This window comes from Elaeis guineensis, chromosome 14 (assembly GCF_000442705.2).
Source record: "Elaeis guineensis isolate ETL-2024a chromosome 14, EG11, whole genome shotgun sequence".
In the NCBI taxonomy this organism is placed as follows: Eukaryota; Viridiplantae; Streptophyta; class Magnoliopsida; order Arecales; family Arecaceae; genus Elaeis; species Elaeis guineensis.
Window position 1 is genome coordinate 59250459 of NC_026006.2, and position 60896 is coordinate 59311354.

General features: G+C 35.9%; 4 protein-coding genes across 6 annotated transcripts in view; 2 read left to right on the top strand and 2 right to left on the bottom strand.

The window, feature by feature from the left end:
- LOC105057542 (phospholipase D zeta 1) overlaps positions 1-17178 on the bottom strand; it is a 32397-nt gene extending 15219 nt beyond the window's left edge. For both annotated transcript variants that reach the window (XM_073248538.1, XM_073248537.1), the window contains exons 1-13: positions 16819-17178; positions 14355-14456; positions 13403-13524; positions 12276-12417; positions 11643-11813; positions 8923-9096; positions 6410-6652; positions 6197-6313; positions 4056-4195; positions 3786-3935; positions 3487-3643; positions 2856-3392; positions 2288-2398 (exon numbers count right to left, since the gene is read on the bottom strand). In XM_073248538.1, coding sequence (XP_073104639.1) covers positions 2288-2398; positions 2856-3392; positions 3487-3643; positions 3786-3935; positions 4056-4195; positions 6197-6313; positions 6410-6652; positions 8923-9096; positions 11643-11813; positions 12276-12417; positions 13403-13524; positions 14355-14456; positions 16819-17034 — 2382 coding nt within the window. In that variant the 5' untranslated portion in view covers positions 17035-17178. The remainder of the gene's footprint in view (positions 1-2287; positions 2399-2855; positions 3393-3486; positions 3644-3785; positions 3936-4055; positions 4196-6196; positions 6314-6409; positions 6653-8922; positions 9097-11642; positions 11814-12275; positions 12418-13402; positions 13525-14354; positions 14457-16818) is intronic.
- Positions 17179-25321: 8143 nt separating this feature from the next.
- On the top strand, positions 25322-30795 carry LOC105057443 (CST complex subunit TEN1). The gene is made up of 4 exons (XM_010940050.3): positions 25322-25450; positions 29012-29162; positions 30254-30407; positions 30526-30795. Exons 2-4 carry the CDS (start codon positions 29056-29058, stop codon positions 30643-30645), a joined length of 381 nt encoding a protein of 126 aa, XP_010938352.1. The 5' UTR covers positions 25322-25450; positions 29012-29055; the 3' UTR covers positions 30646-30795.
- Positions 30796-35512: 4717 nt separating this feature from the next.
- Positions 35513-40660, top strand: LOC105057442 (probable protein phosphatase 2C 73). 2 transcript variants are annotated; one of them, XM_010940047.4, is made up of 5 exons: positions 35513-36029; positions 36623-36949; positions 39167-39284; positions 39387-39610; positions 40296-40660. In XM_010940047.4, exons 1-5 carry the CDS (start codon positions 35787-35789, stop codon positions 40473-40475), a joined length of 1092 nt encoding a protein of 363 aa, XP_010938349.3. In that variant the 5' UTR covers positions 35513-35786; the 3' UTR covers positions 40476-40660. The 2 variants fall into 2 exon arrangements, with proteins under 2 accessions (XP_010938349.3, XP_010938350.3); XM_010940048.4 differs by having other exon boundaries at positions 35517-36029; positions 36623-36913.
- A 5329-nt stretch (positions 40661-45989) lies between these two features.
- LOC105057440 (fumarate hydratase 1, mitochondrial) lies at positions 45990-56767 on the bottom strand. The gene is made up of 17 exons (XM_010940046.4): positions 56497-56767; positions 56217-56334; positions 54853-55002; positions 53121-53231; positions 52272-52355; positions 51529-51627; positions 51352-51402; positions 51221-51270; positions 50641-50722; positions 49467-49561; positions 49280-49346; positions 48942-48992; positions 48282-48377; positions 47999-48097; positions 47862-47891; positions 47689-47754; positions 45990-46496 (listed from the first exon to the last, which is right to left on the bottom strand). The coding sequence occupies exons 1-17, from the start codon at positions 56655-56657 to the stop codon at positions 46410-46412; spliced, it is 1497 nt and encodes a 498-aa protein (XP_010938348.1). The 5' UTR covers positions 56658-56767; the 3' UTR covers positions 45990-46409.
- Between the last annotated feature and the right edge of the window lie 4129 nt (positions 56768-60896).

The following is a 60896-nucleotide window of genomic DNA, read 5'->3' on the forward strand; positions in this document are numbered from 1 at the left end:
GCTCAAATTTGACATCTAGGGCTTGGAAGTTGTGCCTTGGCCTCTATGGTTCCTTCAGATCAATTGAACTTGTTAAGCCATTGGGTTCAAATGTCCCAAATTGAACATGACCCATATTTTGGTTAGGTTTGAGTTAACCTAGAATTTCAGATAATAAAAATGCCTACCTAAGCCAAGCTTCTTAGACATGGGTCAAGTTTTGCCACCTAGATGGATATGAAGGATGTGTTTCTTGATGAAGATTTTTGGGAGGGATACATAGAGCCAGCCTTAGGCCTTACATTTTTGTTTCATGTAGTTTAGTTTAGTTAGTTGTTGCATTTTACATTTATGACCAGATTTTAACCAAGGGCTCAGATGAGATATGATGTTCAGGCACATGGAGGACAATACTCAAAATAATGCATTATTTGTTAGTGTAGGAACATACAAGCCATAAAAGACATCATCATTCACCTAAGTCCAAGACATACAATAACCTAAGCTGTAAATAGAATATGATATGATTGGAATATGTCACAGTATATGTGCATGTGTATGTGTGTGTATGCATATGTATATACGTATACAAGGTCCGCAATCTCCTATTGGGTAGATGGGTACTGTATCGGTATCTTATTGGTTTGATACGATATAGTACCCACTCTGTATCAAAATCTCTCTAACTATTTTTCTCCATTTTTATCCTGATACGCCTCGGTGCAGATTGGTACGCTTCGATACAAGCTAGTATGCACCTCGGTATGCCCCGTTACAAATAAGACTAATAAGTACACCTCAACATGTTGGTACGCCTCCATATGGGATATTACAGGTCTCGTACTGACTCAAAGTTGAGTTTCTTACCAATTTATCCCAATACTGTATGGCTCATATCAAGTGGTATGGGCAGCATGGCAAGCTGTGTATGTATATGTATATGCAGATTTTAACCAAGAGTTTAGATGAGATATGATGTGCAAGCACATAAAGGACAATAGTCAAAAAAATGGATTATTTGTTAGTGTAGGTACATATAAGCCATAAAAGGCATCATCATTCACCTAAATCCAAGACATACCATAACCTAGTTTAGCTATAAATAGAATATGATATGATTGGAATATATAAAAGTATGTGTGTATATGCATGTATATGAATATGCACGTAGTGCGATGTGTGTATACATAAAAGAAGCATCAAAAGACGATGATTCATCACAATGTCATAGTCCATACATATATAATAACACCAATATCAAGTAACTCCATTATTTGGTCATCATTCAAATCCATAAACCACAATCACAACTTCAAACAATAATGCCAACATCACAAACTCTCAAACAAACCATCCAAATTTAATAGGGTAACATTTATCAAAAAAAATAAAAGCCCTCTCCCTTTCGTAGAGGCATTAGGAAGCATCTTGAGCATATTTACGAAGTATCTAGAGCCATTTTTTATCAAGTTCTCTCATGAGCCCTTCCTTTGTAGATTAATTGCATATAAAGACTTTTTATTAACATATTTGCAGATTAATATCTTCTTTATCTTAGAAACTTCCTGATAGGATACCCAATTTTACTTTCCAATAGCCATAATGGAATATTCACTATCTCATGTCTCTCCTTAATCCACCTTTTTAAGTTTTTACCCGGTCAGCTACTCCTGTCGTTATTTATTGAGTCATGACATAGAATCAAGACCTTAACCATAGCAATAGTGGCAACGAGGAGATCTAGCCCGATGTTGGTTGCATCAAGGAGCATGAATAGCTCACTAGCTAGAAACTCCAAAAGGGTCGATAGAGAAGAGGCATGGGAAGGAATGCAGAATTTCAACTACAGCTAATGGATGGTTAGATTAGGGTCCTCTTGGGCATTTCTGAAAAAAGGGAGATATTCATCTAGAAATATGTAAATAAAGGGTCATTATACACAATTGACATATAAAGGAAGGAGTTATATGCAGAAAAACCCTTTTGACTTTAGAAAAGATATCTGACATGTATCCTAGCTGTATCCAAAAAGTACTTGGATCTGATATGTATCAAATATAGGCATGGAATGCAACTTGCAGTATCTATTAATCCTACATTGCATGACACTACAATAACAGACTTCTTATTCCTTAACTGGAAAATCATTCTGCTTGGAGCTTCAAAATAAACTTGATAAGGATTTATACTAGCACTTCAAACTTATTATTTTACCAAGGCAGCCACGTGTAGTTCTTAATCAAGGTCAGTTAAACAATTAGAGTAGGAACTCACAGCCAACAGCTATACAGAAACAAATAGTCCTCACCTCAATATATATAAAGTGCTCTGCTTTTTCAATGACAGAAAAGTAGGCATTATGAATGCTCTCTTCAGTTTGGCTTGTACCAGCAGACCATTGGCCGACACTTCTAATAACCTACACTCAAAAAGTGATTTCAAAAATTTAAGTTAGTAGTAGACAATACACATATCAAATTCTAATAAAATGAATCAATTTTTCTTGCAGATATGGAAAGGTAAGAATTGCAAATCCTTGGAATAGAATAGAAAATCAAAAAAATTGAGTTAAGATTATAAATAGTTAGCACAATTTCAAAATGCTCCATCAATATAAGTATCCTGTGCCCGTGTCAAATACTAACAATGTTATCAAAAAATGCTCCTCGAGCACTCAAGTGGAGGCATAAATAACTAGCCAGTGCAGAACAGTTTTAGCGGTACATGTTTATGTGTTAAGCAGTAGTTTAGTCCAATTAACTTCTCAGGCATCCACATATATATTAGATGTATAAAATGATATAATTTGAATCCATCAGAGGGGGAAGGATCAAGTCTAGATCACCTCTGTCATTAGAAACTAAAGTTATACCAACCTGACACCTACATTTGGTGAGTGGACCAACTTGCCTAGCTTCATCAGCAGAGACAACTTGATCGCCTCGCTCCTGTGTTTCCCACCATTCCTTATCCAAATTCTGAAATGATGGCTGTGCAATCCCATCAAAATGTATTTCCCTCTGAGGCTGCACAGAATCAAGATCATCCACAAAACCATTCATCTGCATGTCCTGAACTGATTGTTGCACTTTGGTCTTCCGAAAAGAAAAGGGCTGGGTCTGACTTGTTCTATTTGGATGGTCTGAAAGGCTGCAATTTATGTCTAAACCATTAGCCTTTATACTTCCATTCGAGATTGATGGTCCATCAGGCTCTTGAGGTAAAAGCAATGGGATGTCTTGACACGATGAACGAGAGGAGAAGGAATCCTGCCTTCCTATATCTTTATGGTTCATCTCTTCTTGCTTATTTTGGGCATCCATTTCTCTGCCTTTTCCCATGTAATGTGGAATAACCATATGGTGTTGGGGCATCAGTAATGGAATTGCTTGCTCATTTGGAGCTTTATTTCTCTGGGAAAGAAATCATATTACTCAGAAAAATATGATAAGGATCTCAAATAAGTATGACACTGGAAATAAATTGAACCATTACAGGATAAGCAACCTTAGCATAATTCCAACGTTGAACGAAATGTCTTGCCACATCATGACAAGGTGGTCCCCAAAGAGCACACTGGGCATCATGCCAAGGCATGCGAGGATATTTTCCACGATCCAATTCATCTTTCATTGTATCCTCCCAAGAATTTGGCTCAGATTCCCTTACATTCAGTAAAAAGAAATTACAACATGGAGGGACAAAGAATTGATTTATAACCTATCATATTCTTAGAATTTTTTAGACAAATATCAACTGCATGTCGTCCACCTATGAGCTCATTTGAAGGACCCACATTAGAATACCTGGGATTATAATAGTCCTTTCCAGGCCAGATTAGAGGAGGAAAATCACCAACTTTGTGCTCGAAGTCATCATAACGACCAAAGCATAAATCAAGTCCCCCAATGAAGCATATCCGATTATCAACAATCACAATTTTCTCATGATGGGACCTAAATAGGACCATAAATTATTAAAAGAATTATAAAATCAAAGCTATCAAAATAAATATCAATAAAGAATGTAAGACAATTTTAACATATAAGAAGTCATCTTAGAGTACAATTTCATACCACAAATAGACGCCAGTTGAGAAATGATCTGGATAGCGTAGAACTTTCACGTTCTCATGAATATTAAGTAGTCTTCGCTTACTGTATACACTGTTGATTTTTAAGGCAAGAGCAACTTCTTTGTAAAGAAGGATGTAGATCTGCAAATCATCAAAAAACAACCCCAACTAAAAGCAATTAGAATGTAATTCTATTACCCTCTAAATTTACAAATAGAGGCTGAGTTTGCAAATAGATGTTGCATGACACGAGACAAAAAAAAAAGCATAGGTTCCCTAATTAAAACATGAAAATGATGGAAAGGAATTGTGAAAACAACAGTATGATCATAATCAACTCAATGGATGGATCGATTACAATATTTTGTAAATATTGTTGATGACAAGTAGTAAGTACCAAGTTTGATTCGAGGCTCGAACTCCAGACTTGTGGAAGTAGGAGGAAGCCATCTTTTTGATATCACTGTTCCAGGTGCTAAGTTGTGGTCAGCCTGGGTGTGACATTTCACATGCGAGGCAGATATTGGGCCACCCGCTTACTAATTGAGGGGGACTCTGCCACTATGGTCACTTAGATGCAAATGCGCATGAGGGCGACTACTATGCACCCACTCTTGTAGGACATTTGGAGACTAGTGGGGGAGTTCACCTCTATGGACGTCAGGCATGTCTACCGAGAGGCAAATAGTGCTACTAATTGGGCGGCCACCTTTGTCGCGAGCACTCGATAGGTTCTTCTAGAATGATGCAACTACCATACCTATGGCGCTTCAGGATATCTCATGTTTTGACTCTTTTGGTTGTATTCATACTAGACGCGTATGAGTGCTCTTCTTATCCAAAAAAAAATAAAATAGTACTAAACTGTATATAAAAATTAATTATTTAAAGATTAAATAGGCAAAAAGCATACTAAATGAGGATTCCAACTATGAATAGTTATGGAATTTCCTGAGAAGAAACCAAACATCTATAAATAATAAAATTCCGGTGGAAACAAAAGTGGAAGAGCAAGGGGGTGAAGATTGTGTTCAATAAAGGCATAAAATAGAGCTGGATTGGAGCTACCAACATTATCTCAGCTTTCTTAATTTAAAAGCACAAAAGTTAACCAAGTTGTCCTCAAACACCAAATTTTAGGTCGCTATCAATCCCTCTCATCTTTAACAGCCTGGTGGGTTCAAACTGATAGAGTAAAAAATTTATACCATGCTAGAAAGGTGACAAGAAAAAATATCCTAACAAGGAAATATTTTGCCACCGGAGATGGAAAAGCCAATCCTGCATAATTAAGAAAAGATCCTGCCACTAAATGAAGATAACACGCACCATGGAGAGAAGAAGAAACTCTCTCTCTCATATACGCTTTTGTCTTCCCTTCCTCCAGTGGACAACTCAATAAAGGTTGAGTTTTATGAGATGAGTATGAAGGTAGATTCAAATTGATTTTTTCTTAAAGAAAGCAGTGGATATAATTGGTTAGAAGTTTGTATAAACAAGGAGCTCCTGTCAACAACTGCAATATTTGTAACTCTATATGCTAGCTCCTTTCATTAACTAGTCAACCAGCCAAGACTATGAAGATATCACAGAACTCCCTAATCTAGAGAACTAAATTTCATATAAGATAGTGTGAGAGATCATATTATTGATGCTATCCAAAAAGTACCTGGGAATTCCAATCAATAGGTAAATGATGATGGATATCATTGATATAATTATCTCATGTTCTTCCGCACATTATAAACCTACTGTATTCTTGACATAAAATATATGACGACACATCATCCCAGAGCATACGTTTGAAATTAATTCCAAAAAAGCTGTCACATACATTGTCAATTTAATCACGCAAGCTTGCATATCCATTAAAAAAATGGAAGCATGATAACACATAAACACCAGACTTAGGTTTCTTATGTGACATGGAAGTTATTGTCACCACACATATCCCTGTTGGGACAGTTGCTAGAATCTTGACTACTAGAAACCCACAAGAATGGCAGCATGTCTCATGTAAATAAGTTCCCCAAAGCCAAGAAATTATTGCACAATTACAACATCAACGACTCATGAATCTTGCACAAGACATAAGCCAGGAACAAACTTAAGAAGGTAACAATAGCATTGTGTAGGTAATACCTGAACACCTTGCTTAGCTTTTGCATCTAGCAAAGCATCAAGTCGGGAAAATCCATGAACACTAAAAGGACGTCGTAGATATAATTCTGGGCACAGCCACCAGTCAGTAATGAATATCTGCATTGAACTTCCAATCATCTTAGACTTCCACGAATTGAGTTAACAAACTGCAAATTGTAAATTGATATTTTGAAAACAAACAAGAAAGCATACCTCCGATTTTGCTTCTTCAATGGAAGAAGCAATTGCCTCAAATGCAGCTTGCCCATCAATGAACCATTGAACCTGACTACCATCTTCGGTCAAACCCCTTGGTGGTGCAAAAGAACCAAATCGGTGAGGATAGCACCAGCCTTCTGGAGGCTGTAATCCAGCATCATTAATTGCAGCAACCCAATCCATTACCTTAGCATTAGTTCTCACTCTTAACTTTATAGTTCTGCTCCCGCAAGATACCTACTGAGATGTATTGTTCATTAGAGATCAAACTTAAATCATGCAATCTTAATTATAGTCAGACAACCATAACTTAGTAGTTTCTTACAGAAACTTATGGAAAAGTAAGTGCTAAGTTAATCAAAGTACATTCTAACTCACACTAATTAAATGCATATAGTTCCAAAATATCAATACCTATTGGCTTCTGTGGCTTCTGAAAGTTACAGTACTTTCATATAACAGATATCAGATATATTCAAGCCACAAATTGGTGTACTGGTGCATATTGGTTTGTGATGGTCAAACTGTATTGCACCATATCAGTAAGGTACCCATGCCTCTCAATATAGTAGCATAGCAACACATGATACAACATTAAATTCTGCTGTGCAGCAGGAGCAGGCACACCATGTGTTCTTACCGTACCACACTATACCAACAAGGTACTGGAACCAATATTGAAAATTTAAACCTTGATGCACTAAAAATGCTATTCAATCTAATAGTTTAGTCAGGATAAAATTAAAAAAAAAAAATTGTTATTTTGGAAAGGCTATCAACTATGGATTTAAAGTAGACAACTAAAGAGGGAAAACTTAACATAAAATAGCTAAGGAACTATGTACAGGAACAGTAAAAGATCCTGGTAAATTATTCTGATTTTTATCCTGTCAAAAAAAAAGGGTGCACCTTTTTAGATTTTAATAATTTATCTTTATCCAGGAAATAATTTCAGAAAAACTCTTGGACTCCATCAGAAACATAATGCCAAATGCTTATCTTAGGTCTTGATAAGTTGCTTTAAACAGTCCTTCAAAAAAATAGTTGACAATATAGGATGCCTTTTGCTTTTGTTTTTTTTTTGCAATTATATATTTTGTTTGGAGCAAAACAGGCTTATCCATAAATTCATTTCATGAGAGACAAAATGAATACAATCCAAATGAAACAGCAAAAATAAGAAGTCTCATACCTTTCTTTCATATGTAGCATATGTTCGTCTAATTTTGCAAAACGGAACTCGCTTTTTCATATTTAATTCATTTCTTTAACGTTTCAGAGCATCCTGATCAGTACTTGCATTAAACAATAGCTGGCAGCCAGACTGTTAACCTTGACTGCTTTTCATTCATCTTCAATAAAGCAAACGTTATGAGTTCATACGTCACAAGTTTCTGGATCTGATTGGCTGGAATAACAAGATGATTGGCAACCCACAAATTTGGGAATCTTGATTTTGGGTGGAGTAACTTTTCTGTATTGGCTTTCCTAGCCTCTCGCAGAATCTGTTCCAGTATATGTATCTCTCTCACGCTCTCAACACCAGCTATCATTATCATGAAGGAACCCAAATCACTCTTAACTGGTCAAATGTATTCTCCTTTTTCATTCTTGTTTCAGTTGAATTAAGGTATCAATGTTTCTATCAAAAAATATTACTAAGAATTCATAAAAAGATTTAATGAGAAGGTTGATGTAAAAAATTAGAATTTTATAGTTATTTTCTTCAATTTAACTATAGATTCTTGTCATATAGAGGTTCAGCGTGCAGTTAGAGAACACAAGAAAGCATCCTGCATAACTCCTCACAAAATTCAAGTTTTCATACAGATTGCTTTATTGGAAATCCATAATGTGCATAAATTGGCAAAGGAATATTATTCTAGAAAAAACTTATGTTATGCAAGGAATAAATAGATGCTACCGCACATCTTTTCTATCAATGTGATTTCAGAAGGTCTATGTACTCAATTTGCTTCTTACAAACAACCAAGCACCATTCATGAAGATCTAGTATCTTCATGGTTGGCGTCGAATCATTTGGCACATAACTTCATATGAACAGGTAATTTTCTTGTTTCCAAAGAAATATAGAGGACAAATCTGTTCCAATAGTCATTAGACAAACACGATGTTAAGATCTGGTGCACTCAGTTTCTGCTTGTTGCCTCGATCATGCAAACAAATAATGGCACCTGAATTGATGATTCATTCAAAAAAAGACATCTGTGTTAATGCAGATTTCATGTGGATTTAGGTTTGATGATAAGAATATCTGGATCATAGCTCACTCATAAGGATTAAAATGGTTCAAGCATGCACTATTTGGAGAAGGTCCGGTCTTCTAATGCTTCAGAATTGACATGCTAATATCATGGATTTAAATAAACTAGTTAACGAAAAATAAGAATACAAACCAGATGAATAATGAAATTGAACAGTAGTTGCACATTTTGCCCAAGGAGAAAGTAGAACTCATACTAAAAGAATGATCTAAAGCAACTTACTTGAAATCCAAAACGCAATGGATTACGTTCCTTTGTTTCTTTTGCTAGAAAAACCCTGCCTTCACTATTTCCATCTGAAGGTGGCAACACATCAAAAACAATAATATCTAATAGCTTTGTATCCAAAGGATCTTCCAGTAAGGCCAAAAACCCTGGTTTCAATACAGCCCAGACCTATAAAAGAGTATTCAATCAACTCATCAGTTCGTATGTGACATTGATATAGGCAACCGCACTATAAGAGATGAAATCTATATAATGTACACAACTACAGGTTCTTAAAAATCATGTCACTATAGCATAAGTGGGGATGATACACACATCCATGTATGCTCACATGCAGAATTCAGCATCTCAAAGTATATAATTAGTGAAAGAGGTATTTAACCCACGTATTCATGCCTTCAAGAAAAAATTTGGAGATTTCATCTGTGACTATAATAGAGGACATGAGAACAGACATATGAATGTACTGTATTTGCTTTTATTTTCTCAGCTAATAATGAATATGTAACTAACAAACGCCAGCAACATATGCTGAAAGGTATGATTGACTGAAGCATATGGTGCAATAGTTTTCTACTGCAGCCATATCCTACAGGTTTTATGTGGCACTGTGTCAACAAAGTACTATAAAATCATATATAGCAGTCTGCCAACTTATCCCCCAAAAAGGAAAACTTCTAGATAAGATTATGAATCTGGTATACTATGATCATCCAACAGATCAAATTGAGAAAGCAGCAAACCACTTCCACATGCACTGGAGCCAAGATGTTATGAAAAATGAAATTGTTCAAGAGCCGTTTATCATAAAAGTCATGCAGCATTAGTACTTCTTTTTATTTTCAACAGGCCCCCTTCTGATAATTGCCCAAGGTTCACTGAACCAATACCAGGGTTATACCGGCCAGTGACCAGTTAGGTACCATATCAAGCCAAGGTGTACGGGAACTAGGGGGAGGGAGAGGAAGTGGGAGGAGGAGAAGGAGAAGAAGAGACTAGAGAGAGGGGAAAAAGAGGGGGGGGGGAAAAAAAGGGGTGTACCTCATCATCGTGGAACCATCACCCCCAGCTGGCATCGCCGTCACAAAGTCATTGGCGGCAACAAAGCATTGAGAGGGAGAGGCGAGGGGTGAAGAAGCTCTTGAGAGTAGAATCAAAAGAGAGGGAGAGGCGCGAACCTCGTAGTTGTCGTCATCATGAAGTCATCGATGGCTATGAAGCATCGATAGAGAAGGGTGCGGGGAGAGGTTCCTGAGAGTAGATTCAAGAAAGAAGGAGATCAAGATATCGGGAGAGAGGGAGAGAATTGGAGGGCAGAGGGATTTTTATTTAATAAAAGGAGAACAAGATCAACTAGCGAAACTATCCCAGTAATCGTTCAATCCGATTTGGCATGCTCCAAGCTGCTTGATTCTGGATGGTTCGGTAGTCCTCGAATTGCCTCATTACCATGAAGGATGGTCAGAATAGTAAAATTGTGATCACCTCAGGAAGGAATTTGTAACAGACGTACTCTACTATATTATTGAAGCCAGCTTATAAAAGGATGTTTCTATTGAAATTGGGGACCAAACCTAAATTAACATTGGAGAAAAGGAACATTATAGGGTCAAAGATGTAAAACAAGTGCATGATTGCAAACTATGGCAAACTATAGGCCACAAGGGAACATATAAGCATTCCCTATAATAAATGTGATCCTCGATTTGATCACTAGGATCATTATTTGAGGTTCCATACCCACTATAAATTTTTAATGTGATCCAATACCAGTTTCCAGGTGCTTCAAAAACACCTCTGGCTCAAGCATCTTTAGTTGTTATTATAGCCAACTGCTAACCAAACTTGGTTTAAAAATTGAGCTAGTTATCTCTTTTCCCCCCACTTTTGGAGTCCAAATATCTCATTATTCTGACATTGCCCTGTATAGAAAATTTAAAACAACTTTTGCTTTCTAAAATTTTTAAGAGTGTCAATTACTCACTTCCAGAACCATTCTTGTTCAGACTGTTAAAAGATGCAGTCTGCATCATAGAGGGCCACTATCATGGCCGGTCAAGATGAGCTCAGCTGGCACATTACTCAGTTGCATTCATCCTGGTCATTGGACCCGTGGAAAACACATTTCCAGGAATAGCCCTATGATCACTAGCTGGTGCCCATCCAGGCCAGCAGCAATTGCAGCTTACTACAACCCGAGTTCTCCTCTACATAGATCGCAGGTAAGGTGGTTGTTAGCAATACAAACCATGCAACCTATTCTCTATTTACCAAACAAAATAAATTCAAAAGGGCCATTCTGTGCCATCAAATTATGCAACACATTACCGATGCTAACGCTACACAAGGCAGCTGCCTCTATAAACCGCCAAACCTGGTTCTATCCAGGATGGCCTTGCGTGTGGCGTTATAACACAAAGATTGGTCCAAACAAGTTTCAGCATATGAGAAAATGGGACAAAAAAATGCTTTGTAGAAATTCAGGTTTTATGTTTCAAAATATTGTACTTTGTATTTATACACCATTGTGTCAAGCACTGCATGATTTTGTCATGTGAACACCTGAACAGCTATATGGTCCATGACTCCATGCAGTAATAAGCTTTTCTATACTTTAATTTGAGAACACGTCATACATTTGAAATTTTAAAACAATAATCAAGCTGACTAACTCAACTAAGAGCTTGTAACTTGCAAATCATATAATAAAATACCTTTTGCCAGTTGCCATTACAACAATTAAACCAGTGGCATGCAGAACATCTTTTATCATCATCCTCCCTCTGAATTTTTGGCAAATGCTTCACTGTAACATAATCTTCCTTTAGCTTAGGTCCATACTCTGGCAAAAATGATAACCTAGAGACCTCCAAAAACTTGCAGACCTGAAATTTATAAAAGCTCATAAAATCCATAACCATGACCAAAAATCAACACTAGGACAGTTTCATAGTTATGCTTTTTTCCAAAAAAAAGGAGAGAGAGAAAGAAAACTACCAAAGAAAACCACTAGACTATGCATCGAAACTAAGTAAATTAGTCACAATCAAAGAATCAAAATGTGTCCAACATATTACACCGTAGCAATAAATTTTCAAGAAAAAGAAGTGATGGCAAAACATATTACTGAGAGGAATTCTGAAAAAACTAGTATCAATCAGTAATAAATTACAGAGGACACATAATGCAAAGAACGTGCATAAAAGTTGTATCAATGTACAGAACATAATCATATTATGTTGGTTTATCCAACCTGTTAAAAAAGGCTCATATTTTTCACCATTCAAAGGACACATTGACACCAAATTGTAATAACATATATCATGTCAAACAGAGGCCAAGCTTACCTCATGAGAATTCACAATATCCAAATTCCCCAAAAAGTGATTTAAATACCCTTGCATAGCCACCTTTGCCCTGTGTGATATAGAGTGTTGCCTTCCTAGTTGTGGTCGAATGATTGGAAATGCAGCACTAGAAGGCACATTTCTGCACAAAGAATGAACATTCTTAGTAATGGTATTTAACAAGAAAACGGTATATGATGCCCAATTATATGGCATGGTAAATTGTATGTAATGTATAGTTGGTTTTTACTTAATCATTTTTCTTTCCATAGATAATTTATATCAGACCATATGAAAGTAGATAAATAGACAACACTTCAGTAAATTGCCAAATGCCAACATATATTTGAAATATCTTAAAGTGATAATGAGGCACTAGAAGAATATTGAAAGAAATATCAGAATCAGAGGAGCAGGAAAAAAGTTTTAATATATGTTGGCACTCGCTAGTTGGTTCACCAAAGTTCAAGAATAAGAGTGCAGGTTGACAAGGTAGTTGATCTCATATTGATGGGATAAAGCATGCATATGTTAACCAACACTGACAAAAGATCGAATGGAAACTGGAAACCAGAAAGAAAGAACAGAACTTCCACCAAATGAAATTCTACTGGGCTCCTTGTGTTTTCTGACTTGGTTGAATGTCACTAGAAAAGTGGACAGACAGTTTGCCTTTCAATAAACCAAAGCCTCTAGAAGCATCCATTGTGCCTGAAAACTATGGGAGATTCAGCAAGTCTGCCAGTGAAAGTAATCAATTTAACTTTTTCATTGAACTTAAATGAAGAAAATGTAGGGAAGCTCTGGTTTTCTATTTGGTTCATAATAATGTTAATTTATCAAACCACTATAATGCGAATGAGATTGTCTTCATGTGACTAAACAGTGCAGAGGGTACAAGAAAGACATTTTTAAATGCACTTTGTAAGATCAGATTTTTTTTTTTTTTCGATTGGTTGTGTAAGCAGTGAATAGAAACAGAACCATCATTGGAAGAGCCCTAATGCAATATCATGGGATGTCATGCATTGTCAAAAGTTTTTACAAGGTAGCGGGATACAATTTTGTGCTTATATGTTGATGATGGCAGTATGCTTTGTGTTTTTTCTGTGGACATTACAAGTTACCTATTTTTAGATACATAGCTTTCCTCATGATGTATAGGAACATGCTCATCATCAGCTTCATCATCATCTTGTACAACTGGTGTATGCTCCCCTATACCGAGATTTTGAAGCCATTCTTTAACCTTCAATAAAAATTTTACAGGAAAAGCTGATTAAATTTACATACATGTCATGCACATTAAAAAAAAAATTAAAAGGTTTTTTCCACTGTATTCCATATATCCAAGTCAACATTCAATTACAAATAGCTATCGAGATGGGTTGAGTGCACAAGAAGTGATATCAGAAATGTAAACAGATAGAACCAATGGAAAGATGCCTGTAATCCTCAAGAATAAGTAGCATGCTTCTATGAAATATAGGAAGTGATATAGAAAATTCAAATTTGTAGGCATAGGCAACATGTTTCAGGTATGGTCATCAAGTTAGAAAATTCAAATTTGTAGGCATGGGCAACATGTTTCTGGTACACTTATGATGTTCAAAGATAGGTATGATGCCATAGGAACACCACTTCACAATTTGGCAAAAGAACCAGAATAACTGGAAGAAAATATTTGGAGAGAAAAAATGAATTACAAGAAATAAATTAACGAGCATTGTAGAAACATTCTATAAAAAAGACAAAGTTCAGCAATCCTCCAAGGAGTTTCAAGGAAAACACACTGATCCAAAATTGCAAATTATTTGAAGAGCAAGAAGAAAAGGTATTCCTTACAAGATTGGATAGAATAGAGAAAACTTTGATGAATATTTGAGAATTAGTTTCAGAATGTCCAACCATCAGAAACATCAATGGCTAGGCCAATAGCTTACACATGGAAGAACTAGCCTAAAACACAGCCAGCAACGATACTTAAATAATACAGGAAAAAGTCATCCAAGGAATTATGCTCTAATGGAAGAAATGGAATTAGGAAAAGAAATCTAGTAAATGGAGATTTTCAACCACCTGCTCTTGCTTCTCATGGAATTCCTCAATCAATGCTCGTTTCTTCAAAGCAAAATGTAGATAGAAAACTTGCGAGGCTTTCTTCAGTAAACGCCATTTAAACTGATGAACAGAATTATACAAGTTAACCAGATGATGTATATACATATACCAAAATACAAAATTATGCAAGTTGAGAAAAGCAAATAGAAGCCTATATATCATCCTTTAGAGAACCAGATAAATATTAAGATATCAAAGCAGCTGGTTTAGCATAGCATCTAATGTTTTGTTAGCATAAACCCATAATTTTTCCTCAAAAGAATAAGTGGTTCCTTGTTCAGATTAAACTTAATGGAACTCCAATAACTTAAAATAATACAAAAGCAACCTAATTGCATTATGCATGACACAATAAAATCAAACGCCAAACATTATCAATCAAGAAAATAAAGAAGGTAATAAATAGAAAAGAATTAGCTCTCAAGAAATTAAACCAATCTGAAGAAGGCAAAGGCACATCAAGTCAAAAATCCATCTACTTTTGGCAATCATGCAAAACAGAAATCCTAAACAAAATATACTGGCTCCCTAGGTTTTAAATCCCATAGGATGGGGGTATCCTGGTTTCTCCATAGAACGGGATGCCCTACTGTCCCACCCAGTCCCAACTGCAATCATGATCATACATCCTAATGGATATCCCATGTCTCTCTTCCCTTCTTCTTTTCCTTCTTTCTTTCCTTCCTCTCTTTTTCTTCTACCTTCCTATCTTTCCTTTCCTTTTTCCTTCTTTTTCTAATCCCTTTCTTTATATTTTTCCCTTTTTTTCTTCTTTATCTTTTCTTTTTTTCTTTCTTTCCTTCCTTTTTTTCTACTTCTTTCTTTCCTTTTCCTTCTTCTTCATTCCTAGCATTTTTCCTTTTCTTCATCTTTCCTTCCTTTCTTTCTTTCCTTTTTCTTCTGTCTCGATGGTTTGACCCATTCTAATCTTGTTTTCTCACAGAAACAGGACTTAAAAACTTGCTTGTTCCTAATTGATAAATTGAGAATTTAAGTTACAAAACAACATTAATTGCATTTCAGATATATCCTTCTTTTTTGCTCTTCCTCTTGGCCCAATACATTTTAGTGCCTTATGCATTGCTTTTTAATGGTAATTTTAGATGTGAAAAGTGCTGAGTTAAATTCTCTGATGCTGGAATAGCAATTACTAATCACAGACTCTATTACTATAGTGAGAAGTTCTATTGCACAAGTCTATCTAGTCTACGTCAAGTCCAATCTATGCTAATACAAGTTGTATTGTTTCAGAATTTAGAATTTCTATTTGTCAATTCTTGACACCTTGATGGGGATGAAATAAAAAGAAACTTTTTTACCCCAAATGTATATGTTTGCAATATTCCTTCTGGTAACTTCATTGCCAACATTGTTCTTCATGATATATCATTATCTGAAACTTGTGTGCGGAACGGATCACCCTATGCCTATATAACTAGAATGGGAAAAGCTTATCATCAACTTTCAGCTTTGAAACCTAATTCACACAGACTAGGAAAAGGGCATCGACAGTTGGATAAGAACTCCACATCCAAAGGTTTCCCTCTACATCCACATTTTATATCCTGCTTATCATATCAAGGTCACAGAAATTAAGTCTCTTCAGAATGATTCCTTAGTGCATTAGTGCAACACAACTCTAACTGAGAACGTGGGCAAATGGAGTTAAATTAGCATGAGGGATGAAGCTAACTCAAGGTGCTCCTGTGGTACAACTTCAGATTATTATGTTCTTTTCATGTCCAAATGGCAAAACTTAATTGGGAAAGAATCAAAAATCATCAAAACAGTTAATGATATGAGGAATGAATAGACTGCAATGTGAAGGGGCAAGGAATATTCTAATGTCATGCAGGGCCCACTTGGCAATGACATGCTCATCTCCCCTGAAGTGGAATATGACCTCGGGTTCATGATCATGTCGATAGCCTCATCTAAAGCTTGCATACAGATGGCATTCCTCAATGCAAAAGTGTCTCCCGCACATAACATAACACCCAGCACCGAGAACACCAAATCTTCATGCTGCCAAACCAATAAACTGCTCACTCTACCAATATAAAATTCAGCATGAATAACCAAAAGAACAGAACTGAATCACTTCAGGTTTAACAGAGCAGGAAGAATCTAAGTTCACTAACGTAATCGATAAAGAAGCAATCTTGGGGGGAAAACACCTGCCAGTTAGCATCGGCCCCGCCATGACTCACTAACGTACGCCATAACGGAGCAATCTTGATGAGCAAACTCACCAAAAATCACAAAAATCACCCAACCGGCATCAAACCCAGCCCTAATTCCCGTCTTTTGCAACAAACATCGCATAAAAACTCAAGAAACGGCCAGAGTTCATCGAAAAACAAGCGCCCGCCACATAACACCCAAAACTACTCGGAAAAAATGAAGGGGAAAGAACGAGAACCTGTTTGTACTGGACTTCGATGGTGTAGGAGAGGAGCATGGGGCTGATATCGCCGGCGTCGGGCCGCGACACGGAGATGATGGTGGCCTTGGGCAATTCATCAAAGATTTTGGGGTGCTCCGGCTGCCGGAAGGAGTGGGAGGAGGCGAGGGTCGGCTCCGACTGCATCTTGACGTAGCGGTGGCCCCCTTCGGAGGTGAATGGATCGGAAGACATAGAAGGAGTGAGATGAATCCGTGGCTCCGCAAGAAAGACTCCTTTCCCGCAACCAAAAAAACAGGCAAAAGTTCTTTTGGATTTCTCTTCCGTCCTCTTTGGTTTCCTTGCACGAGACGAAATAAGACTTGGGACTTTTCAAACCGTGATGGAGATCGCTGGATATATAGGGAGGAGAGAGGGACCGGTGGAGCCGGCAAAGGTCGTTTAACGTTCCGTAACGACTTCACGTTATTAAGTTGATTTTTGAAGTTAAGGGGTGCAGAGCAGACCACATGGGGGAATTTTGGTGGCATTGACGGAAGGTATTTTTAATATTTAGGACAAATTATGATTCTGATCCTTAAATTAATCAGATATTCTTAAACTGTAAATTATTAAAGTTTAGTTTCAAATAATCAAATCATTTAATATTATTTTCAGACATAATTTGGATGATTTTTTCTCATCAAAAGATTAAAGTGATTATATGATATTAAAATTTAAAAAATATTGATATGATAAAAATAATAATTTTTTTTTCTTTTTTTTTTCTTCTATAATTATCTTCTGACCTCTCTTTTTTGAAGAGGATGAATCGTGGAGGTAATGAGATTTGGAATGGGAAGAGTTGGGAGAAGGCGATGGAAAACGAGTAATAAAGAGTGGAGACAAGAACTGAGTAAAAAAAGATGGATGGGATCATAAAAAGAAGGGATTTTTTTTCTTTTTTCATTGAAGTTTTAGGGATGAAGAAAAAAAAGATGAAAGATGAAAGATCTGAGAGAGAGATGCTTGGGGAGAGTTTAGTGACATGGGATGGTGAGAAATAAGAAAGAATGTTGGGTCATAGAGGGAAGGGGGCTATGAAGGAATGGGATGGTGGGAGGAAATGGTAAAAACTATCGAGGGAAGTGGACTTTTCTTTTTTCTCCATTAGGGTTATGGGATGAGAAAAAGATAGATAAAAAATAAAATATAAAAAAAAGATAATATTAGAGATTTTAATTACATAATAATATTTTTTAAAATATTTTAAGTCATATTAGCTTTAGTTCAAACATGCAAGCAAAATTTATTCCACGAAAGCATCAAAAATTATCATGCCAGATTTTCAACGAGAGAAAACAGTTGGAATCGGATGTAAGGACAACATTAAGTTGATTTAGATAGTTCATGAATTAAAAAATTTTAACTTTTTACAGTTTATGTATCATTTTAAAAAATTAATTTAGTTCAAAAATTAAATATAATTTATCATAATATTTATTTTACTAAAATATCTTGGAGGTATAATAGATCTAAAATTATGTCCTACCCCAAGTAACCAAAACAGGAGTGCATCACATCGGTCAGGTTTTTTATTTTTGTAAGCTTCATTTATCACGCAGTTCATCTTGTATTACGGTTCTCTACAAGTCTTCAACTCATCTTTGATTATCCCTATGCTTCATCGCTGACACCATGCACCTAGTATAGAATAGAGTTTCTTATTTTCTTGGACTATGTACGTTGGACGGAGAGCATTTACACTGATATTATTATTTTTTTGCTAAATTGAAATCAATTTTTATATTAAAAAGTACTGGCTAGCCAAGACGATAAAATCTTTGGTACAACAAAACTTTACTCAGATATGTGGGAAAGGGCTATTCTCGTTAGATAACCTACTATCCCTGAACCTCTTATATAATTAATAAAAAATTAAAAAAAAAGGAAAGATAGAATTGAAAGCTTCTGCAAAATATCAATTGAGAAGTATATTCGATGGTGTCGGATATTCCATGGAAGGCATAATAAATATGCTTATCTGAGATCTGCGATGTACGTATCATTGATCATAAGATGCAAGCAGACAAATAGTTGACCTGATGGCTGATAGTGAAGTTAATTTCATCGGAACACTCTCAACTTCATTAGTCTTTCCGCGTCTTTTACTGTGTCATGTGCATGCGGTTATCACGTGCACAGATAGAACCATTTTTTGGCCTATTTTGCAATTTACGCCATCAACACATAACGTTGATAGTCAGGCCGGCCCTGGGGCAGGTCAAACTGGACGACCGCCCTAGGCCCCAGGCCTAAACCTTGTATTAATGTTCCAATAGGGTGCAAGGATGGCTTTCTACAATATTATAACAAGAAAAATAATTAAATAGGTTAATGATGAATTTTATACACTGCTTAACGAATATATCTATAAAAAATTATTGCACATAGATTAATTTTTCAATGATAATTAATATTTAAAGTATGTTAATTTTTAATAGAGAAAGTCCCATTTTTTCATTTAGCCCTAGGTCTAAAAAATGTCAGGACCGGCCCTGTTGATAGTCTAGGAGATGCTAAATTAAGTAACATAATTTACCTCATTTTGTTTTATAGATTTACCGGGCAAACACAACGCAGAAAGAGCATCATGCACTCCAACTAGTTTGAGTGAATCCTTTGGCAAATCACTTGACTCCAATCCACTGGAACTATTTGCTTTCCCTCGTTAACCATTTTTCTGAAAATTTTACCCGAACATGCGAGCTCTGTTAAATTTAAAAAAAATTATATCCTACATTAGATGCATCAGACCGCCATATGCATCATCAATTATAATTGTTCATTTCTGTAGATCACACTCATCAAATATGTATCTCAATATTTTTTTTAAGACAAATGGTTATAATTTATGATGCGGACAATCACATGGCGCAAGCTATGTAGAATATAATTTCTCTCAATGTGAAGATGGCGACTACAGTAATCGTGCACAAAATGACAAGATGTCCTTGATCTTTTACTCCGACATTGTTTTATTTGGACTCCACCAAAATAGACCTAAATAGGAATATGCTATTTTGGTGCTCGGAATGATACCATCAAATTCATTAGCAATTTAATTAGACCGACTGCATAGGTGGCAGCATCAGACCGAGAAATTTTAAGCGCTTGCGTGAAGGATTCGAGACGAAGAGCTTTACTCCAAGAAATGTCATGACCTGATCACCTCCATTTGGTGATAATAATAGGGCAAAGGTGAAAACGACTTTGGACCGTGTGATTCTCTGATGTGCATGATGTTGTTGAGCTTTATGTGTCACCCACTTTCCTCAAGAAAGCTGGATATGCTTGTGTGGCAAGATTCTGTTGGCCCTTTCAGTCTTTCTACCAGTTGGAATTAAACTCTCACTTCATCAGTGAGATGCCTTGGTGGTTGGGAATATTCCAAAAGGCCAATATATTTTGGAAATACATGTTGAGGTCTACATGTCCATCATATACATCCCATCTCCTTCACCCAACGTGAGGTATTGTTCGCTCTGAAACAGTACGTACCCGCTACAGGAAACCACAACGCTGCCCCTCACGGTTTTGCCCGAAAAGAGCCTCACGTGAGAGAGGAGGAGTGATAGTACTTAAGCAGTAGAGTCCCTTGATTGTATCCGGTATGGACTTTCAGGCTCAATACCACTGATGTCCATCCCACAACAAAGCCCCCCAGCAAGGGAGGTCTACTGCCAGGTAGGGGACTGGTTCCCACAGACGACCAATTGTCGAGGTCTACATGTCTAGTCATACATATCCTCCAATCTCCTCACCCAACGTGAGGTATTGTCCGCTCTGAAACAGTGCGTGCCCGCTACAGGGACCACAACGCTGCTCCTCACGGTTTTGCCCCGCAAAAGTGCCTCAGTGGGAGAGGGGAGTGGTAGTACTTAAGCAGTAGAGTCCCTTGATTGTATCCGGTATGGACTTTCGGGTTCAATGCCCCGATGCCTATCCCACAACAATACACAATGGGAATAATTTAATAAGCGATTATATGGTCTCTCTCTGATGAGTCCATGGTAAAGGGATGATTTTTATATTTCAAAAAATAGTCCCTTACAAATTTCATTTATAACTTCGGGACAGAAACCTCCGTTTATTCTTCATAAATACCCGCTAATGCTTAATCATCTAGTTTTCACGGACTTAGTTATGGAAAATTTAATGGAAAAGTTATATCTTTATTTTCTTTCCATGGTTCTATTTTTAATATCTTTTTTAAGAAAAATGATATAGCTGCCACCATTAGAGTGTGAGCCCGGGCCTTTTTAGATATAGAAAGGAATGCCAACCACTACAAGTAGGGTTCTATGCCTTAATTTCATCTTCGAGTTAATCTTCAAAATCTAGGCAATTTTAGAAAAGGGTAATGCAACAGGATGTTACTAGAGAATTGCACCGAAGATCATTCAAAATTTTGGGAACTAAATTGAATCAATCCAATCTTCAAAATCTAGCCAACTTTAGAAAAGGGCAATGCAACAGGATGTTACTAGAGAATTGCACCGAAGATCATTCAAAATTTCGGGAACTAAATTGAATCAATCCAAACAATTAATTTCTTGAGTTGCTCAAACAATGAAAAATAAAAATAGAGACACACAGAAAGAGAGGGGGGGGGGGGGGGGGGATTTGTTGATGAAAATACAATCACCGGTAAATAGTTAGTGAATATCTTGATTTTTTAGATTGTTTTTACATTAGATTATTGTGACTGTCTGTTTGTATTAAAAAATTAATAAATAAAATAATAATAAATATTATCAAAATTTAAAAAATAAATAATAATTTTTCATCGTAACACTCCATGCCAATAAGAACATCCCATGTTCTATTCGACAAAACAAATTTTAACATAGCCTATGAATTGAATTGAAGATGTAATAAACTATGAAGTGATATATTAGGTTAAATTTATATTATATAATTTGATGATTTATTTGAGTTGGATTGGATTATGCAACCTCTTAACCCAAAATCAATTTAATTTAACTGGGTTTTTCAAAATGAGAATCGGAGATGAACCCGTTCATGCTAAAATCGGAACTAAACTAACCCGGTGACTTCGAGCCAGTCAAGTACTTGTTTTTTTTTTTCCAGTAGAAAAGTTCTTGCGTTAATCTAAAACCATGTGCACTTCTGTTCGCTACCTGCACCCATAAACCACCTTAGCCAATGAGAAGAACAGGTAAACCTGGGTCAAGTGGAATTGCTTAATAAAGCCAGTTAGATTTATAGCTAGCTTAATTCACTAGAACCATGGGGAATTAGGTTGAGAATTGGCCTCTTGCTTAACAAATAGCAGGCAGCCATGAACAAACTAGGAAGCTAAGCACCTGCGTTTGGTCTTATAAATAAATTTGGTGAAGAGTGGAATGCAGTGGGAAGCGCAGAGGTTCCAGTAGTTTCTTTAGACCGTAAAAGAATGATTTTTTTTTTTCACGATATATATAAATAAAATAAAAAATAAAATATTTTGACAAAAATATTTTTATGCACGTAAGCAATGGTCCCTTTTTCCCTTTCTTTCCTCTACTTTTTTAACAAAGAAAAAAAAGAAAAAAAAAAGGACAATACTAAAAGCATTTTGAAATAAAATTGTTTCAAGTCCCAACCCTGGTATTACAAGAATCCTTGCACCCAGGTGACACAGGCCTTTTTTGCATGCCAATACCCATGCAAGGCCTTTTTTGCATGCCAGGGTTGGTTGCTTGGTGCCTATAGCATCACTCATAAAAAGAAGAGGATCAAGAAGGTTTTAATTGAACATAATAAATCCAAACAAATCATATTATTTCTTGCTATTGCATGATGGAAAGATTTGTTATATGGCTTCTAGTTTGGTTTTTGATTTTGAATCATTGCTAACTTTGTCTCATCGTTTTCTTGTCATTAGACTATCGGTATTTGTAAGATTGAACCTCACAAAGGTGAGATGATGAAGGTGGAAGTGAAATAAGTGCATGGTACGTAAGAGCATTTGATGAAGAGAATGATTCGAAAGAAATCGTGCCAATCTGGGTGCTGCTTTAGTCTTTTGTTGCGCATGATCGGACATGGCATTAGTGGAAGGGAAAGCCAGCTGATCTCTTACCATCTAGCCGATTATTTTAGCTCTGCTTGCTATTAATTTTTTTGTTAGGATCCACAAGATTCGTGGCTAAAATCAGAATCGAAATAATTTGAAATAAGAACTGAAATATAGTTAGTTCGCAATTAAATTGAAATCAAAATTAAAATAAAATTTGAATAATAAAAAATAGTTGGAATTAAATTTCTTAAAATTGAAATAAAATGAGATTTTCTTTGACCAAATAAAATGAGAGTCTTATTCCAATTTCTATCCTAAAGCCCCACTCTCTCTAACTAAATATGCCCTTGTGATCATTGTTGTAGTGGCTGTGGGGTGGTTTGAAGATTATATCTACTTTTGCCGAGTTAACTATCATGTGGATATTGCTAGGATATTGCAAATTCAAGATTTGCATCGTCTTATCTATTAATAGGAAAAATTGAGCTAACTATTAGCTCTTTCTGCACCTAGGGGTGACAATCAAGTCGAATCGGGTCATAAACGGATCGGATCAGAAAATCGTCAATCTAAATTCGATCTATTTATTAAACGGATCAAAAATTCAAATCTGAACCCGATCTATTTATAAATAGGTAATCCGATCCGATCCGTTTAATCTGTTTATTAAATAGATTAAATTAGATTAAATATGTTAAATAGGTTAAACGAATTAAACAGGTTAAATGGATCGGATTAAATTGGTCAGAAACAGGTTAAACAGATTTTAAACAGGTTAAACGGATCTTAAATGAGTTAAATAGGTCGGATTAAATGAGTCAGAAATAGACTAAACAGATTAAATAGGTTAAATGGGTTATCTGACTCAATCCAATCTAAATATTAAATAGGTTAAACGGATCAGATATTTAAAATCTAAATCCGATCCACTTATTAAATGGATTGATCCGTTTATGATCCAAATCCATTTAGCCTAAATCTAAATCTTTTTATGACGAATCGAATACGGATCGGATGGACGGATCGAATCATATTTTACAGTCCTATCTGCACCTAGCCATTTTCATGTAGCAAATTTTTGACCCTCACTAGCCATCGTGAAAAATATCCTTTGGCAATTTGAAATCTAGTTGGCGAGCTAGTGGTTGTACTATTGCACAGATTCTATTTTAGAGGGCAATGAGTATGAATTAGTATTTGATTTGTGCTCCATCGACTGGTCGATGTGGATCTAAACCTTAAAAAAGTGGATAAGTTGACCCCATGCAATTTAGTCCTAGCCATCTTAACCTGCTTTTTGGCGGTTCGGAGGATGAAGGGTCAGGTTGGACCTAAATTTTTTTGTGCCTGATAGCATTTCTAAACAGATCCCGGCTGAGTGGAACTTATATTTATGTAGCCTAACCATGCCCGAGGTTTATTAGATTTAAATATGTTGTATAAACTTTAAATAGAATAAAAAATACGCTGTATGATAGGATTTTTTATATATCTGAGTCATTCAGCTTTCCATTCTTCGCATATTATTATCTACATCTATGTAACTTATCCTTAAATTAATTAGAAAATAAAAAAATCGAGACCACCTTTCGTTTTTAAATTATATAATATTTTTTAAAAATTAGTTTCTAAACCTTCTCGATTTATAAAATTATTTTTTTAAAAAAATAATCTTAATATATAAAATTTTTACTGCTTCGAGATCTAGATTTAGATGTATACAACCTTACTTTTGCATGCAAAGATCTTGTTTTTCATATCTTGATCGTTAATAGTCAGATTATCCTCAATAAATTATATTTTTAATTTCTTTTATTTACACATAATCCTGATATATATATATATATATATATATATATATATATATATATATATATATATATATATATATATATTTAAATTAATTATGAGTGTGGGAATAAAGATTTCTATGCGCCTTTTGGCCAATTTATATCATTGATAAAAAAAACATCTAAATATAAAAAAAATATGAATTTCAAATTCGTCAATGTGTAAATCAAATGTCATATTTTTTTTGTTTTATTAAAATATCCACAAATGTCATTTAGAAAATAATTATTAGACTTTTTAGGATGAAGGAATAAAATAAAAATAAAAAAGAATGAAAAAAATTAGAGCGAAAGAGCATCTAGCTCAAAACTTTAATTTTAATTATTTATTTTTTAAAAAATAAATTCCTTTCCCTTAATTGGGCTCAAAGGTAAAAAAGAGCACATAGACCATTTTAACAATTTGGACGAGAATTATTTTGTCTGCCAAGTGTAATTTTAGAGACTAATATATAACTTTTTAGCAAAATAAAATTGACAATTAGCACACGATTAAGAGAAATTGAGGGACTAATATGAAAAATCCCACATATTTAACTGATCGCTGTTCCGAAGTAAATCCCTTTGTTCGCACCCCCCCGCGCCCCACTCCCCCCCCCCCCCCGGTCCCCATCCCCATCCACCACCTCCCCTCCCTCCCCCCAAACCCCTCTCTCTCTGGCCATTCTTTTCCCGCTGCACCGGAGGATGGACGCGTGAGACTCGAGTTTGCCGACGAAGTCGACACCATTCGCGGGTATGGCTTGGGCTTTAAATCCGTCTCTGTTAGTCTTTTTTTCTTTTCCCTTTTTTCTTTTCTTTTCAGGATGTTGGCCTTTTCGTATTTAGCCCAGATTAAACCAGGCCCGGCCCGGGTCGATGCAACGGTCGGAGTTGTTTTTTAGTTGGAAATCTAATTTTGAAGGTTCCGGATCATATGTGAGGCTTGATCACATTGAATCGCATGCTTTAAGGACGCTCAGGGGTCCTTTTTTTTAATTAAAAAAAAATGTTTTTTTTTTATTTTGAAAGCATCAACTTACTAGACAGTCGAACAAAGAATTTATGATCTTTCATTCGATTGTTCAGGCTAAGATTTGTTTTACCAAAGACAAGGCTGCAAGAACATGGGTATTCATTGAAAGCGTTATGATATATTATGAGAGGAAGGCATCTTATATTGTTTGCTAATACTTTGTTGTGAATTGGAAATTTCATGATGAGATGACCTGGTGTGGCACATTGTTCTTGTTCAACAATGTTCTACTAGCTTATGCAAAGCTGCTCTTCAGTTTTGTATGTCAATAAGTTATTATGGCATGCAGAATTTTTTACAGTTTTGCAATAACTTCTCCTTGATTGTCCTTAGATCAGTCCGGCAACAAGTTATGTGGTTTGCCACCATTGTTTTGTATTGGTGGCTCTTCTTATATAAATGTAATGAAATAGTCAAAGAGATGATCCCTTTGGTGGATAAGCTTGGTTAAATTGATTTTTAGGGTGAGTTTTATGCTAGTTGAGTTGTGAAGCAAAAGTAAACTTCCAACAAGCTCATTGTCCAGACAAGTTTACCAAACTGACATTGAAGCATTTGAGCAGTGTAAGCTTGTTTTTTTTTTTTCCCTCCAGTTTTGTGATGTATAAGGCATTGCTAAACTAAATTAAGATGTTTGAAGCTAGGTAGAGCTCATGGACAATGCACCAATCCATGTTAGAGTCACCGAGCTAAGATGAAAAAGTTGAAGCAAATTCTGTGTCTAAGATGTTACCATCATTCAGAGACAAGTTCTTGTGGATGAGAAAGGTAACCATATTGAAAGGTTGGTTGGCCTAAAATGCCATTGATGTACAATGCTTCAGTCGCATGACAAAGACCTTGTAACTCCAAGCCTGTTATTAACTCAAGTGTTCCAAGAAGTTTCTTATCGTTTGACCTAAGAATCTTACGATCCTTTTTCACACAGAGTAAAACCTTTTGTGTGTTGAATTTTGCCACAAAGTCTAAAAAGATTGACAATGAGTAGAAAGCAGAGGATGAAGAAGGCAAGAAAACTGATGCAGACACTGACATCACCAAATGCCCCAATTCTAATGATTATTAAAGCAATGCGGAACATTACTGCTTCCATCTGTTCAGGGACAGAAGGAATAATCAACAATTCAAGCATTCAACATACTAAATATTCACACGAATCCATACATAACACTCCGGTTTGCAGCGATAGTATGCAAAAGGTATGGATCAGATTGCCAACTCTCATAATACCAAACAACATTAAAGCACTTCTAGGTTATTGAAGTAGCCGTTTACAATCAATCATAAGATGATAATGCAAGTGTAGATGGAATTTGTATGGTTATGTTTTGAGGGGAAAAACTATTTTCCCTGTATTTCATTTGATCTTAAGGTTATATGAAGTCTAAATTATGATATTTATGGATATCTGGTGATTCTGATCGGTTATTTATCGCGAGAACAAGGCACTAGACAAACATTTTATGTTCATGATTTATTTAAGGTCTCTTAATCTTACTTGTACGTGCATCTTACTATTTTACCAACAAGCATTATTCCATGAACAAACTATTTGATTCACTTGGTACCTAAATGATGAGGTTATCATACTAAGGAGCATAATGGCATTTGATATTGATGCTCAAACACTCTTCCCATGAGGCATGGACTAGTCGAATACCATAAACTGAATGGATAAAAAAGCTCATAGAGTCCCTGTTTCAACAAAATATCATTATTTTTACCAAGAGTACCATCCTGTACCAGTCATCAGCTGATACAGTACATATCGTGTAGCAGTGCATATCAAGTCGGAAGAGGCCAATACAAGGCCAGTTCAAATGAGAGAAATAAAAGGGTCTACCAAGTGTAGGGGGTGGCAAAGGTTGATATGAGACTATGAGGTCGATACAGGTCTCTTTGAGACTGTAAGGGGAGAGTTCACCTGTGGAACTATCACGAGGGGTGTTATGGATGGTTTGATAACCTAGTGGTGTGGGGCTGGTATGGGTGTTGGTTCTTGATTTGTCTGAGATTACGTTTTACAAATCTTACAGGATTAGTAGTTATTTTGAGTGCCTAACATTTTAAAGTGCCAAAACAACTTAAACCTATTTGAAATATCTCAATCTGTTACAACAGCCATGCAAAGGTGCTTTCATTGGTAAGTGCCATTGTCATTTAAGAAATTATTATTTGCCTTCTTATGTATATGATAGCCATATAATCATCTATTCAACACAGCACATCATCTTTAAAGATTTACTTGCAATCCATGGTTCACCCAGTTCTGTCTGCAACTAGCAGTGACAGAATGTTTCAAGCTATTGATATATTAAGAATGTTGATAAGAAATTAACTTGCATGTTTGATTTTCAAGCAATGGGGTTCGTAGTAATGCTGACCTTGAAATTTTTAGAACCAGCACTCTAACTTACATGGATTTATCCTTCCATCTTCACTGCCAATTTTTGTTGTGCTGAGGGGAAGCATAATGCTGAGGAGAAGCCTGCCATGCAGCAAGCTCTGGAGAAGACTTACTTTATTATTGGCTTTGTCAAAATATTTCATCATTATTATCATCATTATTTGTAGGACTTACCCACTACTTGTATGCTGCATCCTGAGGAGGTCTTACTTTATTATTGGCTTTGTAAAATATATGATCATCATCATCATTATTATGCTGAGGAGAAGCCTGCCATGCAGCAACCTGAGGAGAAGCTTTACTTTATTGTTGGCTTTGTAAATTATTCCATCGTCATCTTTGTCGTCATTATGTTGGAGGACTTTCCCACTACTTTTATGCTGCATCCTGCCATGCAGCAACTTGAGGAGAAGCCTTATATTGTTGGCTTTGTAAAGATATTCCGGATGAGCTACATATGCTTTAAAATTTAAAATGATAGAGCTTGAGATAAGTAAATTAGAGGGAGCTTAGTAGTCACACCGATCATAGCTGAGATGAACCAAGCAGTAATGATCAATCAAGATGGGAAAGTTCTACATTGTCCAACTATAAGGCTCCTTACCTTCTATTATGTTTTTCATTTTTCAAGGGAAGGTTATTTAAATATTTAAACTGGTATCGAGCAAGAAAAAATTCATAAGCATCAGAATGCTTTAATGGCCATTTAAATTTAAATCATGTGATCTCTCTGTAATTTTTGATAATTGTGTTTTATTTTAGCAGAGAATTTTTGCAGGGCTTCTGTAGCTCTTTGATTTTCATGTTGTAAGGTAGACCATTAGTTTTCAGTTGTAAATATATGTCTTATAACCTTGTCTGACATCTTTGATCAGGTTCTCCATTTCCTTTTTGTTATGGTTGTGAGCTTGGTTGATTAATGGCATCATCTGTAAATATAAAACCTGGCATACCAGTAGTTCTGCGGGAGCTAGAGTCCTCTTCACCACTGTTTAAGCAAGGTTCATCTCTTCGAGTTACAGGAAAGTAAGTAGTTATAACCTTTTTGATTACGCATACACCTTGCATCCACCCAATCACTATTTTTACTATATTTCTGTAACTCTTTGGATATTTCCCTTGCAAAGACAAAAATCTTGTTAGTCCTGGAGGAGATCAATCAGAACAATCTGAACCCTTTTAGTAAACATTTATGATTTATGTTCAGTTCTTATTGAGTGACTTGTAAGGTCAGGAGCTTTCATTATCCCAACAAATCTTTGATGGGAACCCCTTCCTTTTCTGCCGAAAAAAAAAGGGAAAACAAAAGAAAAGAAGACAGTTGGGGTTCTGGGGCTTACGTTTGTTGGTTGACATGGATGTATGCAAAATCTGTGTTTTGAAATTGGGTCCCTCAAAACAGATTTAGCTTCCAATTAAATGTATCTTTTCTAATCTATAACCTAGACTTTTTGTCTATCATAACAGAAATCTACAAGGTTCTACAATGTTATTCATGGGTGGTTCATGTTGTTTTCAGAAGAATTATGGACATACTGATGCATTATCTGATATATATTTTATCTTGTGTATAAAATTCAAATCTATTTTGTCTATCTATAAGATGAGTGCTAGTGTGATCTCGAGCATAAAGTGCACGTCTAAATTATACATAACTGTACCACTGGGCCCCTCATTGATCTTTTTTTATGTAGTTATGTGCCTTCCGATGTATAAATGTACTCTATCAAACTTTATCACCTGTTTCACTTATTTGTTGCACTCTTAGAGTAAATTGTTATTTTTAATATCTGTCAGATGAAATAACCCCCCAGCTTTGTTTCTCAAAGCAATCCCTCGATTTTATCTTTTAATCTGGTCATGGTGATTGAGTCTAAAGTATTCAGAATCATGAAGCAATTTGCAGTCACATATTTGTTCTCATTTCATGCAAAACCATATCTGCATATTGACCAACTGGCAGTAGCTTCAAAATTGGCTTTCTTATTAACTTCACCAGCTCAAGGCTGCACTTCTTTTCAACCCTGCAAGTTAATTCCTTAGTTTCAGATATATATAGAAATGAAACTCTTGAATGGTGGAACATCATGAACCTAATCATTTTAGCTGATCCTTAGGCTACAAGCATACATTGTGGAAACAGCTATTGCAGTTATTACCGATGGGGGTGTCAGCCTCAAGATTGATACCCAGCACTTGAGAGACATCAGTTTCCGCATTAGCTCCATCTACCAGTTCATTGGCGAACTCCTTGTTCATCCAGAAAATGATGTACGTGCCCAAATTTCCATTTACTTTACTATGTAACCTAGATATTTCTGGATGCCTTCTGTAAACTTTTAGCCCTCTCAAATTTCATTATGACCGTCCGTTTGTTCCCTGTTTCCAGGCAGTCCTGCAGGCACGTGTTGGTAGGAATGTGGATGGCATGGACCTCAACCTATACCACCAGTCTCTGCAGCTCCGTAGGCAATTTGAATCGGAACTCGTCAATTCAAGGGCAAATTAGCTCAGACCTTCAATATAGGGGTAGCAATCAAGGTTTGGTCAATGAGGACGGCTCATGGTATGATGTTGGACATTGGTAGTTGCTTGTGGAATAAGCTACATATCAGGCTATGTTTTAATGACATAATTGAAAAACTTATCGATGTGACAATTATTATTGCTGCAACATATGTTTCTTCCCATCCAGGCGATGCAATCGACTTAATTATTCTGCATGTTTCTCTTTCGCAGTTAATGACCAACTTGTGACCACACAGCACATAGGCATGCAAACTGACCAACCATTGAGTAACATGTCAGCTGTCGTTCTTTGTAAGGCATGGCAATTGTGATTCATCCTAAACCATTACTACATCATGCCATGCCGACAAAGGTTCTTGACTGCTTCCAGCATTTTCTAGGATTCCTCCTGAAGGAATTGGCGCAGTGATATCCCCTCCCTGCTCTGCCAAACCTTAAGGTAAGACATGCATCATCCTCTGGCGGTGGTTCTCGGCTCGTGTGATGTCCCTTTCTCTTTGGCAGATCAGTCAGGTGAATGTAACCTTCCAACATTTAATCCCATAAACTCCTCTCTCCATAGCCTATGATTGGCTTTTTGTCTTTGAGGATCTGATAGGCATTTAGGGCCCCTCATCCAAGTGTCAAATCCATATATCTGACTCCACAGGCCACCGTTAGAATACTGTATGCTTGTGGATGGATATGGTGGGAATACTGTATCACACTTAGCTAGCTTTCATCGTTAAGGACGGCAATGAGGAGGGTTTGGATCGGATATTGTACTATCCATCTCTAAATTCAAACTTAATATCTTATATCCAAATTCTATTCGATATTCGATCGGATAAGAAAAGAGATACGCATTTCCATACCCAATAGGTTCAGGAATACCTATGGGTAATCCATTTTTCTATACTTAATTCATATCAAAAAAAAAATAAACAATCAAAATAATTTTATGTATATTATCAATCAAAATAAAATTATGTAGATGGATACGGTGGAATATTGTATCACACTTAGCTAGCTTTCATCGTTAAGACGCAATGAGGAGGTTTGGATCGATATTATACTATCCATCTTCAAATTCAAACTTAATATCTTATATCTAAATTCTATTCGATATTCGATCGGATAAGAAAAGAGATATACATTCCATACCAACAGGTTCGGAGATACCTACGATAATCCATTTTCTATACTTAATCCATATCAAAAAAAAATAAGCAATCAAAATAATTTATGCATATTATCAATCAAAATAAAATTATCAATTCAACATAAAATAAATTTATAAGTACGAATTTATAGGAATCAAACATAGAAATATAATTACAATTCAACGTAGAATATATAAATAATAAAATAATTTTATACATATTATCAACTAAAATAGAATTATCAAAATAAAATTATAAATATATATATTCGGATATGGATTCGGATATGGGTTCGGATATTATCCATATTCGTAGGTTCGGATTGGGTTCAGATTCGGATTTGGATAGAAAACAGTACTATTCATATCCTATCCATATTCGTACTATAGTTTTCAGATTTTATCTAAATCTAAATTCGATTAAATTTTTTTTTTGAGTTCGATCGGATTTGGATAGGATGCATATCCATCGGGTCGGATCGATTTTATCATCCTTATTCATTATGATCAAATCATGATGTGATAGATATGATGGGATCTGATGCAACCACGCTTGGTTAACATCCATCGTGGCCAATTCATTGATGTGAAGTCCTTAAGGCCCACCAATTCAAGTTAAAAGTTAAAGGCGGCTTTTGATGATGGGTCTTAAATTACTGTGGACTCCATGAGTTATTTAGTCTTCCGCGTGCTGTCGCCTACGGCTTGCCTTGGAAAATTCCAACCCGCGTTCAAACAAAGGAGTTAGAAACGAACCTTTTTTTTTTTTTTCCTACCCACGTTTGGATTTTGGTAAGGGAGGTGCATGCAACTTGTTCGATGGAATGACTCTTTCCAAGGACGTACGTGAGGACATGAAGCATGTGCCCGAAATAGTTCGTACAGAAAAGCTGGTCAGCCGTTTGGTAGTCCCCCCACCTTAAAAATATCTGATAAAAAACAAATTATGAGATTAGCTTGTTCCCCACCTTAAAAATATCTGATAAAGAACAAATAATGAGACAAGCTTGTTTAGGATGCATCACTTTTACTTGGATACCATCTTTATAAAGTGCATTGACTTATTTTTCATCATTATTTTTACTTCAAAAAAAAAAAAAAACATAATGAACCGATCCTATGAAATTAATATGTATTGGTAAAGATGGTGTGCAAGCACCATTGGATATTTTGCTTAGATGGTATCATCCTTTGCCACTTAGGCAAGAGGATGGGTATTTGATTCCTAATAGTATCAACTCTGTTTCAATCCTCTATTAACAGAGTTCTAGTTTGACTAGCTTTGACTTGATCTGAACAAGTGTGTTGTTTCAATCCCCCCCAAAAAAATTTGATAAATAAATTGTCACGTCCAAATTTGTAGGTGAATGAGGTCGTGTGATGCACCTGATACGCAGAAAAGGGGAATAGAGTAAAAAGCAGTCATGATTTGATGCTCTTGGTGATAATATACTTTTTATTAGTAGATATAAATAATATAACATCTAAAGTCTCTGAATATTGTGGTAGGCATGAAACTTTCAATGCTGGTTCAGATGTATGTTAGTGTACATGTTTTTTTTTTTTTTTTTTTTTTTTATGTAATTCTCAAAAGAATTATGTTTTCCATTTTTGCATCAATTATTCTTTGTTCTCTGATTTTTTTTTATTTTTATTTTTTAGTGCATGTCAACCTCGATGCTCTGGAAGTGATTTGTTTTCTGGCCAACAGGATTTTGTCCACTTGGTTGGCATGGCACCTTGTTCTCATGGAAAGAGATCGGTAGGGCACAAGTCTCAGTCGCCAGTTGGTCACCAATCCCCACAAGATTTCTGAGGAAAAAAAGGTTAGGGAAAAATTACCTCTGTATTTCTTTAATTATAAGTCAGACACGCCATTGCAATTGAAAGTTGCCATGTCCAAGAGAAATTATGTTATCCACCCATGCACCAACATGACCGTGCATCAGGCTAATTACAAAATTTTATTTCTATGGGCCACTCATTGAAACGAGCACATGATGAATAGAATCTATAGAGTTGAGATGATGTGATTGTCATGATACATGACCACATAGTATATACGATGTAAGATATAATTTTTTTATATCCAAAGGTTCGTATCCTATTTTTTCTTTTCAAAAAATAGACATTTCGGTATATTTTGAGATTAAGCATGTGACTCACATCTCAATTGGTTTTCATTGGCTTGCATCCCTTCTCCTTTGGAAGTACATATGTACAATATTGTGGGAATCTCAATTATTTTGAGAAACTTTTTTTTACAATTATTATCAGAAAGGATCTCTATATTTTGTTCAAATTAAATGTTTTTTCATTATTTTAACTTTTCTTTACAAAAAGATAAGTGGTAGCCCAAACATAACCACAATAGTTAATCTTTAGTGCAATAGAAATCTCATTTTTTTTTTACCTCACCACATAAAACTTCTCTTTTTGAACTTTTACACTTTTTTTAAGGAAAAACCTTTGTACTTAACGATGTACCACTTTCAAATAACATACATCATGACATATATAATATATTTGGAACTAATATAATCATACCATGGCAAAACAGGCTTACACCGCTTGACCTATTAAATTTTCCTATTAAGTATATATTACTAACCTTATTCTAATAAGGTATTATTGAAAATATATAAAAAAAATTATAACCACGTAATTAACTACATTACTGCAACTTCCATGCTAATCTTTTATTGATGTTATCTATTTCCCAACTCCAACCCAAGTCAGATCAGAGCACCATTGAACCCTCATCAAAGACCTCATGAGTGTTTATTTTTTTTCTGCTACCAAACACAAAAAAAAAAAAAAACAAAATATATATATATATATATATATATATATATATATATATATATATATATATATATATATATATATATATATATATATATTATATTTGTTATTTTACGTAGCATGCACGCAATCAAGTATGATAGGTTATCTAAACAGGATTAAAAAGTAACACATTCTCAATCAACAAAGGAGGGAAGACTAAAACAGTTGGAATAAAATCATTATGAAACCCAGCACCAGAAGTGGGTGCATTTTAGGTGGTTTGGTGGAAAATTTAGCCTATAAGCACGTAGTCTACATGTCTCATAATGGACTAATCATTCAACTCAAACCACTCAAACATCAAAAAGAATATGAGAAGTAGTCTACACGCCTCACCTCATAATGTGGACTAAACAATCAACGCAAACCACTCATACATCAAAAAGAATATGAGAAGTGTTACCAAAAAAAAAAAACGATATGAGAAGACGGAAAACAGTGTGCATTAGGACTTAAAATAACAATTCGGGAAGCGAACCAAGGTGAGCACTTTCCACTTCCACTTTACCCAAAAATATTCCCAGAATCTACTGGCCCGACACGTCAGCGAGAGACATTACCTAATGTCCCAACGCCAAGTTCCTCTTCAGATGGGTCCCACTTAATCCAATGCTGCAATTCTGGCCGCACGATTGCATGATACGCCAATAGATTAACCGCACGGAAAGGAATGCATCCGTATCCATCGCGTGATCATCACGTGGGGTGCAATTTATTTCCCAAACCGTCCACCGCCCGTTTCCAGGTCACAACGGTAATTAAACCGCCGAGGGATGTCGTCACTGGCATGGTTAAATCGCGCGGGTTTCGCGAACGGAGTGACGGCACCACCGGTGGCAATAAGAAAGTGACAGGAGATAAGAGTTTACAGAGCATTAATAATGGAGTGGAAGCAATTCGGACTGCTCTCTAGAGAACGGCAGAAGCTTTCTGGAGATAGCCATGGTCCCCGGCGTTGGATTTGGGCCAAGAAAACTAAATTTCTACTGAAAATTTAACGTTTCTTCGAGCCTCTTGATCACAATTCCTTCTTCGCCTTCCAAAATTCTTACACGAGGAGGGAGATGCAGTCTAGGTTGTGAAAATTGTTAGCTTGGCAAGTTAGGTTGTGGTTGGATTCTGGATTGGGAATAATGCGGCACTTGTCGTTGTTGTTCAATGGATTGGCGAAGTCTTTGTATTCAGGAAGGGGGAAGCTTTCGGGGATCGACTGTGGGAGGGAGGCGGCGGATGAGCTCGCGAGGGAGGCGAAGAAGAACGACATGATTCTCAAGTCGTCGGGCACGGTGAGGTGCGAGGGATCGAACAGCTTCGTGTCGGTGTTCTCGCAGAGAGGGGAGAAGGGAGTGAATCAGGACTGTTCTATTGTGTGGGAGGTATCTTTTTTTTTCTCCTCTCTCTCCGGAATCGTGTTTAGGTGTTATAGTGTTGTTCTTTTTGCTGTCCTAGTTTCTGTTATCATTTCATGGAAACCTGATTTAATTAATCTTATATTCTTCAACGAAACCTCCATTTGGTCTTTGATCTTCTCTAGGAATCTATACTTGTAGCAGAATTAGGAATGAGGATTTTTTTTTTTTTTTTACCCCCTTTCTGGGGAGAAGGATGGAGGATTAAAATTAACCAAACTTTCATAACATCCTTTTCTTTTTTTCTTTCTTTTGAAACATAAATTTCATGAATGTCTTTCAGATAGTAATAGGATTCTGATGGAACTTTGAGTTGACTCTTGTGATTGGAATGATCTAGACTCAACAGAATTGATAAAGTCAATGTGTTTTAGATTTCAAGAGAGAAAATTTCTGATGAGGTTTGTATTTGGCCTACTTCATTTGGATGTAGTTTTTGCTTTATGGGAAAACAACAGTTTGTTCTTTGGTTGTAAAGTTCTGCTGGCCGCTTGTTCTTTTTACTCATTTTATGTTTGTTTGGGTCCCTTTTTAATGTTTAGTTTTAATATTGTTTGTAGGAATTTGGATGCCAAGAAGACATGATCTTTTGTGGTATATTTGATGGCCATGGTCCCTGGGGACACTATGTGGCAAAAGCAGTTCGAAAATCCCTTCCTCCATCTCTACTTTGTAACTGGCAGGAGGCGCTTGCTCTGGCTGCTTTGGTAGGTGATAAAAAGCTTTGTCAGTTTGACATTTGGAAGCAGTCCTATCTCAGCACTTGTGCTGCTGTAGACCAGGAGCTTGAGAAGCATCGCAGGCTGGATTCCTTCCATAGTGGGACCACTGCATTGACGATCATCAAACAAGTAATTACCAATTTTATTTACATGCACGTTACTCAGGTGATTCTCACAGTGAAGCAGATTGTTTTCTTATTACTCTGTAATTTTTTTTCATACACTATATGAAAGCACCAGATTTCTTTGGGTACACAATGTGTAAATGAGTAGAAAAAAGGTTGCATTGATGAGTTACTTGTGGTATTAGTAATTTCTCAACAACTCTATACAGTCAGCGTTGCATAGCTTCAGTGCTAATTTCCCGTATTTATGACATCTGTTTTAGGAATAAGTTTCAGATTTGTAGGCATTATAATTTGAATATATGGCAAGGATTATGGAGTATCAAGAAAACCATACAAACAACAAATAGGAACAGAAACCCCGCTTTTTGGGATCGAATAGATGAAACATTTTTTTTTCCTTCTTTTGATGTCTCCGAAATGATGGATCTTATTTTTAGAAGTTAGGTCAAGAGAGAACCAGAATACAAACTTTCTTAATCCAAGATAGATGATATTAAACTGCAGGATGAAAGTATATACTTACCCAGCATTTGCATGCAAACTCAAAATTTTATGAGAAGAATTGCATTCACCAGTCTTTTATAGTTATTAAACTCTGCAAGTCTTGCAAAACACCAAATATGACCAACCAAGTTGATGGCACAAACTCTCTAGGATGTTTCTAGTTATCTTGTGCAATTTGATATTTTTTCTCTCTGTACTGTAGTCCAGATTGCAGCAGGCCTCCACCTAGGATCTGACTCCAACTTTAGTAGTGTGCATAGTAAAGTAATCACCACTAACATATGCATTCCAACAGACATATGGAAGCTATCTGTAAAACACACCGGCAATGTGTAATTGCTGCCACATTTTCAAGGTCAAGCACCTTCCTCCTAGGAGAAGGTTATCATAACTCACCCAACTATTGATACTTAGGAGACCTCCAATCGACAATATTTGTAAATAATAAATTTATACTTATCAAGACAATCATGAGCTTGAATGCTTGTGGATCATTTTCTTGTTAAGGGTCTAAATTTGGCAGAACTAGATATAGGCTATTTGGAATGTAAATTCTAATGGGAATAGAGATCTAGATGAAGTCCAATCAAACTTGATGCCAAAGCATCCTCCTGTATAATTTTTCCCCTCTTGGATAAATTATATAACAGAATAAAGAGAAGGTTGGATATCTAAAAATAGATAAGATGAACTGGAGAGGTACCTTTAGTGTGTTGTCTAATAATCATGTATTAAAAAATGAAGGATTTCTTTTTTTTTTTAAATACAGCAATAAATATATCATAGATCAAAATAATGGAGGTTTGAAGATGAGAGTTGCAAAAGCTAAGAGTGCTGAAGTTGTCGAAACATATCAGTAGGTATGTCAGGTTCATAATCAAACAACAGCAGGAAGCCAGCAGGTTTTTGAAATGATAGAAACTGAATACTGATGAAATGGAGATTCATTCCCTTTTGGTGCCTTTTTTGTTGCTTATCTATGATTCTCTCTTTCTTCTTCCACTTCTTCTTTGAGAGAGACAGATGGTCAGGCCCCATCAATTCATTTCATTGCTCATCTGTCATGTTACTTTTAAGAACTTGGGATTTTCTATGTTCTTCCAATTCTGTCTTAACAATGCTTCTTATTTCTGTGCTCTCGATGATGCTTTGTGGATGACTACATTCAAGGATTTTTTGGTTGTCTATGAGTTTTCTAGAATAGATGATTGTGAAACATGATTTATATAATGTGTTTTCTGAAAAGTAGAGTGGGGCCTCTTTTTCATAAAACTCATTTTCTAGGGTTTGTGACCAGTTTTGGCATAACAGATTTCATGAAGAACAACCAAACAACTATATTTGTAAAACTCATTTGTTTTGAATTTTATATAAACTATTTTAGTGAACCTTGTTAATCAAACAGGCCTCTTAATGTCAATCAGCACAATCTACTTGCACAAATATCTGAACTTCTTCCAAGTTAATTAATTTCTTGCTCAATCAGCATTTGCTCTATTCTTTTTCTTTTTCTTGAGTAGAAAATGCAAATGATCAGATGGTTTCTTATTTCTTGACCATAAGTGAAATAAGTAAATATAAATGAACTCATGACATTGTCCATATACTATTTGTTGACTATATGTTCCAGGCAGAGTTCTTATCTCTATGTAATAAAGATAGTTACAATTTCTACTTAAGCATTTATGTTGAACTTATTAAAGTTCAATCAACACTGGTTTGAAGCTTCTACCTGTTGATTCTTTGTTAGGGTGAACTCATGGTAATTGCAAATGTTGGTGATTCTCGTGCTGTGTTGGCAACAACTGCAGAAGATGGCAGCTTGGTTCCTGTACAACTTACCATTGATTTTAAACCAAATTTGCCTCGTAAGTTTCAGTTTTTAATACATTTACAAAAAAAGACTTTGGCTCCACCTAATACATTTAATTTCATTCTACGGTTACTGCATCTATTCTTGGTGATCTCAGAGGAGGCTGAGCGCATAACTCGTTGCAAGGGCCGTGTATTTTGTTTGCATGACGAGCCAGGCGTACATAGGGTATGGCTACCAAATGGAGAAACAGCAGGGTTGGCAATGTCAAGAGCATTTGGAGACTATTGTCTTAAAGATTATGGGCTGATTTCTGTGCCTGAAGTCACCCAAAGGAAAATAATAAATAGAGATCGGTTTATTGTGCTTGCAACAGATGGGGTATGTGCAGTCAGCATGATAATTTCATATGATGAAATTCTGCTCTTCCTTTACCTAAGCATCTGTTAAACTGTTACAGAGGTTGAAATAATATTCTCTTCTTGGTATATGTTATAATGACTGATTAATCAATAAAACTCAATGTACATGACTACGTATATTTCCTGTCCTCTCAGTATCTAGAAGAATTATCGGTGAATCTGTTAAACAGAGAAAAACATGTATTAAACATCAATGCTGGTCTTGGTTTGTTTCTTTATTGCTTTGCTTGCTATCTTTAAAATAACATTCTCTTTAGGTTATATAGGCTAGAGATTTGGATGCTTTAGTTTACTCTGCAAAGTGAAGCAATGAAACTGCCCAAAAAAAAAAAAAAGTAGGTGGAGAAAAAAACATCCCTCTAGTAAAATGCACAAAATTATAGCTAACTAGCCTACTTTTCAGTACACTAGTTTGCAGATTGCGGCATTATGTATGTATGCATGTATGATAGGTCAAACTTGATCATTCTTATAATAGGTCAAACTTCATCTGGGAATAACTTATAAGAAATCTCTAATATCAATATGATTGCCTATGTGCTTTGCGTCACCATGCTCATATCCATAATATGACCATTTGGTTTGCTTTATAACAAAGTATTTCCTATCGAAATTCCTCTCACATGCCAGTCCTATTGTTTCAGGTTTGGGATGTTATTTCCAATGAAGAAGCTGTGCAGATAGTGTCCTCAACCAAGGAAAGAGGAAAATCAGCAAAAAGGCTTGTGAAATGTGCTGTCCGTGCATGGAAGCGCAAGAGGAGAGGATTAGCAGTTGATGACTGTTCAGCTATATGTCTCTTCTTTGATTCTTCACCACCCTAGTATGTTGATCCTCTGGTAGCATCTTATGCAAAGCATTTACGGTCAAGTTGTTGGTAAACATTATTTTAAATGGTTAGATATATCAATGATAGTATGATTAGTAGGATCAGGTGGAATGACAGATGGTGACAGAGGATTGAGCAGGTATTTCAAATGGTTATAATGATTAGCATCTCCTAGCTTCATAGGTGGCTATCATGATTGTGCACAAGATTTATTGTACCAGTTGATATCGTACCAACACTCGATACATCTCATCATCTTATACACCATACCATGTTGTATAGGATGGTACCGTATGGGTCCAATAGTGAGATGGTAAATCTGATCGAGTAAGTATTCCAAATGGTGCTAAAGGATGAATTTGGCCAAAAGGGATGACTTTGAAAGTAAAACAGGGTGGAATAACAAAGAGCTGGTTTGAATCAAACACTTAATATAGACAACTATAGATCACTGAAGGCTTGGAGCTTCATTATTTCCTTCTTGAATGAATTATGAATTATGACATCAATTGTTGAACATTGGTGCTTTACTATTTCCTTCTTATTATAAGTGATTTAGAGGATTGAAACATTGATTTTAAAAGAATTGCAATTACCCAGAATCAATTTAAAAAGCTAGATAGAAAGTAATATTTGGATTACTTATCCTTATATGAGTATTTAAGATCTTCTCGGTAAATAATCAAAATGAGACTGTATAACATAGCCATGTGGGTTCATACAAATTCTTCTTATTAAGTCTTTGCATCTTTGTAAGGCTAAAGATTTAAATCCAATTAAATCCAATTACAAATAGTATGATTAGCTCCAAAAAGACTGGTGCCGTAATATCTTCTAGTCCACATAAGTTATAGACTAGCTTATTGATACTTTGATATTATTTATAATAATTCATGATTTCATCCAAAAATACTTGAGATAAGGTGTTATTTAGAATCTCATTTTTATGTGTAGATACTCAAATCTTTTCAGTAAATAACTGATATAGAACTAAATCTATATCCATGCAGACCTTCAATTTTTTATGCCTATTTATACAAATACCCCCAGCATGGCCTCCATCAATTTTATTATCATTGTTATTATTTAATAAGCCAATCAAGTCCGTCCAATCTCCAGTTCATTAATCACACGAAGCTCCCTTGTTACAGCAGCAAGTTCATGGCTGCTGAAGGGGCAGGTTTTAGTCGTCGTCAAATCAGACACTCCAAAGGTATTATGACGTCTTGTGGAGCCTGTTGTCATGGCATGAGATTTAAATCTGTAGGGATTTGTCCTTGATCACAAACACACCAATCACTATCCTTCAGGATATAATGGCAGCACGATCATACAAATCTTATTAAGAATCTTTATTCAACGACCATGCGTTTAGCCACTAGCAGGACTTCGTTCTTCATCTCACTTGCATTTAGTACCAACAATCCTTGCAGATAGGAAGGAGGGTAGGCCCGAAGTCTCACTTATCCCATTCAATGTTTAGTTTTAGATTTGTGTGTTGAGAAATTATTTGTGCATCATGGTGGTGTAGAAAATCCGACGTAGAGCACACCACCTCGTCCGATTGGTTCATGTAGTCATCATTTTTCAACGTATATTTAATGTCTGCTGGTTGGTTTTTTCATTTAAAAATTTTGTATAACGAAAATATTGTCTTTGAAAAAAATTATGACATCATGTAGCGTAATATAGTCCAGGATATCATAATATGGTCTAAGATATTATAATTGGAGGGATATTTTTGTCCAATCATTTTCAATGCATATTTAATGTCTGAAGATCAGTTTTTTTATTTAAAATTTTGAATAATAAAATATTTTTATTTTTTAAAAAAAATTATGATATTCTGTACATATTATGGACGCAGGATGTCATAATATGGACATAGAATGTTATAATTTTTTTAAAATAAAAATATTTTATTTTATAAATTTTTTAATAAAAAATTAATTTATAAATATTAAATATATATTAAAAAATAATGCTATTCAAATCAAACAAACAGATAGTGCACTCTACGTCGGATTGCGCAAAAAATTTCGCTTCACATGTGTGGTCAGAATGAGTTGGTCTGGAATGGCCTCTGACGTCACCATCGGACGGTTCTGCTTGGATTCATGCGGGCAAACATGCCATCATGGCCCGTGTCGGCGACCCGGGCGTCCGGTGCCCAGGCTTATGCGCATGGCCGTTCGCCAGGGCGGCCTATGGCCACGGGGGCCGCCCCCGCCACCGGTGGCTCCGAACGGAGTTGGCGTGGATGGGATGGTCATGAACGCGGCGGCAGTCGTTGCTGGGATCGGCGTGCACCATTGGAGGCTTTGACGGCGTGCGCCGGGATTTCGGCCCCAGGGCCTATATACCCACAGGATACCCTGGCAAGTTGATGATTGATAGAAGGAGCCATGCAAGTTTTAATGTTTGTGGTGCCGGTGGCCGGAAGTTTCTCCTTCCGGCTATCTGGGATCCAGCCAGTGGAAGTTGCATGGATCGAACAAACCACAGCATTTAAGTTGATGCTGGTTGATGGAAGGTGAACAGAGGAGCATATGATAAGTGGGTTTGTGCTATGATTTTATTATGGTTTGTAACAAGTTGGATGATGACTTGAATGTTGTTCAATAAAAGAAGTATTTGAGTGAAAAATATTGTATATAAATCTGAAGCGATAAATGTTGATGAAAGGTCTATTAATTTAAGTGTGCCAGCTAAAACTCAACTTCCAATGTGACAAAGAAAAATAAACTCATTAGCAGAATGAAAAGGTGCATGGAAAAGAAAATGAAGTCATTAATTATTAATGGTAGAATGTTGCTCTCTCTCTATTTGAACAACTATATGTTTGCTTAATTATTAAACCATGTAAGTCTTTTCCATGTACCTTTACATGAGGTGTATGTCAACTCTCTCTGTTTTAATAGAAAAAATAAATCGTTTAACAGAATAAAAAGGGGTATGTGACCTTTTTCATTCATCTAAGGGAAAAATGATTATAATTACTCTTCAAGTCATGGCGGTACTGTGAATGGCATGTCAAAGGTGCATCCCCATTCAAGCATCAAAAAAGAAAGAAAGAAAAAAAAAAAAAAAAAAAAAAGTACATGTCCATGCCACTCGTCTTCCCGTGAACATGTAAAAATAAAAAATAATTATCAAAATATTTTTTAATTTTAATTTAATTTTATTTATATTTTTATTTTTTAAAAAATATTAAATTAATTTTTTTAATTATCGATTTGTTCCAACACGATTCAATCGTTCATTTACTAACAAATAATGTCAATTTTTTCTTTTGATGGACGAAAATATCTTTTGCTCATGGAGAAAGCTTGGAGAAGGAAGAGGATGAGAAGGAGAAGAGTAGATGAGGAGGAAGAGGAGAGAAAAAGTACAGTCAGCAAGAAATTGATTGAAAGAAAAGAAGGAGGACAAAGAGGAGAAGAGAATGGAAACGAAAAGGAGAGAGAAGATGAGTTGCTGGCGAAAAGAGACAGATATAGAGGGAGACGCTATGGAGGGATGGATTTATGGGCGGTTTAGAGGAGGAAGAGGATGAGGAAAAGAGAAGAAGGTGGAGGGATGGATGGAGATGGAGGAAGCCACCATGGAGAAAAATAGGTGATGAAGAAGGAGAGGGAGAAGGATGGGTTATCGGTGAGAAGTGGCAGATGTGAGAGCAGCCATCGTAAAAAGATAGGACTCATGAGTGGATTTGGAGGAGGAAGAGAATGAGGAGGAAGTGATGAGGAGGAAGGGGCAGAGGGGAGAGGGATCGTCGGTAAGAAATGAGGTGGAGGAGAAAGGCAAAGAGAAGACAAGGATGGATAAGAAGAAGAGAAAGAAGCATGGATTGCCGACAAAAAAAGATGAAAGTGGAGGGGGTTGCCATGGAGAGAGATGGTTTATGGGTGGTTTGAAGAAAGAGGATGAGAAGGAGAAGTGGATGAGATGGAAGGAAAGAAGATGAAGGAACAGGTGGAGGTGAAGAAAGCTGTCATAGAGGAGGAGAAATGGGTGAAAAGAAAGAGGAGGGAGGAGAGAGAAAGAAAGATGTTGGTGATGGAGGAGGAGATCAATCAAAGAGGAAGAAAGAAGGAGATGGAGATTAGGGTATTTTCATCATTTTATGAAATTCTGTTAATGAAGGTAGATGGTTGGATCATATTGAAATATATTAATAACTAAAAGGATCGGTTCAACACTTTTTAAAGTATAAAGAATGTAAATGAAATTGAATTAAAGTTGAGAGGATATTTTTATAATTTTTTTAGAAATAAAATATTTACTGTCAACCAACTCTACGAAAAATTTTTTTTTTTTTCTTGAATCTCTTGCCCTAGCTCAGTGAGCATGATGACCATTGACCAATCGAGGCTTAAAGAAATCATCACATTAAATCAGTGAATTGATTTGTGGTCTGAATAACCTTAGCAAAAAAAAAAAAAAAAATCAAGAAACAACTTTCATTTTATCCAGCTTTTTTTTTTTTTTTTTTTGATACATTCAGTTTATCCAGCTTTAAGCATATGCAAAAGCATAAAATAATTTAATGAAATGCATGTTTTCATCCATCGCCAACGTACTCAGGAAGAATGTTTTTTGATTATATGTAAATGAATGGGCGAAAAGAAAAGAGGATTTTGCACGAACGATCCATTTTATTTTCATCTTAGCATAACATTATTCTCTTTTTTTTTATCAAAACCGTGATAATATTTACTAAAGCATTATGCCCCAAACCACATGTCAATGCCCAGATGTGTATCTACATACCGGCAATGGATCTACGCACAACATAACTCAACCGCGCAGAAAAATGTTCTGATCCATCCGAGCCTCACAGTTTCGGCCAAGCTGGACTAAGCTCTTAAAAGAAATTAATAGCCATTAGAGTAGGAAAAAAAGCTGTCCACTAAAACATTAATGAATAATTTCTACAATAAAAAAAAAATAATGAATTTTTCTTGCAAAATCCGAAAAAATAAGGTAAATTTATTAACATATAAATTCCTCTCTTTTCACATTTATCAATAAGTTATCATCAAAAAGAAAAAGAATTTATCAGCAAGACTTGGTTCTCGACATATACAAACGCTGTAAATATCACACCATTGTTACTTCCTGTTGTAACATTGTTTTCCTTTTATCATTCTCAGCTATTCATCCAGCAAACATGAGCAACTTAAAAATTTGATCAAGTTGAAACAATAACTTGAGCTATCGGTAGAGATATACAATGTGGATTTGTACCCAAAAGAAGAGAGATGCAATGTGATTCACCGAACACAAAATAGTAACCAGCATGCGAGTTACACTTACGTTCCATATTGCTTCACTGCAAAGCAGTGAACCAATGGAGTGATTAATAACAAAGCATTCTTATACCTGCTCTAAAATTGTTTTTTTCTTCTCAGTTATTCCCTCCAGAAAAATGAGCAACTTACAATGAGATAAAAAGACTAGTGTTACCGGTAAAGATGTTTGATATGATTCACCGAACACAAAATGGTACCCGCTATGCGAGCTAAACTTGTCTTTCATACTGCTTCACTGAAAACCCAAAAACAACGAAAATGGAGGGGAAAAAACCCAACAGGAAAATATACATTCCACCCTCCGTGGATAATATATTATTCCCCAGCTGAGGATAATCATCCAAATCTGTTTCTGCTGCTTTCATTACCGATACAAATGTAAATGAATTCCCTCGTAACCTTAGGCAAAGCTACTATGGATAGCTCATATGAGCTGAAAGAATGTCAAAATGAAGAACTCAAGTTGCCAGAGAGGGACTGAGAAAATTTTGCTTGCTTTATTAAGCATAACATGTAGCTGCAACTCAGTGCAGCAGCAAGGAATGAGTGCAAAAATGGTACTTCCAACCTAATAGGTTAGGAGCATGATTAGCAGGAAAGCTGTTGATATATCATTAATCAGAAGGGCCAATCATTTTCTCCGGTACCACAAGTTGATTAAATTCTTGTTCTGTTAGGACTCCCAGGCTCAATGCAGCTTCCTGTAAAAAAGAAAATGGGTTTCAGAGAATATTCTAAGCATAAGAAAACATAAATAATTGAAAAGCAACAGGATCACATAAGACAACCTTTTCCATTACATTATTACCACATTGTGACATTGAAAACGTCCAACCAGGATTAACCAAGGATGTTCGAAGATTATGGGTGTGCAAATGCACTGCTTGCAGTCACACGAGCAGACATTCACAAACACACACTTGGACATATGCATATGCCCAGCAGAATCCATAGACTTAACAATTCAATGGATCCTGGCACAAATCTGATCTGATTGTTAGGATCTTCCCAGAGATTTCCAGTTAGGTCACTATACAGATACATATCTGATCCAATACTAAACTGACTGGGTTCAGGAGAAGATCAACAAGATCTGCTATACCAATCCATACCGACCATACTAGCCAGGTACCAACTTGATACCATGATTTGGCTCGACATATGAGTCCAACCAGTAGATATTGATCCGAAACGAGCAGAACCACCCCGTAATTTCCTTAAACCAGGTACATATCCTAGCATACCAACTTCTACCGCCTGGTTTCAGGTGGTAACATGATAGATTTTTTTTTTTTTAAAAAAAAAAGGATAGCAAGCTATCTCGATATGGGATACATGCTGTACTATATCGACCATACTATACCGAACCGGTAAGGTACCTCACATGTAATATACTATTCTCATGCTTGAGTCCTGACAGACCTCCAAGGAAGCAATCAGTTACAAGTGCTAACATACATAAAATTCTATCAAGATCGTACATGGTATTACATAATTGAACTGAAAACCAAGAGGACATAATTAAGCAGTCATAAATCCATGCTAATCAATAACTAAACCATAAAAACACAACAACAACGAGACACATCAAACAAGCTGTCACAAATAAGAATACAGCATAGCATGCCTCCACAACTAGAAACATGTGTAGACAGAAACAATTAATTAAATGAGTAGGTAATACTTGCCACTTCTGTGCGACAACAGTAAATACATCCTGTACACCGGTTAATGTTTGTACATATAATTACCAATTTAGATACCAAAATGCACAAAGCTGCTTAACTAAGCAATTAAAAACTCACATGTAAATTTTACAAGTCTAGCTAAAAAATAAACATGTAGCATTACGAAATGTGCAAAAGTAATAAGATGATCGTATATTGTCATCACCTTCAGTGTACTCCCTTCTTTGTGAGCTTTCTTGGCAACAGCAGCAGCCTTATCATAGCCAATTTTCTGCATTTAGAAAAAAATTGAAGAACATATGTAAGTTTTGACACCACTAAATATAGTAGTTGTCTAGCAAGAAAGCAACAAACAGTCATTCTACCAAGCAAACTTACAGGGTTCAAAGACGTAACCAGCATCAGGGACTGTTAAGACATTTCCACAAGCAAAGAAAGAAATCATCAGCTATATATCAAAATCAAATATCACAAAGCGAATCATCAATGTGAAGATTTGATATATCAAAATTTACCTCATGCAACAACTTTGAAATCCTTTCACGGTTTGCTTGAATTCCCCTCACACAATTCTTTTCAAAAGATGTGGACGCATCCCCGAGTAACCTCAGAGACTGCCAAGAAAAATAAAATCACTTCTTAATTCATATTTCGGAAAACATAAAGTCAAGTTTTCATTTTCTTTCTAAAGATTTGGTATAACATAATCAGCATCACAAATGACTAAAGTGCAACAGATTCATTATGTTCACCAAAGTTTTGATGATTCAAATTCAAATTATTGCTACAAGATCATACTCGAAGAAGAGCACTAGCAATCAAGGGCTTGTAAACGTTGAGCTCAAAATGACCATTTGATCCACCCACTGTAATGGCAACATGATTACCCATCACCTGAAAAAAAAAAAACAAAACACTTAAATAAAAGGGGATTTCATGATAAGATGCTGATCAACCTAATCAAACAATAACCAAGATTTGGAGTTTTCACCTGAACCAATATATTTCAGCTGAAACAAATCAATTTTGGCCTAAATTAATCCATTTTGGCCAAGCCATTTTTGCTGACATATTGATCCACAACCAACTTTCCAGAATTTCAGTAGTTTTGGCCAGTTTCAGCTAAAACTGACAAATTAAATTTCAATACATCTTTGGAAAATTTCAGTGGTTTGGAAGAAAATGACCAGTTCCGGCCAACCTAATTACCTATATAAATTTCATGGGTTATAAACCAAGCTTCTAAAACATGGGCATCGATGCTAACTATGGGTACGAGTATGACACATACTCAGGCATATGACTTAACCATGCATCCCCATATTCAAGCCCTTTATAAACAATTTTTTAATAGTTAATTTGATCTGTTTATTAAGATCTTGATAAACAACTGTTTTGGATGATTGATCCATTTAATAATATTCTAACAAGAAGAGAACAAAGCTAAAGGCAGCCAACCTGAGCACAGACCATGGTCAGAGCCTCACACTGCGTAGGATTAACCTTTCCCTGTAACCAAAACAAAAACATCATATACCAGTCGTGGTATGAAATGTACAACACATGCAAAAAGATATAAGATCAGATTCATCAAAAGAGACCTTCAGAACACATCATCTACTGCTAAATTTAGCACCCAGGAAATTAAAAAAAAAAAAAAACTAAAAGGATAGTAATGATTCAAGTAAACATCTTTTTGCAGAACTAACTCAGACAGTCTTAAATTAAACACATCACTCTCTGAACAAGTTCCTAGAACTAGCTGACAAAAGATTGATTCAAGAAAAGGTACATACAGGCATAATGCTGCTGCCTGGTTCATTTTCAGGTAAGATAAGTTCACCAAGTCCACAGCGCGGACCACTGAAAAGGGGAAAACAAAATGCCGTGAGCTCCCACAATAAGCCAGAAACCCAAAACATAACACAGGTATGTGTGCATACAAATATATATCGAATCAAAGAAAGTCCTTAACAGAGATACCTTCCCAACAGTCGTATGTCATTTGCAATTTTCATAAGAGAAGCGGAAATTGTGTTTACCGCTCCACTACTCTCAACAAAAGCATCATGTGCTGCCTGGTAAAAAAATAGGTGGTAGAGAATCAATATCAGATATGAGATGTGGATAGAAGAATGGTGAAGAACCAATATCAAATATGAGATGCTGATAAAAGAACACCGGTACTACAAATTCTTAACTACAACTTCTAAATTTACAAAAGCAATTGGAAGAATGTGATGCACTTAGAACTCTGATATTGATGCGCATTCATATTTTCACTGTAGTAATAAATGAAACAACAAAAGATGGTCGGCTTGATGGAAAAGACACGAATAATGACACAAACCACAATTTCAATTTCAATGAACAGTGAACACATACAAATCATCACAGAGATAAGAAATAAATAGATGGACTCACAAGAAATATTGACCACAAATTTTAGCTTCAAAAAAAAAAAGGAAGCAATTTTCAAATGTAGAAAAAAGATGTGTGACATGAATGTCAGTTGTAAACCACAATAAAAATGATGCTTCAATCAAAGTTTTAAATACTGGTACCAAATCCTGTACCATTTTTTCCAACTGAACAGCATGATATTAGTATGGTTCCTACACCTGATGATCATACCGAAACTGACAGAATCAGAAGAATGAAAAACCATCAAAACAGACTGCTATGATCAGTATGGCACCATCGATATGCACCGGCACATCCAGTACATACCAGTATAGATGCATCTCAACACCCTTACTAGCATCGATTTCATGTTGAAACAATACGGTACCGTCGTTAACATACCACCCGCAAGTTTTGAAATCCTTGGGTTCAATTATCTACAAATCCAAGTAAAACTGCTCTGTCATAAGTAGCATTTTAACTCAGCAATCAGGCAACAACATGGTATTATATAGAGCAAAGAAACGAATATTCAGAACATCATAAGATATTTAATTTTTAAAATTATTTCACTAGCAAAATATTACTTGTATTTAAAATCCTATCAATAACACGTGCGTTCACATGATAACATGCTACTGATTTTATACAGAAGATGCTAGATAGATTGCACTCAAGATTCCCTTCCATAAAGTAAAAGAAGACTCCATCATGAGGACAAACAACAAATAATTGTTATAAGTATGATACTAACTAATGCTTCAAACTTGTTCTCTGCTGTGACAAATGGAAGACTGGTTTCCTCAGCTACAGCAGCAGCAATTTTAACATCAAATCTGAAACAATGTGCACATATGGAACAGGGTTAGTCATATATGACACAAGAAACTAGTACAATCTAAAAAGACAAATAAGTTAGTGCAATAAAATTTAAAATATTATTAGGTATACTAACTAAAATGGCAAATTGTTGTACCAGAGAGAGGAAAGACGAGATCAGAAGAGGAAAGACTGATGAGAATTGTTCTCAATAGGACTATTTTAGCCAACACAATACCCAAATCTGATAAGAAGAAAAATTCTAGTAGATGTAATACTAGGTATGTTGGTTATAAATCTGTGGGCTCACAAGAAAACTTTGTATGTCCCTCAAGCTTGATCTTCAACATGCTAAGAAATGAGCAACAACAGCTCAACTTTCACATGGCAAAACATGAATGTAGAGAGGGGAAAAACAACAACATAACTGATGCACCTTGTCATAAGGTCACCAAATTTGTGACACTACAGGAATCATAAGCCCAGAAAAAGGACACTCCTCACCAAAAACATACCCCTTTTTTGAGTTTAACCCAGTTCCAACGGCAGTGCCACCTTGTGCAAGCTGCTCAAAGTGAGAGTTCCATAAGAAAACGCACAAAAGCAAAGAATCTTTTTGCACAGACATAAAAATTAAGCAGCCTACCTGATACATGCGAGGCAGAGTATCCGTTATTCGATCAATACCATATTTTACCTGCAAACAGAGTTGTACTAATTAATGACAGAATAGACACTACCGATCACTGGTTAAGATAGCCACAATATGCCATAAACACATTGGAAATGAATACTCAGCAGTAGAGTAACAGAATGTAGATACCTGTGTAGTATACCCACTGAACTCTTGGCCAAGTGTCAAAGGAGTTGCATCCTGAGTATGTGTACGCCCAATCTTGATGATATCTTTGAACTCAACAGACTGAAAAAACAATGTAGTTAAAGAATAAATCAGGTTCTGGTATATCAGAATTAAAAGAAAAAAGGGATTCACATGTCCTCAAGAAGAATGTTACAGCTTCCACATTTTTGTTTGATCACTTAATTTGCCTGCACCTTAAATCATATATGTATCATTTAGGAATTCATTTTAATAATTACAATATAAAAATGTTAACAACAAGGAGGTAATGATTTGACAAGTATGGAACCACAGGTTGAGTGACAGTCTTAAAACTTCGAGACTTGATCCACAATACTCTTAGAATTTTGAGCCTCAGAAAGGACCGAACCATGTATGCTAAATGTAATAGAAATGAGAATGATGACATGGAAATGTGGTAAATAAATCTGAGGCTTAGATAGACATAAGAAAATTCAGATCTAGGTTATAAGTATTGTCACAAAGAATTCATAGTGCATTATAACTCATGATGATTTCTACAATTACAGGATCAACTATTTATGTTTAAAAAAGTAATTGAGTAATCATAACAACTCAAATGGTTCAAGCATCAACTATTAATGATAGATATTATGTTCTGCAACTTACCACTACCTCTAACAAAATGGAAAGATATGTTGCAAAAAAATGATTAGAATCATAGGTGACAGAAAAATCTCAACCTTGGAGTGAAGTGAACTGTGCAACTGTTTCAAGCTTGGTATAAACCTTGAATTGATTTCTACAGCTGCAGCTATGTGCATGACCTGAAATGGAGCACATCTCTTGTTAGGATGTAGCCACAAAACAGTCTTACAGTCCATGGTACACTTTATCAATAGATATCACTCAGAGACAAATTTCACCAGATATAAACTACTCATGCCACTACAAAATTAGGATATATTAGTAAGACATATGACAACATCACATGGTAAATATGAGCATCTGAAACACTAAATTATACTGTAAGAAATCACAATAATTCTAAAATCCCAGATAATGTACTTAACAAGGTCCGCAATCTATGTAGCATACTGATACATCACTGGTTTGATACGGCATGGGTCAATACAGTACGATATCCATCCAGCATTGAAACAGCTCCCAAAACATTTCTCTCACTTTTTATCTCGATATGCCTTGGTGCATGTTAGTTTGCACCTTGGTCGACCTCAATACGGGACAGTATGCCTCGGTATGGGGCCCATACCAACCCCAATATGAGTTTCATATGGATTCTGACCTGGCACATTACAGTACGCCTCAAACCAGGCCGTTTGGTGTGGTACTGCAGTGCATGGTACTTAATTTTAATAGCCATTCACAAAAATAGTTAAACCATCTTTAGAATTTCAGGAAAGCCCTCGTAATAGGCAAAATGAACCCAAGAGGCTTATATTATATGATCTTATAGTAATGGTCTTATATTATATGATCTTTTAGTAGTAGTCACATATCTCATCATACTAAAGCATGGAATTACAAGAATTTGTAAATCATGTAAATTAGTTTAGCTAATGTATGCTCACAGTAGGAAAAGTATCATTTGAAGATTGGGCTCTGTTGACATGGTCATTTGGATGCACAAACTTTTCACCACATTTATGGCCAAGAATCTCAGCTGCTCTATTTGCAATCACCTGTACATATAAACAAGATCATAATCAATATGATAAATATAACAAGGACAAACAAATTGATAATGGTCAAAAAAATGTGCATCACTTTACATAATAGAGGCTATAGAATCATCACCATTGAAGAAAAGGCAAGACTCATACAATAAAATAATAATTGATGCTCATGGACTAAAATATATTACGGACCATGCACATAAGTGCATATGGACACAGATCATTGAAACATATAGGCACCACACCAGATTTCACAAGATGGAATTGATTATGATAATATATGTTTCGTAAGTAAAGAAGAATAGAAATGCACGGTACTCATAAACGTTTGTGTCACCAAACATGTGCACACACAGTACCAAGGTCAGAGTGATAGGTAGACAATATAGCATTGTCCATAAGCAAGGTGTATGAAAACTTCCACATTTGCACGACTAGTTGGTGGAAAACATTGTACGAAATTCAAGCCTATAACTCCATGACAAAATGATGGGAAAAAATTACACTGCTGAATGAGGTCTTAGGTGCCGTTGGACAAGGCCCTCCTAGTTTTTCCATGGAACGAAAGTTACGAAACATCCACTAGCGCTCGGGACAGTGGATGTCCCACCCCACCTAGCCCATTTCGTGACTTGTCCCATCTCAACAATCGGGACTGTGAAATGCCCTGTAGTCCCACTGGCATTTAAAAACTTGCTGCTGAATGCAGCAAATAGCGCAGTCTAGAATAACCAGCACATGCAACTATGGAATTACCAAAACCTAGCCTACACTTAAGGTCCACAAAAACTGAACAATTACATATGGGACAATAGATTACCTCATTTCTATATTAAAAAGAAAAAACAAACAAAAGACAAGGCAAGTTTGCTAGTCAATTCAGTGAGCTTAGCCATGTCTTAAGACATATAAGAGAATTCAACCTTTACTGTTTGAAATCGAGAAATGGAAAACACTATTTTAATCTATATAAGGAAACAAAGATCAAAGTTTATTATGAAAAAATAAATATTTTACTAGTGATGTCCCCACAAAATTATAAGTCATGATATATTACTCTAGCAGTCATGATATCATATCAGGGGCAACTTATATCCAATTCGAAATCCACTTGGTTAGTTCCACTAATATCATAAGCCACTCAAGAACCTGGCATCATCCATGAATCCTCAAGGACCTTCACTGCTATCATTATTCCACAAAGCCAATTGGCAGGCAGAAAATAGAGAAGAAAAAAGGTTCAAAGGTTATTATGCAGTGGTTTACAGAGAAGTCCATTTTTTTCAGCTAAAATGGATTAAATTTAATAAGACTCAAGTTGTGCATATAAATTAGTTAGTTCACCACTGGAATATAACATTGCTGTTTTCCCCTTCGAGCATTTTGCAAGGCCACCAAGGCCATTAAGAGCTCAAATTCATTTTTCTGTTTTAAAAAAGAAATAGTTTCTTATACGAAATCCTCTATGGAAACTATAATCTATCACGCACACACACACACACACACACACACACACACACACACACACACACACACACGTAGTTATGCAAGTTTAGCAAGAAGTTCATATACAAACTTGACTAATTAATAGAGGAAGCCATGGATATGCAAGCCTTTCAATACTAACCTCATTGGCATTCATATTGCTTTGAGTGCCACTGCCAGTTTGCCAAATGACAAGTGGGAAATGATCATTCAATTTTCCTTCAGCAACCTCTTGGGCAGCTTGCATAATTGCTTTCCCAATCGATGGATCAAGACCATATTCCATGTTTACCTACAGTAGCATATTCTATGTTATGCACCTCATTCAAAAGCCAATATGTAAAGTACAATCAACAAAATCCACCTAAAGTTTGGATAAAGAAAAGATCTACTAGAATGTTACATGAACTTTAGATACTAAAATAATTGGATCTCAGAAGAAATAGTTATTGCCATGGATTACAGATTTAAATATTGAAGGATGGCTTAACAATAGGGGGAAAAGAGACATTATAATAGTGAGTTTCCCACAATGTTTTAATATTTTACATGATGATGGAAAGGAACATCTAGCTGGATTTGATAGTCATGTATTATGTATAAACTAGATATGCCTTTACATAAAAAAAAAAATGATTGATGTGTTATTCATAAGAAGTTCAGAATAAAAGAAAGAAAGAACGAAAGTGCTAGACTGATAGTAATAAAGAAACATTTTTAGAGGTTTTTTAATGCTAATATCACACATGCAGTCCTAATTACAAATAAAACAGAAAATGAAAATGAAAGTCTAAGATGAGATGAACATTCCTGTGTAAACTATAATGAGATTAATGGGACAAGACAAATATGCATTTCACAGGGTAATAGTATTCAACATGTTCCATATCCATTATCTAAACTTATTTTAAAAAAAAAAAAAAAAATGAAAACTGTATAAAAAATGTCCCTCAAACATATGCATAAACTAGATCTAACATCTAATAGGGTAGAATAGAGGAGAAACCAATTGACCTATCATATGTTGTTTGGTGTTGGACAGCAGCAGATCTAAAGGGCTAGAACGTATAGATAACATGTTTCCCTTGTATTAACCTTCCAAAACTTTGTTCATGTGATGAAAACCACAGGACAGCTTGAAGCTACATGGTTGTCCATAAATGATAGTTGCTCTACTTGACGCCCTCATGAATAACAAACAGGTCGTCATCGACAAGTTCCATACCATGTCACATGATCACTTCTCCAATGCTATTCTATAAGAAAGACTTAGTCTTTACAAATCTCCTACAACCTCAACCAAAATTTTGAAGTCAAATTTTACCTTCCACTTACTATTGCGTCATTGTAAAACAGCAATATGAAAATAACATTATAAGTAACGAATTCCACATCGAACATCCATGCGGTGTAACCGAGTCTTGACAATGAAAAGTGGGCAATCACATTATATTAAAAAATAAAACTTTCAAAAGCATAACATGATAAATAATCAAAAATATCAACCTTGGCGGCGCATTTCTTAAGGATACCAAACGCCCGAATGATCGGCTCCGGCATTTGCTCCCTTTCACCTCCAATATCAAAATTCTGCAGCGATCTCTGCGTCTGAGCACCCCACAGCCTAAAAGAAATCACAAAAACAAAATAAAAAATCAAAAGAAATTTATTCGAAACACCAAAGCAAGCATCTGAAACCAGAAATACGCGAAAAACATCAAGAAATCGATTCAGAGACACGAAATAAACGAAGAAGCAAGAATAAGTTGGTGTCAGAGGCACGAACTTGTCGGCAGGGACCATGATGGGCCCGAAGGTATCCCTCTCCTCCCTGAACGCCGTCGAGATCGGCCGGCACAGCGCCGAGCGAAGCATCCCGGCGAGAAGCGCCGACGCCGCGTTGGATCTCCCGGCGAGCCGCCGCGATGCACCGACCATCATCGCCATCGCCGCCAAATCCGAATCTCTAACTCTGGGGAAAGAATAGAAAAGAACCTTTTTTGGAGCGAGAAGAAGGGAGAAAGAAAGGGGGTCTGGGTTTATCGAAAGCGAGGGAGCGATGGTCGGAGCTTAGGAGGGGAAATGGAAGTGGAGTATGGGGTACGATCACCGCCAGTGCGCTTACCTCCCGGATCTTGATTCTTTTCGCTTGCAGGCGTCTCGGAGCCTCCCAACAGCTAGGAACGGTTAAATAAGAAGACCATTGGTTGGTACAAACAGGACTCCAAAATGCATCAACTCTCTTCTATCTAAGTAACGATCTGGTACATGATTGGGTGCGGTTGAGGTTCAAGTTAATGGGTGCATGTGTGGGTCCTTCTCGCGTGCGGTTTAAATTTTAAATTAGTGGGACTCGAGATAAAAACGGGGTGGTCACGGGCAACACAGCTGTAGCTGTTTCGAGTAATTTGATCACGACCTTCCATGTGAGATCGGATGGTTTAAAGTACTCTCCAGATCGGAGGGACAGCACGTCGATGAAGGAAAGGTGAGCCAATACATGTCGGTGACGAGAGCTTCGTAGCAGCCAATTTGGACCGACTCGGAGCCGTCGAAACGAATCGGATTCGGAGTCCGAGAAAGGTTTATCATTATATATCCATTTTTTTAAAAAAAAAAACCATTCTAAAGAAGGCTAACTTTTTTGGTTCCGTTGGAGAATGGTTTCTACCTTTACAAAAGCAAATAATATTTATGCAGTTAATCACAGATATCACTCTATGAATTGCTGAGTCACATATTTCTTCAAATTTTTTAAATATTTTATTTTCTGATTCATGTGGATATAATTTTATTGATTAGTTTAGCAAATCTTATTTTACCAAAATGAAAAAGAAGGCTAAATACATGTGTATAAATCTGTGGTTGTATCTAAATTTAAATAGTTTTTGCGGAATACTAATTGAAGACTTAGCCTAGCAGGTCTAACCATACCTCCTTGTGGAAGAAACACCTTTAATTACAATATGAAAACATAGAAACCCTTTTTTGATATATATTTAATGATTTTTGCTAGAAAAAGCATTCTTCTTCCTTGAGATGTGAGAGAGTAGGCGAGCTCTGGATGTTAAGATTTTTTCTTAGAAACTTTTCCCTTCTAACGATCTCCATTTTTGTTATATTTTATAATTGCTTGGAAATACGATCAGCCATTGTAGGTTTTCTTTGGTCTCGCTTAAATTGAATTTCATCTCATCAATAGATTAAATTGTTTATTGCTTATCCTCTAACTAGATGCACCACAGTGCCGAAGTTCTAGTTGTGATTTGGACGTAACTTAATTATTAGTCTCACATCACAAAATACTCGCTCAATAGATGATTAATTATTGTAACAAAAAAAAAATCTTTTATTTACTCCTTTCTCTTTGACACATGCACAATTATTGGTAAGGCTGCAAATGGATCGGGTTGATCCATGATCCGATCCGATTCGGTTAGACCCGACCCGATCCATTTAAAAGACCCATGGAGCCGGGTCGGGTTCAAAAATTGGATCCGTTCATTTTTTCGGATCGGATCTGGATTTTCTGAATTTGGATCCGACCCGACCCGTAGAGACTTTTGGATTAATTTGAATATCAAAATATATGACCCGATCCAACTTGATCCGAATCGGATCCAAATATAAGATCCGAATTCAATTAGAATGACTCATCCAAATAAGAATTTGGACTTGGGCCAAAAGAGTGACTCACCCAAATTCTTTCTTAAATCTCTTACTAAAATCTTTAATACTGTCACACTATCACAAGATCATTAATGCACTGCACAAGAAATGCCTTTCTTACAACTAATCTCGGAACTTTTCTAAAAATCCTTTCACAAACACAAAGTAAACTGGAAACATACCAACAGTTGTTCATAATTAAAATATTCAGTTATTTATTTACTGTTATATATTACTATTGCCTTAGGGATGGTATACAATATCTACTATCAATGGTGAAGTGAGAAGACATGGGAAGAAAGGAGAGGAGAGAATATCTATATGAAAAGATAGATATGGCCATGCTATTTTGCTGTCGATGTGACTTTTAATTTTACTTTATGTAGATTTTTAAACCCATGATCCGATCCGAATTAGATCCGAACCAGACCCGTATTTAATGGATTGGGACTGGATTATATATGGATCCGACCCGAATGATCCAATGGATCAATAAATTCGGCCATGGACTCGATCTGACCCAACCCAATTTTTTATTGGGATGGGTATGGGTCCAATATCAAGACCCGATCAAGAAATCGGGTCGAATCGGGATCACTCAAGACCCGATCCGACCCGGCCCATTTGCAGGCCTAATTATTGGCATCACAAGGTACCAGCCAAAAGGGCCTTTGAAGCCTTGGACAAAAGCTCTTTGTCCACCTTGAAAAAAAAAGGAGAAAGTCTTTGTGCACTATATGCGGTGCAATAAAAATAACATGAAGCGTATCATCCAACCATCTTGAAGCACGTGGCCATCGCTTTCCAACGTATATTTAATGATGTATTTAATACCTACAGTTTTATTTTTCGTTTAAAATTTTGAGTGATAAAAATATTTTTTTTATTTTGAAAAATTATAACATCTTGTAGCCATATTATGATATCTTACGGTCAAATCATGACTTTCTGCACATATGAACCATCAGTTTGGTAAATAGGATTCTAAAAATCTCCTCCAAGATCTTAGTAGCAAGATTATCACCAATCCTTCGCACTCTCATCTCGGACTCCTAATCAGCATTTATTAAAGGTAGGCAAAACAATGATAGCTACTCATGTGCCATGGAGATCATATGGAGCTGTATACAAACAAACAAGAAGGCTTGCTATATAAACTAGATTACGAAAAGGCTTTTGATAATGTAGATTGGAGTTTTCTTCACTCAATTCTTACAGCCAGGTGGTTCGATGAAAAATGATGCGGTTGGGTTATATCCATTTCACAAACAAATAAGGCAGTATTTCTCATCAATGAAGAACCAACAAAATAGATTAGAATCAAGTTCATGTCCATTCCATAAATAAACAAGGCAGCACTTCTCATCAATGGAGAACCAACAAAATGGATTAGAATCAAGAAAGGATTAAAACAAAGCGACCCATTATCCCCTTTCTGTTGAAAATTATGTCCTAAAATCAATCGTGTGACGATTGAGTTTCTCTTTATATATGAATTATTGAATATTGAATAAAAATTATTCTGATATTTTTCATCACAAAGTAATATTTTTCTTGAACTCTTGTGCTATGATGAAGTTCTTAGAACTATGTTAGTGTACGATAAAGAGAAGATTTATCGTATAGTTCTTAAATATATTCGTGATCAAATGATACGTCATTATAGGACGATGACGTTTATCGAGTAGAGGTCGTTGTGTGCCATATGGGTTGGTTGTCCTCTTAACCAAGAAATATTGTGACATTGGTATGGCATACAGGTGAGATGTAGGAGTACATCGTCGCTGAATAAGTGACTCACCTGCTGAGCATTCTGCTATCAAAAGCTGCTCACGAAGCACATGGGTATAAGTGTTCTTCAGACCTGAGATCACCATAGTGACTTGAAGCAACTCACTGTGCTTTGATGTCGGACTATCTAGATTTCTAATGCAGTGACGGAAGGCTACTGGGTACAGTCAAGTACTTACAAAGTCTGTGTATGGATCAAGATGGGATTGACCTTTCTGAATTATTACTATTGATGTATCGCTGTATTTCAATTTAGCAAAGTCTTGGTCAGAATAATTCATGAGATGGATTTGAAAAGTTGAAATACAATGTGGATGAAGCAATCTCGGTTGACAGTTAACCTGAGACCATCCTAGATCACTCAGGATCAAAATAATGAATTATGCGGTAACCATATATATGGGTTCTGAAATATTCTTTTACGATAATTCGACTTATCTGGACGTCAGAAACTATTGTTAGATGTTATCTCGATTAGTGCAGGAATTGGTTTCTGTGCTACCGACTTAGTGTTTGAACCTATGGAGTCACGCACACAAGTCAAACAAAGTAGAAAGAAATTAGCCTATGTTTATATATCCAATTTGAAAGTACTTGACTTGATTGAATATATAAGCTAACTTGATTGAGAATTAAATTATGCATCAAATAGGATTGAAGAGTTGACTATGTCTAGCTAGCATTACACATAGAGTTCAAATTTGATCCCGGAGATGAACAGTTTCT

Excerpts from the sequence above, each read along its gene's own strand:
- LOC105057443 (XM_010940050.3), top strand. The coding sequence starts at position 29,056 with ATGGCATCATCTGTAAATATAAAACCTGGCATACCAGTAGTTCTGCGG. Across the intron at positions 29,163-30,253 it reads TCTCTTCGAGTTACAGGAAA|GCTACAAGCATACATTGTGG; the intron begins GTAAGTAGTTAT and ends GCTGATCCTTAG. Across the intron at positions 30,408-30,525 it reads TTGTTCATCCAGAAAATGAT|GCAGTCCTGCAGGCACGTGT; the intron begins GTACGTGCCCAA and ends CCCTGTTTCCAG.
- LOC105057442 (XM_010940047.4), top strand. The coding sequence starts at position 35,787 with ATGCGGCACTTGTCGTTGTTGTTCAATGGATTGGCGAAGTCTTTGTAT. Across the intron at positions 36,030-36,622 it reads ACTGTTCTATTGTGTGGGAG|GAATTTGGATGCCAAGAAGA; the intron begins GTATCTTTTTTT and ends TATTGTTTGTAG. Across the intron at positions 36,950-39,166 it reads TTTACATGCACGTTACTCAG|GGTGAACTCATGGTAATTGC; the intron begins GTGATTCTCACA and ends ATTCTTTGTTAG.
- LOC105057440 (XM_010940046.4), bottom strand. The coding sequence starts at position 56,657 with ATGGCGATGATGGTCGGTGCATCGCGGCGGCTCGCCGGGAGATCCAAC. Across the intron at positions 55,003-56,216 it reads TTAAGAAATGCGCCGCCAAG|GTAAACATGGAATATGGTCT; the intron begins GTTGATATTTTT and ends ATGCTACTGTAG. Across the intron at positions 51,628-52,271 it reads ACAGTTCACTTCACTCCAAG|TCTGTTGAGTTCAAAGATAT; the intron begins GTTGAGATTTTT and ends TTGTTTTTTCAG.